The 71,182-nt window shown below is 43.0% G+C and overlaps 4 protein-coding genes across 6 annotated transcripts in view; 3 read left to right on the forward strand and 1 right to left on the reverse strand.

Moving 5' to 3' along the window:
• Positions 1-4,967, forward strand: part of TCN1 (transcobalamin 1) — an 18,581-nt gene extending 13,614 nt beyond the window's left edge. Inside the window, exons 6-9 of the mRNA XM_008070708.1 lie at positions 388-577; positions 1,771-1,954; positions 4,370-4,488; positions 4,906-4,967. Coding sequence (XP_008068899.1) covers positions 388-577; positions 1,771-1,954; positions 4,370-4,488; positions 4,906-4,967 — 555 coding nt within the window. The remainder of the gene's footprint in view (positions 1-387; positions 578-1,770; positions 1,955-4,369; positions 4,489-4,905) is intronic.
• Positions 4,968-12,410: 7,443 nt separating this feature from the next.
• GIF (gastric intrinsic factor) lies at positions 12,411-35,609 on the forward strand. The gene is made up of 9 exons (XM_008070709.2): positions 12,411-12,554; positions 14,438-14,614; positions 15,900-16,013; positions 18,397-18,537; positions 20,541-20,722; positions 26,123-26,300; positions 28,010-28,211; positions 32,500-32,618; positions 35,461-35,609. The coding sequence occupies exons 1-9, from the start codon at positions 12,446-12,448 to the stop codon at positions 35,520-35,522; spliced, it is 1,284 nt and encodes a 427-aa protein (XP_008068900.1). The 5' UTR covers positions 12,411-12,445; the 3' UTR covers positions 35,523-35,609.
• Positions 35,610-47,779: 12,170 nt separating this feature from the next.
• MRPL16 (mitochondrial ribosomal protein L16) lies at positions 47,780-52,255 on the forward strand. The gene is made up of 4 exons (XM_008070710.1): positions 47,780-47,891; positions 48,266-48,331; positions 50,398-50,546; positions 51,571-52,255. Exons 1-4 carry the CDS (start codon positions 47,837-47,839, stop codon positions 52,054-52,056), a joined length of 756 nt encoding a protein of 251 aa, XP_008068901.1. The 5' UTR covers positions 47,780-47,836; the 3' UTR covers positions 52,057-52,255.
• A 2,262-nt stretch (positions 52,256-54,517) lies between these two features.
• The window catches only part of STX3 (syntaxin 3), a 46,829-nt gene continuing 30,164 nt past the window's right edge, over positions 54,518-71,182 (reverse strand). Inside the window, exons 3-11 of one of the 3 annotated variants that reach the window (XM_008070711.2) lie at positions 70,658-70,757; positions 69,025-69,099; positions 67,894-67,961; positions 66,311-66,419; positions 64,696-64,769; positions 64,343-64,477; positions 61,646-61,756; positions 55,102-55,184; positions 54,518-54,545 (exon numbers count right to left, since the gene is read on the reverse strand). In XM_008070711.2, the coding sequence (XP_008068902.1) occupies positions 55,107-55,184; positions 61,646-61,756; positions 64,343-64,477; positions 64,696-64,769; positions 66,311-66,419; positions 67,894-67,961; positions 69,025-69,099; positions 70,658-70,757 (750 nt within the window). In that variant the 3' untranslated portion in view covers positions 54,518-54,545; positions 55,102-55,106. Of the gene's footprint in view, positions 54,546-55,101; positions 55,185-55,666; positions 57,466-60,303; positions 60,418-61,645; positions 61,757-61,877; positions 61,989-64,342; positions 64,478-64,695; positions 64,770-66,310; positions 66,420-67,893; positions 67,962-69,024; positions 69,100-70,657; positions 70,758-71,182 lie in introns of those variants that run through there. The other 2 variants (XM_021718887.1, XM_021718888.1) reach the window with 2 other exon arrangements.

Consider the following 71,182-nt stretch of genomic DNA (forward strand, 5'->3'; position numbering starts at 1 on the left):
GTCTCTCCTTTGCCTCACTAAATGTTTGTGAGGGTTCTCTTTTGCAAGGTATGCTACTAGGTGTTTCTCTTAAGGTATTCATCTGAGGGCTCCTTTTACAATAGTTTGTCTGTGAACAATATTTCTTGAGTGCCTCTTGAATGACAGGTATTTCCCGGTGTCTGAATATGACAGAGAAAGCTATCATGGGGCTATTATAGCTTGTGTTATTAAGCAGTTTCCACCTCCCATCCAAACTAGTTCATATGCTGTTCAACGGCAGGAAAAATATACCTGAATTATACAAGGTGCTTCCTATGCAATTAAATGTTCAATAAATATTGTAGCTTCCCCCTTCTTTGAAGTATCTCACATTCTCCCTCCTCCCACTCCCCCCACCCCCAACAGGCCCTTTTTGTGTCATCAGACTATTACAATGAAAATGAATGGGATTGTGAAAAAACTCTGGACACAGTGCTCGAGGAAATTTCCCAAGGAGTATTCAGTATTCCAATTGCTGCAGCCCAGGTTTTACCTGCGTTGGTGGGAAAGACCTACTTGGATATTAACAACAACTCTGCTTGTGTCTCTGGTTCAGGTATAAGCACTAAAGAGCAAACAGTTTTGCCTTCCAGCACAACACTCAAAGCATATGAGACTGAGGCGTCCTTGGGGACAAAAAGTGACCAGATAAACCTCTAAAGCATAACAGCTCCCAGATAGAATTCAGTTCTCATTATATATCAGGGATTACAGACACTGGAGGACTTGTTCTTACCTGAGTACTAGATGTCAGTTTTGGTTCAAATATTGATAAACAAGGTAGACTTGATTCGATAATGCCTCATCTTCAAAGGGATATTTTCTGATTGTTGGATATAGAGAAATCTGAGCATCATTCTCCTCCTAAACAAAGTATAGAGGATTTGGCTGGATGCAGTGGCTCACTCCTGTAATCCCAGCACGTTGGAAGGCCAAGGCAGGAGGATTGCTTGAGACCAGGAGTTTGAGATCAGTCTGGGCAACATAGTGAGATCCTATTTCTATTTTTTTTTTAAATGTAAAAAAGAAAACACAAAGTATGGAGGATCAGTATCATTATTCTGACTTTCCATTATCCACAGTGAATGATCCCTCAGGGAAATAAAGCATCTGTGTGGAAGGAATATGGCAGTATTCTAAGAAAATCATAGGATGAGACATTTATTCTAACAAATGATTTTGTAACAAGGTGGAAAGAAAAGAGCCATTTCTTTCTATCTTTGGTCATTTCCGGTTCCACCATTTACAGATATGGGAAACTTGGACAAAATGTTTGACCTCTAAGCTTCAGTCTTCTAATGTAAAAAATGGCAATGATGACAATATCTAACACAGGGGTTTGTAAGGATTGAATGAGATAATCCTTGTAAAATGATTAGGACAGTGCCTGGCACTCAATATGTTTTTATATTTGAATATGAAACAAAAAGTGGGGGAAAGGCAAGTATGATAGTGTGCTGTATCAAAGGAAAAAAATTAGGCTCCTCTGTGAGAGATGGGAATTGAGGCGACTGAATGCTTAAACAGTTGGGAGCTGAACCAACATTCACAGCTTCTGAGTTTCTAGTTTCAGTTTCTGCTTCAGTTATGTGAGAGATCTGCCCCTTGATTGGTTGGTACTTGCTCCTTGTAGCAAATCTATCCCTGCATAAAGGCAATGAATCTTTGGATGGGGTCGAATGGGCATGCAAACTCTAACATCATTTTTAATATTCTGAATATTGCTCACGGCTTTTCTTTCTGTGCCAGGTATCTTCAATGTCTCCATTCATGAGCCTATAACCATGACACCTCCAGTCTCGCTGTCATATATCTCCGTCAATTACTCTGTGAGGATCAGTGAAACATATTCTATCAATGTTAATGTGTCAAATGGCGCTGTTTTCCTAGATGTGATGAAGGAAGCTCAGAAAATGAATAAGACTATATTTGGGTATGTCTGTACCTAACTCAAGGCTGAGGTGTTTTCTGCCATTTCTAAAGAGTCCAGTAAGAATACCTCTGGATAGAAATTACATTTAAGCTGGGCACAGTAGATTGCACCTGAAATCCCAACATGTTGGGAGGCCGAGGCAGGAAGATAGCTTGAACCCAGGTGTTCGAGGCCAGTCTGGGCAACACAGTGAGACCTCGACTCTACAAAAATTTTAAAAATTAGCTGAGTGTTGTGGCACGTGCCTGTAGTCGCAGCTACTCAGGAGGCTAAGGTGAAAGGATCACCTGAGCCCAAGAGGTCGAGTCATGATCATGCCACACTGCACTCCAGCCTGGGTGAAAGAACGAGACGCCGACTCAAAAAAAATTTTTTTTATTTAATTTTTTATTTTAAAGATGTGGGGTACAATTCAGAGTTAGGAAGACAAATGTTCACTATGCAGGTACCCTTGCAGATGAAGTGTGCCCCCCCGCCCCTGGCAGATTCCCACTACTGGCAATCCCACCCCCCACCACCAGCAGTTTCCCACTACTGCCAATCCTTTTCTTATACAATTATGATAATTGTTCAAGATTTGTTTACGAGTAACATAAAGTACATTTAAAACACTTCTGGGTCAGCATCTTTGCTACCCATCCACATCTCACAGCACAAGTCTTAACATGGAGATGAGATAGTTAATCTCCCAGTACATAATAGGTAGTAATGTAAACTTAATGGATGAATGAATCTCAAGGTTTGCTCTTATTTCTGCAAAACCCCTTCAATAAATAGACCCCCCCTTGCTGGGCTGTAATCCCGTGCTTTGGGAGGCTGAGGTGAGTGGATTGCCTGAGCCCTTGGATTCGAGACCCGCCTGGGCAACTTGGCAAGACCTCATCTCTACAAAAAATAAAAAAATCAGCCGGGTGTGGTAGCGCGCGCCTGTAATTCCAGCTACTTGGAAGGCTGAGGCGGAAGGATCGCCGGAGCCCAGCAGGTAGAGGCTGAAGTGGCCGGGAGTGGCCACTGCACTCCAGTCTGGGTGACAGAGTGAGACTCCAACTCAAAAAAAAAAAAAAAAATAGATAGACCCTCTTAATTCAGACATTTTAGGACTAGAACAGTGGCTCTTACCTATTTTTGAATCTCTCACCCCTTTGAAAACCAGATGAATGTAATTAATATTTTATTTCAGAAAAAAATAGCATACACACAAAATTTGGTATTTAAATTGGGAATTTCACAGACACCCTGAAGCCTCTCCATGCCCCCACATTTTAGGAAATTCCTGGATGCTTAAATGAAGATTCCCTGGCCTAGAAGGTCAAATATTAGAATTAAATATTAGACTTTGTCTCTGAAAACAGTGACTTATTCGACTCCTTAAATCTAGTTGGTACTTACTGTGTCTAACAACATGGTGTAGGATACTACAGAGAAAATCAGAATTATAACCTATATGTCATATAATATATACGACATATATAATATATATTTACATTATATATATTTACAATACATATTATGTAATATATATTATATATGACATATGATTATTCTGATTTTATATTGTGTGTGTGTATAAATAAAGTCCTTTGCCTTCAAGGGCTTCCAGGAAGGTAGAAAAACATGACTAAGGAATATGAAACAGACATTGACCATGTCACTTTTATTTTCCAAGTTGGAGTCTCACTCCATTGCCCAGGTTAAAGTGCAGTGTCATGCTCACGGCCACTCCAGCCCCAACCTGCTGGGCTCAGGAAATCCTTCCACCTCAGCCTTCCCAGTAGCTGGACCCACAAGTGAGCACTACCACACCCAGCTAATTTTTTCATTTATTGTAGAGATGAGGTCTCACCGAGTTGCCTAGGCTGGTCTCGAACCCCTGGGCTCAGGCAATCCTCTCGCCTCTGCCTCCCAAAATGCTGGAATTACAGACTGAGCCACCACGCCTGGCCTGACCATGTCCTTTTTAATAAATACAACATGAAATATCAAATTATTTTTTCCTGTTCCTCTTTCCTAAAAGAAAACTCATTTACCTATGATGCCTTTAGGACATGAGGTTAAACACTTTCTTCTACTGTATATCTCCAACAGTTACAATCTTGGGCTGGAAAATTAAAGTCATTGACCACAAAGGGTCTACTATGGCAGGAGTGGGGGCAGAAACCATGGACATCATTTCTCTAATTCACCGTGGAGTGTGGAGTGTGGAGTGCCTGTGTTGGAATCACCAGGAGTGCTTGCACAACATGCAGATTTCTGGCCTCCAGCCCATGTCTCAAAGTATCTAAGAATAGTGCTGGGAAATTTGCATTCTTGGTAACATTATCAGGTGATTCTTGGGTATTAAAGTTTGAGTAATGCTTATCCAGGGTTTCCTTTGAAAACTCTAAGTTCCTGTGACCCAGTCACTGTCCTCCACAGTTTCACAATGGAAGAGAGCTCATGGGGACCCTACATCACCTCTGTTCAGGGCCTCTGGGCCAACAATAATGAAAGAACCTATTGGGAACTTCTGAGTGATGGAAAACCACTGAGCCAAGGTAAGGGAGAGACATGCCAAAAAGACTGACAGAGTGAAAGTGCCCAAAGTGTTCAGGTACGAGGGCTTGGGTCTGTGGGAAATGGTCCAAGGGGTTGGGAGAGATGACATTCATTACAGGAAGTCCCCAACAAATACACATGTTTGGCTCCAAGAGTGCGTTTGTAAGTTCAATTTGTTGTAAGTCCAACAAAGTTAGCCTAGGTACCCAACTAACACAATTATCTATATAGTACTATATGTGTTGAGTACTATATTGGACTGTATTGAGACCTGGTGCAGAGAATAATACATTTAAAGATGCAAGTGTGCATCATTAAAGTTTTTAACCTGAAGGTTCATAGGTAGGGCACTTACTGTATTTGGTGATTTAGTGGCCAAATCATTTGACCCTGTTCTGTTGTTTCTTCCTTTTCAGGAGCTGATAATTATGTTGTTCATAATGGAGACAACTTGGAGGTTCGTTGGAGCAAATACTAACACGTCCAAAACTTTGTCAGCCAGATAGAATCCTTTTACAATGGAATTCCATGCAGAAATCGGGCTCATGCTCCTTCCTTTCCATTTATTCCAATCTCAGTAGGAAAGTCAAGAACCTCCCCTTCCTCCTCTGCATGTTCAATAAAAGACTAACGACTAATTAGTTCATTTTTTGAAGAATTTTAACAGTTATTAGAAGGAAGAACACCTCAAAAAAAAGGAAGAGAGGATGAAGAGATTAGGCCACATGTATAATAAGCAGGGTTCTACTCAAGGTCACCACTCCTCCACAAACTATCTGGTTGACCTTGGGTACCTGGGAAAAACAGAGATAAAGTTTTAGGTCTAAAGTTGCAACAGCAACTAATGAGATCAAGCAGAAAGTTTGTCGGGAGACTGAGCCCTCTGAGGCCAAGACACAAGCGAGGAACCCAGTGATCCTACTGACTTCACATAGGATCAAGAGAAACAGAAGAAAGGGGGAGGGAAATGTGAAGCTTATACATAAGAGGTCAGGCCATGGTTTGAGAAACAACGCTACCCCTGCCTCCAACTGACAACCTTGGATCCCATGCACTCTCCCATGTTTATTTTCTTTTAATCTCTCCATAAAATCACCCTGGCATTCCTGTGGCAATCATGCATGCATGCATGCAAAAAAAAAAAAAAAATCACCTCCAATATTCATTTCCATAGAATTCACATTTTAAAGAACACAAATTGAATCATGTTCAGGCAGCATGAGCTGGATACATTTATACTGAGTACCCAAGCTACATGTAGATGTGGCCAGATATCAGAAGTACCTTTCATACACAAGAGGACCAATGGTGCTCCGGATTAAGCACAAAATAATGCATTTATGTAGAATTAATTAAATTATTTTAACAATGTCTTCTTCATTACTCCTTGTATTTGTTTGTTGTTGTTGTTGTTGTTATTTGTTTTCTGTTTTTGAGTCAGGATCTCACTCCGTCACCCAGGCTGGAGTGTAGTGGCACGATCACGGCTCACCACAGCCTCAAACTCCTAACCCAAGGAATGCTCCCACCTCAGCTTCCCCATGAGTAGCTGTGACTACAGGCGTACACCACTATAAAGGCTAGATTTTTGTAGAGAGGAGATCTCACTATGTTGTCCAGGTTGGTCTCAACTCCTGGGTTCACATTATCCTCCTGCCTTAGCCTCCCAAAGTGCTGGGGTTACAGATGTGAGCCACCACAATGAGTCTATTCATTGTGTTTTCTTCATAATAATCTTAGCTTCCTCCACTCCACCAGTGACCCTGCTTCACAGTCAAAGATTGAACCTTTTTCTACATATTTCTTTCTGGTATTGATCCTCAAGGCTCAGGTTCAACTCTGCACTGGCCTTCATTAACTGGGTGTGACAGATTCCCTCATGATTGAACAGAAACGGATTCTATCCCTTGGGTCTGTGTCTCATTTGGATGTAGGGAGGCATGTTAACCTTCCAGGGTCCCTGGTGCTGTCAGCACAAGGGGGCAGTGCTAGGATCTGTTTGTGGACTATGCAGTCTGTGGAATTGAAGAATAATGGCTTAAGGTAACAAATGTGCAGAATGTTAGAATGTGCCTTACTGTTCATAAATAGCATGATCATAAAGTGTATCATCCAATCAGTTAAAAGTGAAAGCAAGCAGTTAATAATTACACTCCAAAAAAAATTACGTCCATGAGTTAGACATTGTGGAATGACCAAATCAAGCTAATCAACAATTCCTCACTTACTTATCATTTTTTTGTGAGGAGACATTAGAAATTTGATCTCTTAGCAATTTCAAAATATACATTACTGTTAACTATAGTCCCCCTGGTTTAACAGTAGATCTCACAAACTTATTCCTCCTAATATTTTGTACACTGTAACCAATGTCTCTCTTCCCACCCCACCAACAACATATTGTACTTCATAAATATATACAATTCTTATCTATCAAATATATTAATTTTTTTTATAGAGATGACGTCTCACTATGATGCCCAGACTGGTCTCAAACTCCTGGATCAAGCAATTCTCTCACTTCAGTCTCCCAAATTCCTGGGATTACAGGCTTAAGCCACCACACCTGGCCAAAAATATTACTTTTTTAAAACTTTTCTTCTGAGTTTTTTTTTTTTTAAGATGTGGGGTACATCTTAGAAATACAAATGTTCATTGTGTAAGTACCCTTGAATATTAATTTTTAAAGAAGAAAAAGTATTAAAAACTGGGACTATTCTGGGAAAACATGGCTGGCTTTGTCAATAAGAGAAAATGGGCAAGGCACAGTGGCCTGCACCTGTAATCCTAGCACCTTAGGAGGCCATCGTGGGAGGATTGCTTAAGCCCTGGTGCTTGAGACCAGCATAAGCAACATAGCAAGACCCCATCTCTACAAAAAAATTTAAAAATTAGCCAGACATGGTGGTTCATGCCTGTAGTCTCAGCTACTCAGCAGGTTAAGGCTGGAGGATAAGGCAAGAGGATCACCCGAGTCCAGGATGTCAAGGCTGTGATGTGCCATGATCGTGCCACTACATTCCAGCCTGGGTGACAGAGTGAGACCCTGACTCAACAAATAAAACCTAAAAAAAAGAGAGAGAAAATAAGAAAGCTCAAGCAAAAAGTATAAACACAAAGACTATCACACATAGCTTAACAACAGGAAAATGTTCTGAAAAATTCATTGCTGAGTGACTTTGTCATTGTGTCACCATCATAGAATGCACTTACATAAACCTAATTGGCACAGTCTTCTACACACCTAGCCTGTAGAGTACAGCCTACTGCTTCTGGCTACAAACCTGTTACCATACTGAATACTGTAGGCAATTGTCACACAACACTCCCATTCACTGAAAGAAAACCGCTATCTTTAAGAAATCACACTTAGATTTATTTCCCTTTTAAAAAATTTATATATGTAAACACAAGTATTTGTGAATCTGAATATAAGTATTAGAATCTTATAGGGCCACCATCGTATATGCAGTGTTGTTGACCGAAATATCATTATGCGATGTATGACTGTATGTCCAAATGACAGAAAGCAATGACCCTGAAACTGACCAATGAAATTGAGTCTCAATATAAGAAGGTTGGAATAGGCACCTTGGAGATCCAGGACTCTCAGTTCTAGCTCACTTTCAATAATATTCTGTCAATACCAGTAAAGCACATAATTTCTTAAATGTGGAATAAGACATTATTCTAATTGATATGCTAACATGGAATTAAATAGCATTGAGCCACAACATCAAAAAATTATTTCCTTTCCAATTCAGGTTTAATATGTCAACGTAGTTTCATCAGTTGTAACAAATATACCACATTTTTGGAAAAAGTGGATGCTGGGCATGCATGGGAACAGGGAGTATATGAGATATCTCTGCACCTTCCTATCAATTTTGCTGTGGATCTAAGACCGATCTTTAAAAAAGAAAATATTTGAAGAAAGGGATTTCCAATTTTTTAAAAAAGTTAGCCAGGCGTGGTGGCACGTGCCTGTAGTCCTGGCTACTTGGGAGGCTAAGGCAGAAAGATCACCTGAGCCCAGTGGGTGGAGGCTGTGGTGATCCGTGATGAAGTGATATCCTTTCATTCTTCTCATTGGATCAAACGTCAGTTCTCATTTTGTGCCACTATGTTTTCTAACAAATCCTTCAGCCATGCTAACCCCCATGTCTAACAGAGAAAGCCAAATTTCTCCCAGCCGGTGTCCTTCAATAAATAGTTACATCACTGTCTGATAGAAATGCCTTTATCTCAGAGCTAGACACGAAAGTTAATGAAATAACCCTTGGCATTCCACTCACATTAGCCAGTGAAACTTGGTCTGGTCATGCTTGCCTTACAAGAAACGCCTAAAGCTTAGGACTGCTATGGAACCTGGACTGAGCCTAAGGAGAGAAACTTCCATCTGTTGCCACAGCAAAGAGTAATCACCACAAATGAACCTTACTGATGTCCAGAGAGAGGCTGGGTGCTTTGACACCAGAAAATTAGGCACAGGAGAAACAAGCCAATAAAGATGTAAGCCCAGTCAATAGTGAATCAAGGACTTTCAAAACATATGGTTAAGAAATGTATAGCCTGTGTGGTTCCTGTTCTGGCAATTAACTGCCCACTGCAACAATTGTGTCATAATCAGTCTTGTGCAGCCACGGTTGTGAGTGGTAAGGAAGTGCACCACATTTAAAGAGCTAACATGCCTGCTGGGCACAGTGGCTCACGCCTATAATCCCAGCACTTTGGGAGGCCGAGGTGAGAGGATAGCTTGAGCCCATGGGTTCAAGACCAGCCTGGGTAACTTGGTGAGACTTCATCTCTACAATACATCAAAAAGTTAGCCAGACGTGGTGGTGTGTGCCTGTAGTTCCAGCTACTTGGAAGGCTGAGGTGGCAGGATCGTCTGAGACCAGCAGGTCAAGGCTGTTGTGGCAGTGAGCGTGCCACTGCACTCCAGCCTGGGTGATGGACTCCAACTCAACAAAAAAAGAAAAAAAAGAGCTGACATGTCAAGGGCTTGTGGATCAGGATGGCCAGGAGCAGGATCTGGACCCCCATGCTGGACTCTTAATCCCACATTAGGTTCTCATTATTGCTGTAACAAGCTGTCACAGTTTTTGTAACATATAATAAGACAAAGGTATTATCTTGCTATGTTCAGGAAGTCAGAAGTCACTGGGCTAAAAATCAATGTCCTGAAAGGGCTGTGTTCCTTCTAGAAGTTCGAGGGAAGAATTCACTTCTTTGTCTTTTCCAGCTTCTGGGGCTGCTTGCATTACCTGGCTCGTGGCCCCTTTCATCTCCAAAGCCAGCAATTGCATCATTCTGACCTCTGCCCCCGACATCATATCTGCTCCTCTGACTCTAACACTCCTGCCTCCCTCTTCTGTAATTACATTGGGCCCAGCCAGATAACCCTAGCTAATCTTCCTCTTTAAAATGAGCTCATCAAAAAACATGGAACCAACCAACCGTTCTGCCCATTGAAACTGGACTGGATTTAAAAAAATGTGACACATATATACAATGGAATATTATGAGGCCATAAAGAAGGACAAACATATGGACTCCGCAGCAACTTGGATGGATTCAGAGTCTATAATACTCAGTGATCTATCACAGAAACAGAAAACTGAGTAGTACCACATGTTCTCACTCATAAGTGGATCTTGAATAATTATCATAATAGTATAAGAAAGGGATTAACAGTAGTGGGAAACTGCCAGGGGAGTTGAGGTGGGATTGGCAATAGTAGGAAACTGCCAGGGGTGGGCACACCTCATCAACAAGGGTGCTTGCATAACAAATATTCATATACCTGACACTGAATTGTACCCCACATCTTTAAAATTAAAAATAAAAAAAGTATCAACTTGAAGTAAAAAAATTAAAATTAAAATAAAAAATTAAAAAGTATAGTAGATTCTCTCTAATTAATGTCAACTTAAATAAAACTAACATTTAAACATTCTGTTAAAAACATTTAGTTTTTCATTATTTTTGCAATACATTTGTAATTATTTGACATAACAACAACAAAAAAATGAGCTCATCAGCTATGCTCATTCCATGCACAACTTGAATAACCCCTTGTCCTATAAACTACCTAACATATTCACAAGTTCCAGGGATTAGGATATGGACATCTGGCTGGGGTCAGGGGGTGGCATTATTCTGTCTGCTACTCCTTCACACGGTGACAAGGTTCTTCACCACGTAGACCCAAACTGTCTTTCCCACCATATACCATGTATTGGACGTATATATTGCTGCATCACAAGTTACCCTAAAACTGAGTGGCTTCAAACAACATTTATTCGCCCACAGTTTGGGTGGGTCAGGTGTCCAGGGAGGGCTTAACTGGGTCCTCTGGGTTAGGGCTTCTCAGGAGTCTGAAGTCAAAATGGCATCTGGGGCCGTCTTCATCTCAGAACTGGACTGGGGAAGGATCTGCCTCCCACCTTGCTCACATGGTTGTTGGAGGGATTCCTTTCTCCCTAGAGATTGGCTGGTGGTTGCACTCAGGGGACGTGCACAGGCTTCTCCACAAGGAAGCTCACACTTGGCAGCTGAATTCATCCAAGGAAGAAGCAAAAAGACCCAGAGAGAGAATACAAGCAAGAAGAAAATCAGTCTTTTGTAATCTCATTCCATTACTCTTGCTGCAGGCCAGGCTGGGTGCGGTGGCTCAATGCCTATAATCCCAGCACTTTGGGAGGCCAAGGCAGGAGGACTGCTTGAGCCTAGAGATGGAGACCAGCCTAGACAACATAGCGAGACTTCGTCTCTACAAAAACTCAAAAATTAGCTGAGTGTGGTGGTGCATGCCTATAGTCCCAGCTTCTCAGGAGGCCAAGGCAGAAGGAGCACCTGAGCCTGGGAGTTTGAAGGTGCAGTGAGCTGTGATCGTGCCACTGCACTCCAGCCTGGGCAACAGAATGAGACCCCAACACACACACATACACACACACCAAAAAAAGGTGAGGCCAGCCCACATTCTGGGCAAGGGGACTACACAGGGCATAAATATTGGGAGATAGGAACATGGAGCCATGTTAGAAGCTGTTCAGCACATCACAATGTGTACCTTGTGCTCTCACCTCACAAAGCCACTGTGGTCTCCTGAGGAAAAAGAAAGTTCTTTATAACCCATGTCTTATATTTGCTCATTCATTTATTCATTCAAAAAATGTTTATTTTATTCCTAGTGTGAGCTAAGTAGTGTTATAAGTGAACAGAGCAGTGGGAAGAATAAAGTCCTGCTCCATTGCAGTGAACATTCTAGTGGGGAAGGAGACAAAAAAGACAACCACACACAGTGTGACAGGAGATGATGAGTTATAGCAGGCAAAGGCCATGGTGGGTGTTGATAGAGGTGAGGATGTCTTATATAGGATGGTCTGGGAGGGAGGATTGCTTGAACCCGAGAGGTCAAGACCAGCCTGGGCAACACAGCAAGACCTCATCTCTACAAAACATCAAAAAATTAGTTGTGCATGGTGGCATGTACCTATAGTCTCAGCTACTTGGGAGGCTGAGGTGGAAGGATCACCTGAGCATGAGAGGTTGAGGCTGCAGTGAGCCATGATGTGCCACTACATTTCAGCCTGGGTGACTTAGTGAGACCCTACCAATAAATAAATAAGGCCTAGAAATCTTGTTGATACTGGCACTTTTGCCAGATTTCACAGTGTAATGACCCAAGATTTTGGTAAAGGACACTTTCTCATCACTGTCTTTGCTGCGTACCCAGTCCCAAGTTTCTTACCTGACTGCACTGCCTAGAAGTCACTAGGGTCTATAGTAAGTAAACTTAGATAAGCAAATGGAAATTAGTTGTATCAGGGAAGGAGAGGTCAGTGCAGGTAGTCAGGAGTGGCTGGGTCGGGGTGCAGGCTTTCTTACAAAAGGGAGCATGTTTAAGAGAAGGTAGAGAAATATTCCACCTGCAAATCCTGGGAGCTGTGGATGAGGAGACTGGACAGGACAGGAGAGGAGATGGCCTGGTTTGCCCTCCAGTTCCTGAGCCTTCTCTGGGCTGTGGTTGGGACCAGTTCCAGGACCCAGCGCTCATGCTGTAAGTATAATTTTTTTTGAGTTGGAGTCTTACTCTGTCACCCAGGCTGGAGTGCAGTTGTACACTCACGGCCACCCCAGCGTCAACCTGTTGCACACCAGCGATCTTTCCGCCTCAGTCATCCAAGTAGCCAGAAATGCAGGCACACGCTACCACATTCGGCTACTTTTTTGATTTATTGTAGAGACGAGGTCTTGCCAAGTTGCCTGGGCTGGTCTCGAATCCGTGGATTCAGGTAATCCATTCGCCTCGGCCTCCCAAAGTGCTGGGACAACAGGTTGAGCCACCATGCCCAGCCATTATGATTTTTTTTTTTAAAGGAGGTCAGGGAAGCAGTTACTCCAGGGAGAGGCAGAGACCCCAGAAACTGAGGTCTGTTGATGAGAAAGTGGTTGAAAACAGCGATCCATGTTTCAGGAATAATGTTGACAGTACCAAGAAATTCTAAAATGTGTTAGTCAGGATGTGATTGTGTGTTGCTCATTTTTCCTGACTTATTAGCATTAGTTTCTTACAGAGTCAAGACTATGCATTTTTGTTTTTGGGGTTTTTTTGGAGTTGGAGTCTCACTCCGTCGCCCAGGCTGGAGTGCAGTGGCACACTCACTGTCATCCCAGCGTCGACCTGCTGGGCTCTGGCGATCCTTCCGTCTCAGTCTTCCAAGTAGCCAGAACTACAGACATACGCTACCACAACTGGCTAATTTTTTGGTTTATTGTGGAGACGAGGTCTCACAAAGTTGCCCAAGCTGGTCTCGAACCCGCGGGCTCAGGCAATCCATTCGCCTCGCCCTCCCAAAATGCTGGGATTGCAGGCTGAACTGCCATGCCCAGCCAAGACTATGTATTTTTTAACCAAGAGAGACTGAAGTACTATTTCAGGAATAATGTTGACAGTACCAAGAAACACTGTGACCAGGCACCACATACTAGTGTGAGGTTTTGGTACTCACTGAGGATGGTTCATATCCTAAACCTTTAATATTCTTCACAAAAGAGTGAGAAAAAAATGGATGCCAAGAAATCACTGATTTCTTGGAAAGTGCTAGAAATCATGTGGCATGCCTGTGAGTCATATAGTTTGAAGTTACAAAAAAAAAAAAAAAATTACTTTCCTTAAGGTGAAGGTTTATTTGCAATGTAGGGACTAATTGGCCTCAAAAGAAAAATCTTAATGTTTTTTCCACTTCTCTTTTAGTCACTTAGAATAGCAATGCTAATTGAGTCTTCTCTCAAAAGGCATATTGGGGAGACCCAGAAAACACAGAATTTATTTATAAAAAATTGTTTATGTATTCTTACATGTTTAAATTTCAGTCACCTTCAAAGTAATATCCACTTGATGCAATATATCTATTGAGATGCTTTTTCTACAGCTCAAAACAGTTTTCAAACTCTTCAGTTTTGATACCTTTGAGTGCTTCTACTGTTTTTTTGTTTCACCTCTTCCACATGGGCAAAACCCTTCCCTTGGAGAACTTTGTTTATCTGGGGAAACAAAAAAAACATTGCTCAGAGTAAGATCTGGTGAATAGGGAGGATGGGGCAGGGGGGTCTTGCCTTTTTGGGTCAAAAACTGCATGATGTGGGCAGGTGCGCTTGTGAATGACCCATTGTGAAATAGGCAAGCCCGCTGAGAGAATCTCCAAAAAAAATTAACTGAAGCCAAACGCAGCCTCTCACAGCAACACTAGCTGGTGCACTGAGGCCAGTGGGTTCCCAAAACACTAACCCAGTGGGCAAAGCCTGTACAGCAAGGGGCCTGCCCTCCAAAAAGTAATTCCAATTTTTGGGGGAGCCCCCCTCATAAAAGACACAGGAATCGTGTTTCTGAGGAGAGAGAATGAGGGTGAGAGGATTAGTCAATGACTTTTTTCTTCTCAGCTGTCCCCTTAGCGCAGCAGCCCTTGGTCAATGACCTACAAGTGCTCATGGAAAATTCGGTGACCTCATCCGCCTTCCCAAACCCCAGCATACTGATTGCCATGAACCTGGCTGGAACCTACAACTTGGAGGCCCGGAAGCTCCTGACTCACCAGCTCATGTCTGGCGACACCGCTGGTGAGACATCTGAGCCCACCACCCCCAGATCCCAACTGGGTCCCCATTCCCACCCCAGTGCTGCCTCTGATTGTACCTTAACTACCCAAACACCTTTCCCTCTATACCTGTCAAATACCTGGAAACAAATATGTGAAGTCAGGGCATTTGTGGAGGAGGCCAGTGTATCAGGGACAGCTCTAGACTACATGTCAAAAGAATGGGCTTCCAGTCCTGGTTCTGACACATAACTCTGTGACTTCAAGCAAGTCACTTGATCCTGTCAACCTCACCTTCCAGCTGATTCTAGTTACAGTAATACTTCTACTACTAATTAACAGTGACGATCATAATAAAATATCTTTTTTTTTTTAGTTGGAGTCTCACTCTGTCGCCCAGGCTGGAGTGCAGTGGCACACTCACGGCCAACCCAGCATTGACCTGCTGGGCTCTGGCAATCCCTTCCACCTCAGCCTTCCAAGTAGCCGGAACTACAGGCAAGCGCTACCACCTCCGGCTAATTTTTGATGTATTGTAGAGACCAGGTCTCGCCAAATTGTCCCGGTTGGTCTCGAACCCACGGGCTCTGGCAATCCACTCGGCTAGGCCTCCCAAAGTGCTGGGATGACAGGCTGAGTCACCTAGCCCGGTCAATAAAATATCTTTCTGCTTACCTCTCAGGAATTGCCTTCAGGCTCTAATAAACACATAGTAAAGTTGAAATTATTTTGTGGCCGGGAGAGGTCGCTCACACCTCTACTCCCAGAACTTTGGGAGGCTGAGGTGGAAAGATTGCTTGAGCCCAGGAGTTCGAGACCAGCCCAGACAATAAAGCAAGAGCTCGTCCCTACAAAAAAATAAAAATAAACAAATTAGCCAGGTGTGTTGGCGCACGCCTGTAGTCCCAAATACCTGGGAGGCTGAGGTGGAAGGATTGCCTGAGCCCAGGTGGTTGAGGCTGCAGTGAACCGTGATCGTGCCACTGCACTCCAGACTGGGTGACACAGTGAGACCCTAAATTATTTTTTTGACTGCAAGTTTCTATACATAATGAGTGTTCTTGTTGCTTTTCCAACCACATACCAGTGTTCTTAATGGAGTTATTCAATGTCACAAAGGACATTAGATTGAACATTCCCTTAAGTATTTTCTATATTTTTTTTCGTTTGGTAAGACAGATCAAAAAATGACTCACATTATTAAAAAGTCAAAACAATGTGGATAAGAAGTAGAGAGCCCTGTGCTAGCTCCTGGTGACCTTTCATCTAAGGATGTCTCCCTAACTGTTCTGTTCTCTCCTCTGTAGAGCTAACTACTGGTCAGCTCGCCCTCACCATTATGGCCCTCACTTCCTCCTGCAGAGACCCCGGGAATAAAGTATCAATTCTTCAACGACAGATGGAGAACTGGGCACCTTCCAGTAAGACCTCATTGGTTGGGAGGGGCCAGTGAGGCACGTGGTCCTTCCTGGGAATTTTAAACCTGGAAAAGTCAAGGAGAGGGGTGGGAAGAGTGGAAAGTTAGGGAAGAGACACAAGGTATCCTTCACTCTGGTGCCTCTGATCATCCCACAAGTGGAGAGATTCGCTTGCAATTCAAAATAAAGGAGAAAACACAAAACACCACTACCCCAGGGATACAGGCTTGCCAGGCCATCACCTGCCTAAAGGCAGGGTCATCCCTTTTATTCTATTCAAATTACCTGTCTAAAGACACCATCATCCCTTTTATTCCATTCAAATGCCAGATGACACATTTTTATTCTGAGAAAAGCACTGAAGGGACCCTTTACCAATACTGTGTCTTTCTTTAGAGGCAGGTCTTCTAGAAATTTCCATTTAAAAGATTTGGCAGGCTGGACAAGGTGGCTCATACTCGTAATCTCACCACCCTGGGAAGCCGAGGGAGGATCACTTGAGCCCAGAAGTTCAAGACTAGCCTGTGAAACATATCAAGACCTCATCTCTACAAAAAAAAAAAAAAAAAGTTAGAAAATAACCAAGCATGGTGATTCATGCCTGTAGTCCAGCTACTCAGAAGGCTGAGGCAGAAGGATTACCTGAGTCTAGGAGGTTGAGGCTGTGATGAGCCATGATTGTGTCACTGGGTAATAAAGTGAGACCCCGACTCAAACAAATAAATAAACTCAAATAAACAAATAAATAAAATGCAGGTTCCTGGTCTCAAAGTCAGAAGTTGAGGTGGGTTAGGAAAAGAAAGAAAGAAAGAAAGAAAGAAAGAAAGAAAGAAAGAAAGACAGACAGACAGACAGACAGAAAGAAAGAAAGAAAGAAAGAAAGAAAGAAAGAAAGAAAGATTTGACTTTTCCTTTTTTTTTGAGTTGGAGTCTCACTCTGTCGCCCAGACTGGAGTGCAATGGCCGCTCCCAACCACCGCAGCCTCGCCTTGCTGGGCTCCGGCGATACTTCCGCCTCAGCCTTCCAAGTAACCGGAACTACAGGCACGTGCTACCACGCCCAGCTGATTTTTTGATTTATTGTAGAGATGAGGTCTCGCTGCCCAAGCGGGTCTCAAACCCGCGGACTCAGGCAATCCACTCACCTCAGCCTCCCAAAGGCGCGGGATTACAGGCTGAGCCACCGAACCCGGCTGACTTTTCCTTCTTTTTTATTTGTTATTTTATTTATTAAGACACTTTTATTGTATTGTGTTAAGAACACTGAACATTGTTAGGGTCACACTCACCCAGCAGGGCCTCCCGAATGTTCGGTCAGGCCCGCTGGAGGTGTGAGGTGTCTGGTGTGCCATCTGATGCCACATGAAAGATGCAAAAAACTGCACAGAAATTAGATTAGAAAATATAGTTTATTTAGAAAGTAAATTAGAAAGGGAGAGAGAGAGAAAAAGAGGAGATTCACCTCCCCAAGGTAGGGGAGGGGCCAAAGCCAAGAAACATGGCAACAGCCATACTACATGTGTCCACACTACAGTCTAGCCAGGCAATGGCCACGGCAGTGACTGTTTGAGGTTGAATGGTTTTAATCTTCTCCCTTTGATGGGTGAAGGCCATTAAGGTGATTGGGTGGTGGTCTGCTCCGCATCATCACGAAGGGGCAGGTCAGCGCGATTCCGATGTCAGGTGATGAACAGCAGGCAGATGGGTGGATTAGTAACTTAAGTCTTAGATCTTGAAGTTGCAGACATCAGTGTCTCGTGCCCTCAGGTGGTGGGCTAGATGGGAGGAGACCGGGAGAGGGGGTTTTCCCGCAAGAAACTTTGTCAGGCATTTGCAATCCACAAACTCCTTGACCAAAAGGTGGTCTATTATCATCTCTATGGCTCCGTCTTTGTCTAGCATCTGATGGAGATTTGCCAAAGTGGTGGGGTAGGCTGCCGCCTGGCCTGCAGTAGAATGTCTAAACTCTAAAACCTGCCTATTGGAAATGTATCTATGTCTAACCTGTGCTAGATTCGAAGTGTGTCAGGGGTAAAGTCTAAGCAAAAATGGTTATGCTGAGGCAAAAAGACTAAAAAGAATAAACTAAGTTTATTCTAGGTTTCTATGGGTACCTCCTTTCAGTGAAACTTACCCCCTTGACATATTTTTAAGTGTACAGTAGAATATTGCTAACTACAGGTACAACAACATACCGCAGGTCTCTAGAATATATTCATCTGTGTAACTGAAACTTCTGATTTCAACTTTCAAGTCTAATTGTCTGCTTGACAGTTCCATTGTGATGTCCTAATAAGCATCTCAAAGAGAGTGGCTCTTCCACCTTCACCAACGTCCTCATAATGGTGAATGTAAGTCTAACAAGGGTTCTCTGTCCCCTTCCAAGGCCCCAATGCCGAAGCATCTGCCTTCTACGGGCCCAGTCTGGCAATCTTGGCGCTGTGCCAGAAGAACTCCGAGGCAACGTTACCCATAGCTGTTCGCTTTGCCAAGACTCTGCTGGTCAATTCCTCTCCCTTCAACGTGGGTGAGTAGGTCCCCACTGACCTCAAGCTGGGACTCAGAAATGCAGCACATGGAATAGGGGAGGGAGTTGGGAGAGGATGGTTTTACGTGAAAAACGAGCTGAGGTCCACCAACAAGCCTGTAGATGGAAGATACCAGATGTTTGTTGAATGTGTGAACTGGGGGACACGTGGAGGAAGGGGGGAAAGTAACAGGTAGAAACAAGGACCGGATCTGAAATGTCTGATAGCTACAGAGCCACCACTGGGAACTGAAAACATGTCTTCCAAGTCAGAAGCTATTCCTAAACTAAATATTCCTATCCTGCCTCATTTCTACCCTGAATCCTCTCTTCAACCACTGCTGATGCTTCCACGCTCCATTCTTTTCATAGTTTCGCCTTATGGCATCCAAATATTCTCTTTCTACTGACCAGATACTCTTGGGACCCTAATCCCATGGGACCCTAATCCCATGATGTTCCTTCCTCGGGACAGCCTTGTTTCTTTATTTGGGAAGCATTTGGCTGCCTGTGAATGGAAGCTTTTTATTTTTTATTTTTATGTTTTGAGTCAGGGTCTCACTCTGTAGCCCAGGCTAGAGTGCAGTGGCACTCACAGTCACCGCAGCCTCAACCTGCCGGGCTCCGGTGATCCTTCTGCTTCAACCTTCTGAGTAGCTGGAGCTACAGGCACGCACTACCATGCTCAGTTTATTTTTTGATGCATTGTAGAGACGAGGTCTCACCAAGTTGCTGGGGCTGATCTCAAACCCCTGAGCTCAGGCAATCCTCTCGCCTTGGCCTTCCAAAGTGCTGGGATTACAGGCTTAGGAAGCTTTTCCTCTGCAACACCTTGTTTGCCCTTCTGTGTACAATGATCCCTCTCTCTGGGGACACAGCCTACATTCATGGTCACCTTTTCTCCTCTGCCACTCTCTAAGCAGTAGCATGAGCTCAGGTGTTCCACTCCCTCCCCATACATGCCTCATTGACCACCCTCATTTCAGTTTCTGTCAGATGAACAAGCAGGTAAACATTTATTCTAGCACCCTCCCAGGGAGTTAAGAACAGACCCAGGGAATCCTTTTTCCATCTGGGCCCTCACACATTGCTGGGGTGTCTCTGCCAGTTCAGGAAGTAGGGACTTCTGTGCTCTGGATTCCAATAACACTGACACCCTTAATGAAGTTATGCAACTTCCAGGTAGAGATTAGGGTGGAGAGAAGATCAATGAAATAAAAGTTGCCATCTGTCATCCCAGAGCTTGTTCATTTAGTCCATACCTGTTTATCGCATGCAAATAATGAAAAAATCCCCTGTCAGGGGCTGTGGGGGATGCAAAGTTCCCATCATCCAAGCATTCACAGAGCACAGTGACAACACAACACAGCATAGAATGCCAAGAGGGCAAAGCAGGTATAAACAAAAAAATGCCAAAGGAGTTTACAAAAGAGATTGTAAGCCATCCATGGTGGCTCACACCTGTAACCCCAGCACTTTGGGAGGTCAAGACTCAAGGATTGCTTGAGCTCAGGAGTTCAAGACCAGCCTGGGCAACATAGTAAGATCTCATCTGTTAAACTTAAAAAAAAGAAAGAAAAGAGACTGCATCTGTTGTGCAGGAATGACTAAGTAGGCCTCCTGAGAGGCGGGCTAGACCTTTAAGAACTGGTGACATTTTGAAAAATAAGCGCTACAATAAGAAGTGGGATTGAACATACCGCCAGCTTGCATTAATTAAAAGCATGAGCTGTTGAGTTGTAGTGATTTGGGTTCTGGGTTCTGGGTTCGGGGCTTGACACTGCTACTTATTGTCTGTGTGGCCTTGGGCAGTTACTTAACTACTTTGAGCCTCTACTTCCTCATCTCTTAAATGGGAATGCTTTCAGGTCCCATTTCACAAATTGCCCTGAGGAGCAAGTGAGATCACATAACCGGAATACAAAAAGTACACAATGAACATTAGCAGTTCACATCATTGTTGATGGTGATCATGGTGGTCTCATCTCCCCTGCAATTCACAGACACAGGAGCAATGGCAACCTTGGCTTTGACCTGTATGTACAACAAGATCCCCGTAGGTTCAGAGGAAGCTTACAGAGCCCTGTTTGGCCAGGTATTAAAGGATATTGTGGAAAATATCAGCATGAGGATCAAAGACAATGGCATCATTGGAGACATCTACAGTACTGGTCTCGCCATGCAGGTAAACACATCTTGGATGCTCTCAGTTGGGTCTGTGCCAGTAAGACTGGATTATAGGTTTAAGAAGCCAGGCTTTTGCTAACATTGCTGCAAAAGGTCAGCTAGTGTGATGTGAGGTACAGTAAGCCCCCTACATACGAATCTTCAAGTTGCGAACTTTAACAATAAACAGGTATGGACCAAATAATACGTGATTTGTATGTATTATTTTTCTTCACCAGATGTCAATATAGCCTGCTAAATATATACAGTACTATATAGCCAAGTGCATTAGTTGGGTACCTAGGCTAACTTTGTTGGACTTACAACAAATTAACTTATGAATACACTCTCAGAACTGAACTTGTTCACATGTTGGGGAGTTTCTATATATTCCTTGTGGTATCTGTGCCTCAATTCCTCTGCTGGTAAAAGTCAGTTAATTTCATTCCTTCCTATGTCATAGGTTAAAGTGTGGAAACAAATCTGCGTGAATTGTTTCCCTTCCTTGGGAAAAAAACGAAACAAATAAATCAAGAATGTATTGGTTTATTATTAATAATGATCCATGGCTGGGCTCGGTAGCTCAACCTGTAATCCCAGCACTTTGGGAGGCCGAGGTCAGTGGATTGCCTGAGCCCGCGGGTTTGAGACCCACCCGGGCAACTTGCTGAGACCTTGTCTCTACAATAAAAAAAAAAATAGCCGGGCGTGGTAGTGCGCGCCTGTAGTTCCAGCTACTTGGAAGGTTGAGGTGGAAGGATCACCGGAGCCCAGCAGATAGAGGCTGCGGTGGCTGGGAGCATGCCATTGCACTCCAGTCTGGGCGACAGAGTGAGACTCCAACTCAAAAAAAAAAACAAAAAACAATAATAATGATCCATTTAATATCCATAGTTATAGACTATTGCAATTTTGATGTATAAGTAATAAGGATAGTAAAGGTCTTCAAAAAATATTGAATTTTATGATCATTCAAGTGTTCTTTTTTTAACTCTTTACCTTGATCCCAAAAAAGGCAAGTTTATAATTCAAAATGATTTTTGAAAATAATGTAAAGTTGACTCAGCTTCACAAAAACCCCTGGTTAATTGTAGAGCTAGGTCTGTCTGGTAACCAAGTCCATACTCAATTCTATGTTCCCCTAGCATTCACTCAGTTCCAGGCTTGGATTCTGTAAAATGTTGCTTGTTAGTTCAAAACCCAGCACCCTGCCCTTACCCCAGCTGATCAGAGCAGCATCCTCTGTGGAAGGCAGATGCATCAATGAGAAAGGGCAGAAATAACCTGCTAGAATAAAATGTTAAAAAGCCATCTGTCTGGCTGGGCACAGTGGCTCACACCTTGTAATACCAGCACTTTGAGAGGTCAAGGCAGGAGGACTACTTGAGCCCAGGGGTTCAAGACCAGCTTTGGCAATATAGTGAGACCTCATCTCTACAAAACATAATAAAATTAAATAAAATTAAAAGATTAGCCAGGTGTGGTGGTACATTCCTGTAGTCCCAGCTACTCAGGAAGCTGAAGCTGAAGGATGACTTGAGTCCAGGAGGCCAAGGCTGTGATGAGCCATAATTATGCCACTGCATTCCAGCCTGGGTGACATAGTGAAACCCTGACTCTAAATAAATAAATAGCCATCTATGGCCAAATCCTCTTGTCCAAACCTAGAAGTCTGTGCTCCAGAGTCTTAAAACATTCTATGGGATTAATGGGAAAATGGCACCATGAACTCCCATCTCAGCCCAGAGAGAGAGAATTAGGGAGTTTTGATACAAGTCCTAAACCTCATAGAGCTCTGGATTACTATTAGAAAGAAATTGTCTCCTTGGGGAAAAATGACATTGGTATTGGTATTCCATACAGCAAAACTTTGAAAAGGGCATAAATAACCTAAGAGTTTGTTCATGTTAAACAGAGTAAAAGCAAGATTATCACTCCAGTGATCCACACATAAAAGTGACTAATAAAAACGTCAGTTTCTATGTCACAGTCAAGATTTTGTCATAAAAAATCCTGGTGTTTCCCATGGCTGAGTTATACAAGACCATTCCCAAGGTTTGGGTCTAGAAAGCTTTGTGCAAGAGAGAAGGCAGTGTGGAAGAGAGATGTTTTGAAGGTTTTGTTTGGTCATGGGTTTTGTGTGTGTTTGACTCACTTAACCTTGCTTCAACTTAGCACCAGACAGAGAAGTGTTTACTTTTGTTAATTAGGTTTCTGAATTCTGTTTGGGGTTTTACCACCTGCTAGGTACACTCTGATAAGCTGTTCCCAGGAATTAAAGTTTTTCCTATCAAAAGGCAGGACTTCCTCCAAATCCAGATACCAAAAACCACAACGATTTCTCTCAGGACACTTAACCCCTCTACGCTCTCCTCTGCCTCATCTGGAATTTACCCAGGCAGCCTGAAATCTGAAATCACTAGGTACCTAATATATAACCTTTTTCTAATCTAAAATGTTCTGGTACAGAAAAATGAAAGGACTCCGGAGTGATAAAAACTTGGGTTTCAATCTCAGACCTGCCACCATCTGGAACAAATATTGAATTTCTTTTCCCCTGCAAAGCCAAGTTTACAACTAGGTTAAATAAAATATGGTATTAAAAAAAAAGAAAATCACAGACACGATGTCATGTTTAACAATCTTTCAGCCAGGCTCAGTGGCTCAGCCTGTTCTCCCAGCACTTTGGGAGGCCAAGACAAGTGGATTGCTTGAGCCTGCTGGTTGAAGACCCACCTGGGCAACTTGGCGAGACCTCATCTCTACAATAAATAAAAAATTAGTCGGGTGTGATAGCACGTGCCTGTAGTTTCAGCTACTTGAAAGGCTGAGGAGGAAGGATCGCCGGAGCCCAACAGGTCGAGGTTGCGGTGGCCGGGAGCGTGCCACTACACTCGTCTGGGCGACAGAGTGAGACTCCAACTCAAAAAAAAAAAATCATTCATGGTCTCTCCCCAAAGAATAATAGTGCTATAAAACCTCTTTTTTCCAGTCTTTACTCATCTTCTTCCAAGATGTCAGCGCCTTTCAAGTGGCTCAGGCCACTATTATCCCTTCCCAAAGGCACTCACATTAGGCATTTCTTCTGGTCCAGAAATTCTCCTCTTTCTTCCGTCGATATTTGACTGCTTTTGTGATTCCTTTGGAAGGAACTTCACCTTAAAAAGAGATCCGATCAACTTCATGCAAAGTTATTAATGACTTCTAACAGCTTAATGTCCTATTCCTCTTTTGAGAGATGTCATTGGTAATGTTTTATCCCAAGGGATACATCTTCCTTAGTGGAAATTGGAAGGTGACGATGACAAGTGGACATAGATATGCATATTGTTGGTTTTGTCGTTGTTGTTGTTTTGTTTTGAGTTGAGTCTCACTCAGGCTGGAGTGCAGGGACGAGATCATGGCTCACTGCAGCCTTAACTTCCTGGGCTCATGCTATCCTCCCACTTAGTCTTCTGAGTAGCTGGAACTACAGGTGTACACCACCATTCCTGGCTAATTTTTTGAGTTTTTGTAGAGATGAGGTCTCGCTATGTTGACCAGGCTGGTCTCAAACTTCTGGGCTTAAGCAATCCTCCCACCTCAGCCTCCCAAAGTGCTGGAATTACAGGCATGAGCTACTGCATCCAGTCAGATATTATTGCTAAAGAGTACCTACCTGATGCTCCTCAAACCAAACTGCCTTGTAAAGTGACCTCTGATCAGAGCCATGGTTGGTTCACGGTTGTCTGGGTTAGCAGTGATGGTCATGTCTGTTACGACTGTCTGATTGCCCCTGGCTGAGAGAGCCATTTCTGACTCCCCTCTTCCCTTTCCCTTCTCAGGCTTCAGGTGAATCAGTCATCAGCTATCCTAGTCAATTAACATGCTCTGATGGCCATAATCAGCACAACTCTGCAGGAAGGAAGGTAGTGGTGATAGCTTCCACCTCATGCATTATAAAATGCTTTTTACATATTAGCCCACTGGAACCTCAAATGGCCCCCTACAAAGATAGGCAGAAATTACGATTTCTGTCTAGTCCGTGAGATAGAAAACTCAGCAAAGTGAAGTGAATTGCTTGATGTATTAATCGAGACTCATTTTTCAAGTAACAGAAACCCAGATCATTTTTGCTCAAGAAAAAAAAGGGGGAGGGAATTTACTATTTCCCATACACTGGGAACTGCTGGTCTAAATTAGGTGGTTTCGGGAATAACCCAAATAAAGGGCTCAAATCATGATATCAGGGGCCACTCTTTTCTCATCTCTCAGCCTTGGTTATTCTCATCCTCTCCTGTTGCAGGGTTTCTTCAAAGCGGCTAAGGAAGAGGGTCACTTGGGCACGGACCCAATTGAATAACCACAGTGGGTGGGGGTGGACTGTCTCTCTCCTAATGTCTATATGTCAGGGAAGGATTCTGATTAGTGTGTGTCCACCAATCACTGTCACCAAGGGGATAGTGGACTGTCATCTTGTCCATCCTGCCAAAATGGTGGTACCTCTGACAGGCGGTCCTAACAGGGTGAGGGAGAAGTCAGTTTACCAAAGGGGGTGCAGGTGAAGGACAATAAATGATTCATTTCCAGAAAATGGTGTAAGATTTGCTGATGTGACCAAAAGACAAAACAGAGGGAGGCTGGTAACAGTCACATCACTGAAGGACAATGAATAACTCACTGCTGACACCAAAAGACAAAACAAAGGGAAGTATAGTAATAGTCACATCTTGAGGAAATAAAACTTACTTAAAAATAAGAAAGCTGAAACACTCCAATCAGATAGCAGGAAGTACTTATTTTCACCTTATTTGGACACCAAACTGTCTGCCAATGTCCAGGAAAAAATTATAACCTCTGTATTACTCAGTCAATGAGGAACCAGGGAAAGGATTGGCACACTAGGAAATAAAAAGCTTGTTTTAACCACATTGGGTGTGCCTGCCCACCAGACACCCAGTCTTGCAAGACCGTCATTAAAGTCTCACTTCTACTGCACTCCACGTCTCTGCGTCCATCTTTTGATTTTGGACGGGTAAGTTCGTTTCTCACAGTGTGTGACCATGCAAAACAAAGGGTCTACTCTGTTAATGTGGCTGGGTTGTCCTACACTAAGGTTCCCTCTGGAGTTTGCTTTGCCCAGCTCTCACCCTCACTCTATATCCAAGAATTGTTGGTAAATATGGTAGCCTAATAGTGATTCCTGGATCTGATCATTGTGTGGATATCTGTTCTATAGCTGCTGTGGAAGGACACTGTGGGGACATAAACTTGAAGAGGACAAATGTAGTTCCAAACCTTGAGTAGGTTTGCATTTGGATTCTGAGTGACTGAGGATCACAATGATAAGTGATCAAGTCTATCTCTGTATAAGGTATACAAGGGTCAACTCTTAGCTATGCTTAATTCCTTTCTCTCTCTCTCCCCCCTCCTCTCCCAGGCTCTCTCTGCAACACCTGAGCAACCTAACAAGGAGTGGAACTGCAAAAAGACCATGGACACAATACTTGATGAGATTAAACGGGGGGCATTCCACAACCCGATGTCCATTGCCCAAATCCTCCCTTCCTTGAAGGACAAGACATACCTAGATGTGCCCCTGGTGACTTGTAGTCCTGGTAAGAACTTTTTTTTTTTTTTAAAGAGATGGGATCTCTTGATCATTGCAGCCTCCAACTTGTGGGTTCAAGGGATCCTCCCACCTTGCTTCCCAAGTAAATAGGACTACAGGCACACGCCACCACACCCAGCTAAATTTAGTTATTTATTTATAGAGACAGGATCTCACAATGTTGCCCAGGCTGGTCTCAAACTCCTGGCCTCAAGCAATCTCCCCACCTCAGCCCCCCAAAGCACTGGAGTTACAGGCATGAGCCAGTATGCCTGGCCAAGAACTCTTTTAACGTCTACCTCTCCTTATGTTATGAAGTGGCGATTTATGCCACCAATGATATTTGGATCATTGTTAAGTGGCATGTAGGCTTGTTATATCCATTATTTCCAAGTGGGCACCACTATGTCTGACTTCCAATTCCCAAGGGCATGTGCTAGCACACAGCCATACCATCCTACCTTCAGAATTCAGCCGTATGTCCAGCCTGCTATGGGCAGAGCATTTTGTGGGATGCTAGGGGAGGGGGAAGGTCCATCATCCCAACAGCCAAATAACATATAGCTTCATTCATTCATTCATTTGACAAATGTCCCACCAAACCTGATGCACATCTTCTCACATCAGCTCTTTACAAAGTCAGGAGACAGAAATGTAAACAAAAACTACAATAGTTGGAAGAATGAAATAGGCGTTCAATAGAAATTAAAACTACATACAGAGCAAATGCAAAAAAGAAAAGTGGTGACCAATTGTTGATTTTGTCTAGGAGGTTTAGGAGAAGAATAGATTTCACATTTAAGTTGAGCCTTAAGGATCCAACTTGGAAAGCTTGATTTACACAGCAAACAAACAGGATGAGGTGGAAACCTGGCATATTACTTTTAATTCAAAATATCTTTATTATATCCAATTACAAATAAAATTCAAATACTTAAAATTCAAACATTAAAGAAATATACATTTAGAAATTGGGGGTCCTATATAAAAATTTTACCACCCCCCAAATAACTGGTGTTTGGTATGAATTCCTCCAACTCTTCTTTCTAATCAAATACTAATATAAAGTGTGTGTGTGTGTTGAGTCAGGGTTTCATTCTGTGGCTAAGGCTGGAGGATAGTGGCATGACCACAGCTCACCGCAGCCTTGACCTCCTGGGCTCAGGTGATCCTTCCACCACAGCCTCCCAACTAGCTGAGACTACAGGCACATGCCACCATGCACTGCTATTTTCTTCTTCTTTTTAGATACAAGGTCTTGCTTTTGTTGCCTAGGCTGTTCTTGAACTCCTGGGCTCAAGCAATCCTCCCATTTTGGCCTCCCAAATTGCTGAGATTACAGGAATGAGCACCACACCCAGCTCACTAATATAAAGTATTATTCTTCTTGTATTGCATGGACTTCCTAAGGCAAGAAGAGATTAAGTTCCTCAAGGTAGAATCTACAGAAACCCAAATCAAGTCAACTAATCCAAATCATTACCAAACACGACCACATTCACCTAACTCCTTAGACTGCTTCCTAGTGATTTTTCAACTTTAACAAGGCGGACATGGAGTCCTTGCCAGTCTCCTATATTAATTGTCCAAGGACTTCGTTAAATGGTACAAAACTTGCTAGCTCCTTGAAATGTTTTCTGGGACGAGTTGCCAATAACAAAGATTTTGCATCTATAATACAAACCCCACAATCTTTGGTCTCTTTGCTCTTCACAGATCACGAGGTGTCACCCACTCTACCTAGCCATCCTAGCTCCACCCCCACCTCCACTTCCAACATCACAGTGACATACACCATAAATAACCAGCTGAGGGGCGTAGAGCTCCTCTTCAATGTGACCATCGATGTGAGCGTGAAAAGTGGATCGGTGCTACTTGTTGTCCTGGAAGAAGCACAGCATAAAAACCCCATGTTCAAGTGAGTGCCACAAATGGCATTCCTCCCTCTCTGTTGGCTTCACTCAAATTCCCACTCCCTTTCTCTTCCCTTCCTTCATTATCTCCTTGTAATGTAACAGATTTTTATTTCACAGTCCTTTGAAGGAGCTTGCAATCTAGTAAGTAGGCAAAGCACCCATGAAAAAGTAAATCATTCAAGGCAATCTATGAGGGAGTTTTTTTTTTTTATATACATTTTTTATTTTAAAATTGTGGGGTACAGTTAAGGATTAGGTATACAAATATGCATTGTGCGGGTACCCTTGTTGATGAGGTAGCCCCCCGCTTCCCCAGACAGATATTGATTGTCATTAATCCCACCTCCATTCCCCTCCCTGCCCCCCTACAGTTTCCCACCACTGTCATTCCTTTTCTTATAGTATTACGGTAGTTGTTCAAGGTCACTTATGAGTGAGAACATGTGATACTCAGATCTTTGTTTCTGTGAGAGATCACTCGTATTATAAACTCTAATTCCATCCTGGTTGCTGGGAAATTCATGATTTTGTTCTTTTTTATGGCTGCGTAATATTCCATTGTGTATATGTAACACATTTTTTTAATCCAGTTCTCTTTTGATGGACAGCATGGTTGGTTCCATGATCTTGCTATGTGAACAATGCTGCGATAAACATACATGTGCAGGTATCTTTTTTTATAGAGTGACTTGAGTTCTTCAGGGTATATTCCCAGTAGGGGAATTGCGGGGTCATATGGAAGGTCGATTTTTTGAGCTTTTAGGAATCACCACACTGATTTCCACAGAGGCTGTACTAGTTTACAGTCCCACTATATGAGGGAGTTTTAACAATAGGAATTTAGAGGAAAGAAAGTTCATTGTGGATTAGAATAGTCAGAAGAAGACTTTGTGGCTTTGGACCACTGAGAAGAAGGGCTACCTAGGAAGATGCGAGGAGGTGTCATTCTAGGAAGAAGAAATAGCTAGAACAAAGCATTTGACATAGGAGTGAACAAGAAGCATGAGATGAGGTCAGTGAGTCGGCCAGGTTGCCTAGAGGCTAGTGAGACTACACAACTGAATTGAGTGGCATCTGAAAGGGCAGGTTTAGTGATCATGTAAAAGGCCTGAAATAGGCCAGGCGTGGTGGCTCAGCTTGTAATCCCAGTACTTTGGGAGGCCAAGGTGAGAGGACTGCCTGAGCCTGGGGGTTCGAGACCAGCCTGGGTAACTTGGTGAGACCTTGTCTCTACAATAAATCATAAATCCCAAAAAATTAGCTGGGCATGGTGCTGTGTGCTTGTATTTTTAGCTACTTGGAAGACTGAGGCAGAAGGATTGCCTGAGCCCAGCAGGTCAAGGCTGTGGTGGCTGCGAGCAAGTGCCACTACACTCCAGCCTGGGTGACAGAGTGAGACTCCAACTCAAAAAAAAAAGCCTGAAATAACCAGGCTAAGGAGACTGGACTCTATTTTGTAGGGAGGTACTGAAAGCTTTTTTTTTTTTTTTTGAGTCAGGATCTCACTCTGGTGCCCAGGCTGGAGTGCAGTGGCATGATCATAGCTCACTGCAACCTCAACCTCCTGGGCTCAGGCGATCCTTCTACCTCAGCCTCCCAAGTAGCTGGGACTGCAGGTGTGCACCACCATGCCCAGCTAATTTTTTAATTTTGTGTAGAGAAAATGTCTTATTATGTTGCCCAGGCTAATTTCATTCCTCCTGCCTTGGTCTCCCAAACTGCTAGATTACAGATGTGAGCCATTGCACCTGGACAAGTTTTTGAGTAAGAAAATCTATGCTGTCAAGTGTTACTCGGGTGGTGAGACTGGGAGACAAGGCTAAGAGCTAGGGCATGACTGCATCAATGAAACTGTGAAGTGTGAGGGTTTCATCAAGCAAAAATCAATGCACATCAAGGAACACTCCACAGGGTACTGCAAGTGACTGGATGTGGAGACCAAAAGAAAGAAGCTTCAGAACCACTGAAAGGAGTGTCAAGAAGAAAGACTATCTTTGTTTTCTTTTTTTTTGATTTGGAGTCTCACTCTCACCCAGACTGGAGTGCAGTAGCCGCTCCTGGCCACTGCAGCCTCGACCTGCTGGGCTCAGGCGATCCTTCTGCCTAGCCTTCCAAGTAGCTGAAACTACAGGCGCGCGCTACCATGCCCAGCTAATTTTTTATTTATTGTAGAGATGAGATCTCGCTAAGTTGCCCAGGCGGGTCTCGAACCCGCGGGCTCAGGCAATCCAAGAAAGACTATCTTTCAGAAAAAGAGATTTAGTTCCCCAGACGTGTTTAATGGTGTTTGTTCAAAATAGAAATATTAGCCTGTCACAGTGGTGCATGCCTATAATCCCAGCAGTCTGGGAGGCCAAGGCAGGAAGATTGCTTGAGCCTGGGAATTCGAGACTAGCCTCTATAAGATCTCTTCTCTTTAAAAAAAGAAAAGAAAATTAGCCAAGCATAGTGGCATGCATCTGAAGTCCCAACTACTTGAGAGACTGAGGCGGAAGGATCACTTGAGTCCAGGAGATCGAGGCTACAGTGAGCCATAACTATACCACTACATTCTAACCTGGGCAACAGAGTGAGACCTCAGCTCTAAAAATAAAAAATAAAATAATTTTAGAAAATAAAACATTAGAAAGCTTTGTGGGTATTGAGAAAGTCTCAGGAAAAGAGGTCAGAACGGGCAAAAAGAGACTGGACAATTGTCTGACAGCGGTGATGACTAAAACTGAGGAACCTATGTAGTAGGTGGCAGATACATGCACCCAGCAAGACCATAAGCCTGATCTGACTATTTCCATTTTAGATAGAACCCTGGGCCCAAAGGAGCTAAGTAACGTTCATGAGATCGCATACATGCAGTAGACCTGGGAGCTGAAAGCCAGACAGAACTGACTCCGATGCTCACGTTCTTTCCATGTGCCTATCAGGGAAGGACAGTATACAGAAAATAATCACAGGGGAGAAAATTAAACTTTTGGGAATGTCTGTAGTTTGCAGACAGTGCAAAGCAGTAAAGAGATGTGGAGACGTCTAAGCTATAGAAGGGGAAGAGGGTAGATGCCAAGTCGTGAAAGGGAAGAAAGGATATACGTTCAAAGAAAAGATGATATGACCTAAGTTCTGCAGAGAGATGTCAGAGAGATGTCCTGGCCAAAGGCAAGGAATTGACCGCTGAGTGATACCACATGGGGACCTCTCCCATTGGGCTCTGTTGATCACATCGTGTCTGCTGCAAGCTGCACAGCTCCATAACTTCCCTAACTGCCAAAGACAGGTCAGAATAAAAGCTGCACTTCAAATACTTTATATCTTTTCTTTCATTTTTTTTTTTTGAGTCCAGTCTCACTGAATGGTCCTGGCTGGATCATGGCTCACTGCAGCCCTGACCTTCTGGGCCCAGGCAATCCTTCCACCTCAGCCTCCTGAGTAGCTGGGACTATAGGCATACACCACCACAAGTGGCTAATTTTGCTATTTTTTGTAGAGACAAGATCTCGCTATGGTGCCTGGTTGGTCTTGAACTGCTGGGCTCAAGCTATCCTCTTGTCTTGGCCTCCCAAAGTGCTGGGATTACAGGAATGAGCCACTGTATGTAAATGTACTAGACATATATGACAGAAATTTTGAGGGGGGAAGAAGCATAAAGAAAAAAAATCATCCACAGTCCATCCACAACATAAGCAGTTAATATTTTTATAGTATTGTAGATTTTTTTTCTATGTATATGACAACTAATTGTGACCCATTACATACCTGGGCCAAATACTTCTTGCAAAATTTGTATCCCACATTTCTTTTTTTTTTTTTTCATATTCACAAGCACAACATCGTCACTCCAAATGTATCTCACATTTTCTTTCTTTTTTGGAAAAAGCAGGATTTATTGAGAGGACAGAAAAGCTCCCAAAGTGGGAGAGGACCTGAGGGGTTGCCAATCTCACATTTTCACTTAACATTACTGCATATGTATTTTCCAATGTTACTCAAAATTATTAAAAAACACAATTTCCATAACTTCCAAATATTTAATCTTCAATATTTATTCTATTGTTTATATAATTATTCAATCATTGTTGAACATGGGCATTTTTCTTATTGATGAATGTTTTAAAAATTCATTCATTTTAATTTCATTTAATTCCAAGTAAAATAATTTTATATTCACTAACCACTTCCATTTTCTCTTTTGAGACTGATTTTATCTGCTACTAAAAGCATTTAAATATCCCTCTCCCTTTATTTTACCCTGTTATTGACCAAAAGTGAGGTGCTAATCATATATGACTTTTTTCTTAGATTTGAAACCACAATGACATCCTGGGGTCTTGTCATCTCTTCTATCAACAACATCGCTGAAAATATTAATCACAAGACATACTGGCAGTTCCTTAGTGGCATAACACCTTTGAATGAAGGTGAGCAAGGAAAAGGAATGGGCATTTCTTCCATAGCTTGAAGGCTACATTCCTTAATTGTTTTGCTTAATTATTTCATCTATCTAATCAACAAGTAATTGTGTGTATACAATAGTTGTATAGACAGTAATTACATATATGTACCTATATATAATGTGTATATATACAAACATTAGATAGATGCATATATAGTATGTATGAATATATATAATGTGTATATAAACAATTAGATAGATAAATTTTGTAGGTATTAGTGGCTTTTTTTTTTTTTTTTTTTGAGTCAGGTTCTCACTCTGTCACCCAGGCTGAAGTGCAGCGGGACGATCAGGGCTCACTGCAGCCTTGACCTCCTGGGATCAGGCGATTCTTCTGCCTGGGTCTCCCAAAGTTCTAGGATTATAGGTGTGAGCCACCATATCCAGTCAGTGGCTTTCTTTTTACAGAGAAGAAAACGAAGTCATAGAGACACTGATGAAACTTGCACATTACATGTATTTAGCATGTGAGAGCAGATAATTAAACCCAGGTTTCCAAACTGTAGGATAAGTATGTTTTCTATAAAAACTTGACTCAAAATTTATCATTCACCTTTTTTTGCCATAGTGGTTTTTTAAAAATCTCCAGATAAGAATGTCTGTGTATGCATGTTTGTGTGGAGAAAGTGGGAAGGGTAAAACTCAGACTTCAGAAAAATCTTATCATTTGTTCAAGTTTTTGCACACATATTAAAATATTCTCCTGCTTAACAAGCAATGGTGTATACCATGTCCAATGATGATGTGACCTAGTCAACCTGATATTAATTGTTACCATGCAGAGACACGTAAGGGCAAATAAAGTCAGAGAGAGTCAAGGTCGTGGCTTGGTAAAGGTACCTCACTATTCAATATGACAATGTGAGATATGTTTTTCTTCGAGTCTATCATGTATTTCACAAAATCTGACCAATCAGAATTTGTGGAATTTCCCTAAAGCATATAATAAAGAACATGGAATCACACAGAACTTGCCCTTCTCTTATTTTCTAGCTGCATTAGGTAAGTAATAAATCTTCTCTGAGCTACATTTGCATAGCTACCAAATGGAAAAAGCATAACCATTTCTTGGGTTACTGTGAAATGAGAAATAATGCACTTCAAATGATTAAGTTCAGTGAATTTTACATGGCATGGGTTAAAAAGTGCTAATCATCATCATCATTATTAGTTTTTATACCACCTGCATCCAAGAAATAATCCAAGGAACTTAAATCAGACTTATTTTCATATCTTCCACTGACTTATCATCTCTGGGAGAAAAAGCAGTAATGGGAAAGGCCTCTGAGATTCAAAAAGATTAGGGCCTGGGATGGTCATTTTTCTGTTGCCTGGTTACCTGAAAGATCATGGGAATTGTCATAATTTATCTTTCTGTCCTGAAAGACAAGAAGTCTCAACTCACTGCCCTTTTTGTTTTACAAAATCTTCAAAAAGGAACATAAAGTCCTCCCTTGAATGTTCTAATTTTGGCCTAAATAAGCCCCTTTAGTAATAACCACTATTTATTGTACAATTATGTGCCAAGTACTGTATTAGGCACCCAGCAGTCATTATTTCTAATTCTGGAAATAACTCTTCAGAGTAAACATTAGTAACAAAAGTGTTTTGTGGCATGGTGTGTTGTGTTGTGTTTTGATGGAGTCTCACTGTCACCCAGGATGGAGTGCAGTGGCATGCTCACTGCCACTGCAGCCTCGACTTGCTGGGCTCAGGTGATCCTTCCGCCTCAGCCTTCCAAGTAGCTGGAACTACAAGCATATGCCACCACGCCCATCTAATTTTTTTTATTTATTGTAGAGACGAGGTCTCGCCAAGTTGGCCAAGTTGGTCTCAAACTCCTGGGCTCAGGCAATCCTCTCACCTCAGCCTCCCAAAGTGCTGGGATTACAGGCTTCAGCCACCACTCCCGGCAATAAAATTTTAAATGTGAGGAGAGATTCCTATATCTTAAGGGCTTACTCAAAGACACATTCCACAAGATGGCGATCCAGAGACTGGAAACAAGATCTCCCTAATTCTTAATTGCATGTACTTTTCACAGTAATTAAATTGCCCATTTTTCTCTAGGAAGACTTTTTTTCTTTTAAAAAAATTTGATGAGCTGACGCTGGGCATGATGACTCACTCCTGTAATCCCAGCACTTTGAGAGGCCAAAGCGGGAGGATCCCTTGAGCCCAGGAGTTCAAGACCAGCCTGGGCAACATAGCAAGACCTCATCTCTACAAAAAAAGTCAAAGAACAAATTAGCCAGATGTGATGGTGGTATGCACCTCTAGTCCCAGCTGCTCAGGAGGTTGAGGTTGAAGGATCTTGAGGCTGAAAGAGCCAGAGCGCAGGAATTCAAGGCTGTGGTGAGCTCCGATTGTGCCACTGCACTCCAACCTGGGTGACACAGTGAGACTTTGACTTAAAAAAAGAAAAAAATAGCCAGGTTCAGTGACTCAGCCTGTAATTCCACGTTTTGGGAGGCTGAGGTGAGTGGATTGCCTGAGTCTGCAGGTCAGAGACCTGCCTGAGCAACTTTGCGAGACCTCATCTCTAAAATAAATCAAAAAATTAGCTGGGTGTGGTAGCGTGCACCTGTAGTTCCAGCTACTTGGAAGGCAGGGGAGGAAGGATCACCAGAGCCCAGAAGGTGGAGGCTTCAACCTGGGCTCCAACCTGGGCGACAGAGTGAGATTCCAACTCAAAATAATAATAATAATAATAATAATAATAATAATAATGAACTGATCCTTTGAGGGATAGAGGTGGTTACATGCCCCATGGTCAACTCATGTTATTTTCTGCTTATTATTTCCAGGGGTTGCTGACTACATACCCTTCAACCATGAGCACATCACTGCCAATTTTACACAGTACTAAGGAGGAGATGAGTTCAACTTCTTTTGAAATCTCCAAAGGATGAGCAAAATTTTTTCCACTTCATTTCATATCTGTGCAAAAAAGTGAATATCTTCAAAGCCATCATATTTCTTATAAAAACACAGAAAATTACCATGCAGAATAAAGATGCAGAGTTTGCAAATCAGTAGTCCATGAAAATAAAATTTCTAGTTTCTCAATACAATGACTGCCAATCATCATTTAAACCTAAGGTGAAGAAAAAAGGGAGGCCAGGCATGGTGGCTGGCACCTGTAATCCCAGCACTTTGGGAGGTGGAGCTGGCAGGATTGCTTGAGTCCAAGAGTTCAAATAATTGTTTTTTGTTTTTTGGGTTTTTTTTAGAAAGCAGAATTTATTGAAAGGACAGAAAATCTCCCAGAACAGGAGGGGACCTGAGGGCATTGCCTGCCTTCTACAAATAATTTAAAAATTAGTGAAGCGTGGTGGTGTGTGCCTGTAGTCCCAGCTATTCAGCTACTCAGGAGGCTGAGGGGGTGGATCTTCTGCTGAGCACAGGGGTCGAGGCTACAAGTGAGCCATGATTCTGCCACTGCACTCCAGCCTGGGCAACAGAGTGAGAACTTGACTGGAAAAAAAGAAAAAAAAAAAGAAAGAAAGAAAGGGAGAGTCCAGCTGATATTCATTCTGATCTTGATTAATTAATTAAACAACACACTATTTCTGCAAATGAAATAATATTTTTTAAATCTCCTAGATTTTTATACCAAGTACTACTTTTCCAATTACCTAATGTAAACATGCACATGTGTGTATATACATACATGCTTAAATGATCAAGCATTTCATCATGTGAGACGCCCGATGGTTCAGAACTGGGTAAATGATGTTATGCATTAACTTTCCCCTTCTGTTTCCAATATTTGTATTGGATAAAACAACATTTTAAATATGTTTTATATAATTTATAAATGTACAATATAAATATAATCTATATTTGATGTATAATGTATAATTTAATATATAATACATTATAATGTAATATATATTTTCTATGACAGCTTTTAAAGAAAATCAGAAAAAAGCAGGCTTTCAAAGACAATCATAACTCTAATCTCAGCCGGTAGGTGTCAATACTGGTACAGACTTTCTAGAGAAGAATATGAAAATTTGTATCAAAAGACCTAAGATAGAATCGTTTTTGACCCCCAAGAAACCCCAATTCTGAATTTTACATGGAGGGGAGGATCATAAATATAATACATAAATATACAACACATAAATACACAAGAAACAATGTTGGCTGTGACCATTAGAGAACAGAGCTTTGGTGTCCAGTCACAATACCCTTCTTAAACCTGAACCCCAGAATTAGACTGAACTGCCCAGGCACAAGCCTCCCATCTGGAAATCTCAGGGCAAGTACCTGCTCTCTGGTAAGTCTGGCTCCCAGGAGAAAGAGATGTGGGCTACACAGGCCCAGGTCCTCATTTCAAACACATCTTTTAGGTAAATCACTCTACCCAGAAAAAGGTCAAGACTGTCACGATAGGAAAACCCAGGAGCAGCGAATAAAGTGTTTATAATAGGGAAAAAAATAGAAACAATCTAAATTCAACAATAGGACAATGGACAGATAAATTCTGGTGCATCTATATGATGGGATACTTAAAAGTTTCTACAGGCTGGGCTCGGTGGCTCAGCCTGTAATCCCAGCACTTTGGGAGTCTGAGGTGAGTAGATTGCCTGAGCCTGCAGGTTCGAGACCAGCCCCGGCAACTTGACACGACCTCGTCTCTACAATAAATAAAAAAATTAGCGGGGCGTAGTAGTGTGAACCTGTAGTTCCAGCTACTTGGGAGGCAGAGACAGAAGGATCGTCAGAGCCCAGCAGGTCGACATTGGGGTGACCATGATATTCCTGAGGGATTGTTAGACCCGGTTTCATGAAGAAATAGGAGATGAACAATTAGCATGCCACAGTACTCCAGCCTGAGCGACAGAGTGAGACTCCAACTCAAAAAAAAAAAAGTTGACTGGGCTCAGTGGCTCAGCCTGTAATCCCAGCGCTTTGGGAGGCCGAGGTGGGTGGACTGCCTGAGCCCGCGGGTTTGAGACCCGCCCGGGCAACTTGGCGAGACCTCATCTCTACAATAAATCACAAAAATTAGCCGGGTGTGGTAGTGTGCGCCTGTAGTTCCGGCTACTCGGAAGGCTGAGGTGGAAGGATCACTGGAGCCCAGCGGGTCGAGGCTGCGGTGGTCGGGTGCGGCCACTGCACTCCAGTGTGGGTGACAGAGTGAGACTCCAACTCAAAAAAAAAAAAAAAGTTACTACAATCCATGTTGATGATAAATACTTGCTGGCATGAAAAGACATCGGTGATGTATAGTCAAGCAAATGAAGCCAACAACACAACCTATGTGAGTGTTTTAGTAGTGATCGCTACATGATAGAACTATTGGTGATTTGGCTTTTTGTTGTAGTTGTTTACCTCACTATTTTCGAAGTTTTATCCATTCAACACATAATAATTGAATAACTGGAAAATGGGAAAGTTATTTTAAACAAAGATGACTTTTGTTTAATAGTAAATTAGGCAACCAAAGAAGTGTGTGTGCGTATGTGCGTGTATGCGTGCGCGCGCGTGCGTGTTATATAGAAGCGTTCTGCCCCGGCTTTTGCTCCAATCATGGAAAATTGGAAAAACAATGGTAAGTTGGAGAAACAGAGGAAATTCACACATTGATTTCATATATTAAAACCTTCTTTTAACTGCCTGCATAGAGATTCTCTGTGTGTCCGTGTGTGTGTGTGTGTGTGTGTGTGTGTGTGTGTGTGTGTGTGTGTGCTAGCAAGGCTGGGGACAGGGAAATAAGATTGGCATTGGATCTGCTAAGATAAGTGTCAGTTCTGCTTTGAAAAATGTGTTAAAATGTATTTATGCTCATGTCTGTAATCCCAGCACTTTGGGAGACCAAGGTAAGAGGATTGCTTGAGACTTAGGAGTTCAAGACCAGCCTGAGCAACATGGTGAGGACTTGTCTCTACCAAAAATAAACTTTAAAATACCTATTTCCAAAGGCTTATTTCAATTTTTATATTTATTTCCTATATATTTTTAGTTGGTTTCCATTTGTCATATCTCACAGATGAAGAATTTCTGCTCTTTCCTTGTCTCTTTGGGGACTATTAAACAGTTTAAGGGTTTTTCCTAACAATGCACCTTTTGTTTCTCTTGCCCTAATATCTACCTTATGGTCATTTAGCATCAGTAAATTATCTAAGAAGAAGTAGTCAATTAGATGACTTGTTAATACACAGCACTTAATTTCTCTAAAAAGGATGGTAACACAAAATTACTGAAAATACTAAACAGAAGTCAAGACTAGCTGCATATACATAGAAAGTATCAATCAGGGAGAAACCTAACATCACCTCTGAGGTGCTTCTTATCATTATCTTAGTGATTCTACTCACATTTTCTCATAGTCCCACAAGCAAGGACCATTTTTGTTTAACAATAGATCCCCACCACCTAGCACAGAGCCTGGCATAAATATACATGTGGTATCAATTATTTAAGTTTAGAAAAGATAAGTTACAGCTGGAAAACATAATCTACAAATGCAGTATCAGAAGAAATCTGGACTCATAGTCAAAAGATTTTGAGTAGTCATTTTGTATTTGCTCATAACAGCTGAGTGACCCTGACAAGTCTCTAAGTAACTCATAGATGAGTTTCTTCATCCATAAAATGAAGGATTTGGCCTAAATCATCTCTAAAATTATCTTTATTTGGAAACGCCTTTAAAAATTGTATTCTCTGAGATACGCATATTGCTTATAACAAGTTACCTACCCTAACCTATTGGGTGTAATACTTCTTCTTTATTAAAGTGTGACAGTTCTGTCCAATCATAGTCATATGTGTCTGCTTATTATTGCATAATGCTAATACCCAAAGATGGGTTTCCTTCAAGGTTCCGTGACTATTTAAGCACTTTGTGACCTCTACTGGCCATGAATGGTAAAGTCTAGACTTCCTTTAGGGGAGTGGTCAATTACGCATAACTGTTTTTGGGAAGATGCAGGGAGAAAGGAAGGAAGATGGCTAGCCAACATCCCCCCTCCCCCTTTTTTTGAGTTGGAGTCTCACTCTGTCGCCCAGACTGGAGTGTAGTGGCCGCTCCCCGCCACCGCAGCCTCGACCTGCTGGGCTCCGGCGATCCTTCCGCCTCAGCCTTCCGAGTAGCCGGAACTACAGGCGCGCGCTACCACGCCCGGCTAATTTTTTGATTTATTGTAGAGATGAGGTCTCGCCAAGTTGCCCAGGCGGGTCTCGAACCCGCGGGCTCAGCAATCCACTCATCTCAGCCTCCCAAAGCACGGGATTACAGGCTGAGCCACCGAGCCCGGCTCATTTTCTCCCCATTTAAGGACTGCGTACAACAGTACTTGCCTTTAACTAGACATCTGAATGACCTAGAACAAGTATGTGACTGGTGTTAGCACATTGCTAAAGAACGAAACACATGACCCTTCCAGTCCCCTCCAACTGAGATTCTACCATTCTTTGAAACAGCCAAAGCCTCCTGAAGGGTGGAAACTGGGGGTAACCCTTCTGACGAAAGAAGACTTCTCTGGGTCACACCCAAGTCCGCTCCCGCAGGGCTGGGGCTCACCTGCTTATCCCGAGAGTCTGGATCTTGATGGAGAAGGTTGGGCACACCCTGTCCCTGTGCCTTTCCTCTGGCCCTGTGGCCTCCACACCCAGTCCTGAACGAGGGGCTACGCAGGAGAGACTGGGGTGGGGGTGGGGTGTTGGTGTAGCGCTGGTTCCCTTTCCCCCACGATTGTTGTCTCTGTCGGGGCGGCCACACACCTTGGTAGGGAATAAAGAGAAAGGAAGCAGTCCGAATTGTGGTTTCTTTGCACGTGGGGTGGGGGTGGGGGGACCAGAGCGAGTTGTCTGCAGGATTGAGGGGAAGGAATGGCTGACTGTGGTGTGAAGCTGGCCCAGCAGAATCTAGAGTCTCCCCCAGAAGTGCCAATAGCTCTGAGATTAAAATGGGGAACATAAAGAGGACAGAGAATTCCAGCAAGGAAAACAAACACAGAGAATGTGAAACTTAACGAAACCGTTTCTAAACTGTATCTTGAAAAACAAAAATACACCAACTATAGCCAGGATGTTTTTGCAAAGTAGGTTGCAAAAACAAAAATCTCTACAAAACAGATATAAAAATGTGTAATAAAGTAACAATAATTAAAACGGTGTCTGTTTCAGGATATGGAGACAACAAATACCAGTCTCAAAACATGGGAATGAAATAAAACACCAAAAGGGACCCCAAAAGTGTGAGAATTTCACATATTAAATAAGAATTTTCAACTTGGAGAAGGAATTATATTAGATCCTTACCTTTGGCCCTTATAAACATCATCAAAGTAAAAACTTTTAAGAAAATTATTGGCAGATTTTAAAATTATACACATAAAAATTATAAATAATCATACCTCCAAAAAAAAAAACTAAGACATTGCAAACTGGAAAAAAATAATTCAAACATATAATCTAAACGGGTTAATATACTTTATATAGAGCAAGCAGTTTTGAGTTGATTAAAAAAAGAGTACAATTGAAAAATAGACAAAGTATGCAAACAAATCACACATTCAGAAAACCGACAAAAATATATAAAGTCAAAGACATGAGGGAAAAAATGGTATCACTCATCATTACTGCAGCTGGGTGCAAGGCTCACATCTGTAATCCCAGCACTTTGGGAAGTCAAGTCAGGAGGATTGCTTGAACCCAGGAGTTCGGGACCAGCTTGGGCAACATAGCAAGATCTCGTCTCTACAAAAAATAGAAAAATTAGCCAGACATGGTGGCGCACAACTGTAGTCCCGGTCCCAGCTACTCGGGAGGCAGAGGCGGGAGATCACCTGAGCCCAGGAGGTGAAAGCTGTGGTGAGTCGTGACCATGCCGCTGCACTCCTCTAGCCTGGGTGACAGAGTGAGATTCCCCCCCCCATTAAAACAAATGAAAATGCATACTAACTTATGCCCAGTACGTCAGTTATATTAAACAGGTCTTGGAGAATGCTGTCAGAAATCAACTTTAGTTTACTGTGCTTACTCAAACCAACTCTGTGAGGCTGTTTGGGATTTTTGTTTGTTTAGTTTTGGACATTTTCTCATTACTCCCTGATTAAAAAAAATAAGTTAACACTTCTAGACACAGAAAACGTTTTCATTTCAGTACCTAAAATGTCCAGTAATATATAATAGTCACAACTCTGAATTGCACTGAAAGGAAAAGCAGCTCTCAGCTCAGTCCCACTCCAGGCAGAGACCACAGTAAAAACAGGAGGCGGTCTCTAGCTCCTCACTCTGCACTTTCACCAATCCCGTGAGATCTTCTTTACAGTTGTTCTCTCAAGCCTCTGTTTTCTAACCTCCTGGGATGGCACCAGCTGAAGGCTGAATCCTGTCCCTCAAAATGCATATGTTGGAGCTCTAACCCCTAGGACCTAAGAATGTGGCCTTATTTGGAGAGAGGGTCTTCAAAGAGGGAATTTAAAAATGAGGTCATTAGGGTGAGCTCTAATCCAAAATGTTGGCATCCTTATGAAAAGAGGAAATTTTCACACACATAAACAAAGAGGCATAGAAGGAAGTTGATGGGAAGAGACTTAGGTAGAAGACGGTCAGCCATAAAGTCAGAGAGGCACTGGAAAAAGATCCTTCCTCACAGCCCTCAGAAGGAACCAGCCCTGCAGATACCTTGATTTCAGACTTGTGGCCTCCAGAACGGTGAGGCAATAAACTTCCGTATTTAAGCCATCAGTTTTGTGGTACTTTGTTACGGCAGCCCTAGCAACCCTAGCAAACTAATACAGTACCCAACTGTAGCTTGCTTGAGTCTGGGTGTAATTCAAAGCATACTCTTTCTTTTGTGAGTGCTTTATGAATGCTTCAGTGAACACACACACACACACATACACACACACAACCCTCGACTGACAAGAATCTCTTATCTGCTGTGTCCTTGATACTGGCAAATTCATTTCTATTGAGTTGTTGGCTGGTTGCGCATGATTCTTTCCTTGGACCCTGGACATCCATCATTAGACCTACTCCGGCTCCTTTCTCCTTGCCCCTTGATGGGGTTCTGTTGGACAGGGTGTAAGAAAACACGAAGTTGTCACACTCACTGGAGTCCAACCTAGTCAGCACACCTTTGACCCACCATCGAGAGAACGTGTCTACCTCCCAAGGGCAATTGTCTGCTCTGATGCCACAGGCAGCTTTTATGAGCCTCCAAACACAGAATTTTCTCAAGCCTGTGTCGACCACCAATGCCCTAGGTCCCTCAAACTGCAGAGGAACCCTATCAAGCTTTCTGAATGGTCTTAAAACGTCTTTCCCAAGGCTTGATGGATCACTCCTATCCCTTGCCATTGGAGATAGGGTAGGTGTGAAATTCACAGTATACCAAATTCTGTTAAAGACATCTTTAATCCTTTTTGTCGGCACCCCTTCAGGTCTCCTCCCACTGTGGGAGTTTTTCTGTCCTTTCAATAAATCCTGCTTTCTTTAAAAAAAAAAAAAAGAAGAAGAAGAAAAAGAAATCTTTTTGTCATCTCCAGTTTCCACTTTCTTTCTTGGAATTTCTAGTTTTCGTCTGTTGTTTTGTTTGTTTTGACAGACTGGCAGAGAATGGGCAGCTAATAATAGCAAAGCTAGTCCCTACCACCTGCTTTATAAATTCTGCCTAGAAGGCTCATCACCTGGCTTTGGAATGTGGAGATTACCACATACCTTGGAGTCCCAGACAAAATTGAGTCAAAAGCAATCCTATTTTAAATCCTGTTATACATGTAACACTGGGTATTGTTTTTCACCTTTCATATTGGCAAAGTGCCAAAAGAATTATAATATCTTTCCTTCGCAAGGGTGTTAAGAAAGCATTCTGGCATATTGTTGTTGAAGGCCAATTTTGCACAATTGCGTGAAGCCAAAAGTTTTAAAATGAACATTCTCTTTGATCTAGTAATTTCTCTTTTTAGAATTTCCCCCCCCAAAATACCAAAACACTACCAAAATTGTATACATAAGGTTATTACAGCATGGTCTATAATAACAGATTTACAAATAACTCGACTGAGCAACAATAGAGAATTCATTATGGTGAGCCTATTCATAGAAAAACCATAGATATAATTTGTGAATGCCAAGATAAACAAGAATTCTAGTTGGCATTGCTCTCTCTTCTTGGTCAATTATGGAGCTTATCCATTCTGTGTGCCTGTTGACTAACAGATGAGAACAGTTAGAAATAGTTCTATTGTAAACGTTAGTAACTCCTCAAGTTAAGATTGAATCTAATTTACTCTGAAATATGTGTAGACACCTTAATTTTGCTCATGGCAGTGAGATACATGCTCAAGAGGTGTTTGTTGAGGGACTGAACATTTGCAAGGAAATCCCAGCTCCATGCAGTGACCTCAATGTTTCTTTGTCCCATTTCCACCATTATCACTGACAAAATAAGATCCTAATAAAATAACCTGTGTGTATATGAAAGTCCTTTGTAAACAATGAATCATTCTAATATGCTTATTAATAAAATTGTATTAGAGAACATTGGTTTTGGTACTGGCAAAATCTATGGTATTGTTGCCCTTTTAGAAATGCTCCAAGCCATACAGAAGCTAAATTGATGAGGAAGCTAATATTAACAAGTCCCTGGCCGGGCTCGGTGGCTCAGCCTGTAATCCCAGCACTTTGGGAGGCCGAGGTGAGTGGACTGCCTGAGCCCGTGGGTTCAAGACCAGACCGGGCAACTTGACGAAACCTCATCTCTACAATAAATCAAAAATTAGCTCGTGCGTGGTAGCGCGTGCCTGTAGTTCCAGCTACTTGGAGGACTGAGGTGGGAGGATTGCCAGAGTCCAGCAGGTCAACACTGGGTGGGAGAGAGGAGGTCATGAGTGTGCCACTGCACTGCAACCTGGGCGACGGAAAGAGATTCCAACTAAAAAAAAAAAAAGTCCCTTGAGGAATTCGGTGGGTTTCCTGATGTGGGGAAGTTCGCTGGTGATTTATCACCTTATGATTAGAATCCGATAAGCAAAAACCCAATCTGTTCATCAAAATGAGATAGCTTTCATGCACACACACACTTGTGTATATGTGTGTCTGTGTGTGTCATTTACATCAACAACCAGATCTGGGACTAGGCTGCAGGCTTCTACTATCTCTTGATTTTAAAATAAGAGAGATTAAAAACTGAGGTGCTAATAACTTTATCCAAATGGAAAAAAAAAAAAAAAAAAAAAACCAACCCCAGTGGATGCAGGCCTGGATAATGCAGAAAGAATGCTTAGTACCTATACTATTCTGTATTTTTTCAATTTTCCAAATGCTTACAAAACACGGATTCTCAAACTTTCTTAGGCATAGGATCACCCATGGGACTAGTTAATAATAGAAATTACTGAACCCCACCTTCAGACATTCTAATTTAAGAGGCCAGATGCTTATATTTGTTTTAAATTAGGGTTTCAGGAAAGTCTGAGGCAGGTAGTCTGATGACCAACTTTTGAGAGATTTTGGTAAACTCACCAGCATAAAGGTAAAAATACCAAGGTTCTCCATAACCACGGGCTTCACATCTGCCTCCATAATCACGGGCTTCACATCTGCCAATTCAGCCAACTGCAAATTGGTAATATTCAGAAAAATATACAACATAACAATAAAGTAAAACAATTTTTAAAGAGAAATATAGTGTAACAACGATTTATGTAGTATCTACATTGTATTAGGTAATATAAGAAATCTAGAAATGATTTAAAGTATATGGGAGGACATACATAGGTTATATGCTAAAAATATAGCATTTTATATAAGGGACTTGACCTATAGTGTTTTTGGTATCTGTGGGGATCCTGAAACCAATCACTTGAGGATACTCTAGGAAGGACTGTACTAGCTGTGTAATTTCTGAACCTCAGTTTCCTACAAATAATTATCATAGAAATATCCTAAGAAAAGTGCAAATAAAAAGCTGTGAGGAATTGAAGAAAAAAATCATTTTTAGTAGGCAGGAGGATAGTCAGGGTCTTCTAGTTTTTTCACAGCCCTTTATTTACACTTTCCTCCTGATTTCCCCACATTAGCCATTTATAGTCTCATCATATTAACCCTACATATACTCCTAACTAATAGGATCACTGTTATTTCATCCTGTATCCTCCACTGTACCTAACACAACTCTTGCAATGAACAATAGACGTTATTATATAGTTTGTACTTAAATACTTATATAGAGCTTCAAATTTACTTTTCAGTTCTTTTTCTTACTTCACTTTTTATTTTATTGTTTTTGTTTCACAAATCACTCATTATTGAATACACTTATGGAGTACAATGCAATGTTTTGACACATGTATAATGTGGAATGATTAAATCAAGCTAATTAACTTATCGGGGCATGACTTTTTTTGGTTAGTCTTTTGAAATTTCTTATTTTGAAACATGCATTTGAAATTTACTTTCTTAGTTTTTATTTTTATCTTTTTTAGCCAGGTGTGGTGTGCATGCCTGTAGTTTCAGCTACTTGGAAGGTCTTAGTTATTTTTAAAATATACAGTATGATATTATTATATAATCACTGCTGTGCAATAAATCTCAAAACCTCTTCTTTCATCTATCAGAAGTTTTTTACCCTTTGGTTGGCAAGTCCCTATTCCCTCCCTCTTCATTCCCCCAGCCTCTGGTAACCATCATTCTACTTTCTGCTTCTGTAAGTTGAACTATTTTGAATTCCACATATAAGTGAGATAATGTGACATTTGTTTTTCTGTGTCCAGCTTATTTCACTTAGCATACTGTCCTCATCCATGTTGTCGTAAATGACAGGATTTCCCTCTTTTAAAGACTATATATGCCACATTTTCATGGACGATTTTCTTTAATCACTCATTGATGGACTTAGATTGAGCCCATATCTTGGCTATGGTGAATAATGCAGTGAGCATGGGACTGCTGATATCCCTTTGCCATACTGATTTAGTTTCCTTTGGACATATGCCCAGAAGTGGGATTACTGGATCATACAGCAGTTTTATTTGTAGTTTTTAAAAGGAATCTCTATGCCATTTTTCCACAATGCTATACTAATTTACAATCAACAATGTACAAGGGTTCCCTTTTCTCTGCATTTTTTCCAACACTTATCTTTCATCTTTTTAATAACAGCCATTCTAACAGATGTGCATCTATCTTTCATTGTGGTTTTAATTTGCATTTCCTTAATGATTAGTGATACTGAGAATTTTTCATTTTTTTCATGAACTTGTTAGCCCTTTGTTGTTTTTTTCTTTTTTTCCTTTTATATAGCCTGAGTCATTAGCTGGGTGACCTTGAATTTCATACTGTAGAATTCTCATCTCGATAATGGAGAAAATAAAATCTAATTTACATATATTTTGTGAAAATTCAATGGATTTTGTGTATATCACTAGAAACAGCGTTTCATAGAGAAACTTTCAATAAGTAATGCTATTATCATTACTATTTTTATTTTTATTGGTAGTATGGCTGAAAAAGTCTCATGTAAAAATAGAAGATGTGCTCAAAGGCTATCATTTTCTATGTATATAATAAACATGTATATAATAAATATATGTATATTGTTTTATTTTTATTTCAATAGCTTTGCGGGGGGCGGTCCAAACAGTTTTTGGTTACACAACTGCACTGCATATGGCAAAGAAGTCTGGCTTTTGCCCACATTTTAATCGGATCATTTGTTTTCTTGCTATTGAATTATCTGTGTTCCTCATATATTTTGGTTTTTAACCCCTTATCAGACATATGGTGGGCAACTATTTTCTCCCATCCTGCGGGTTGTCTCATCACTTTGTCTATTGTTTCTTTTGCTGTGCAGAAGCTTTTTCGTTTGATGCCATTCCAACTGTCTATTTCTGCCACCTGTGCTTTCAGGGTCATACCTTTAAAAATCATGACTCAGATCAACGTCGCGAAGCTTCTCCACTAAGAGAAATCTCCCCGGCCGCACCTGCGCGGATCGCGTCAGCGGCCCGCGGACATGACCACCGGAACACAAACCGCGAGGCCGCAGTTTCCCCTGATTCGGTCAGGACTCTCCGCGCAAGGAACACAACTTCCGGTTCGACTTAGCGGCGACGCGAGCGAAGGCTCGCCGAGCTTCCGGAGCGCCGCTCCCTCCGCGAGTAGAGGAAGCCGTCGCCGCGGTCACAGCGGGGAGCCCGGCCTTGCCGGACGCGCGCGAGCATGTGGACGCTGCTGGCCCGCGCCGGGGCGCCGCTCCTGCGGGTGCCTTTGTCAGGTAAGCAGTTCCCTCTGGTCCCTGAAGAAGACTCCGCCCTTTCCTCTTTCCTCGCCCACGCCCGAGTGCGGTAGTTCCCAGACCCCAGGGCTGGACCTCAGCTGGTGCTTGCAGTAGTGCGGGTAGGGGCTGCGTGGTCCTGCCGCCAACCTGCGCCGCGGGCACCCGAGCAGAAGGGGCGCGGCCGCGTCGGGGGATTCGGCGGCGCAAGACTCTGGCTGGCCTCGTTGGGGACCTGAGTCTGGGAGCCCCGCTTGTGGAACCCGCGTCCCACGTCTTGAGACGCCTCCGTTAGGAGTTGAGTACCTTCGGCCCAGACTGCCTCAGGCCCTGGCCTTGTCACCTTGGGGGTTTAACTCGGTTTGTCTCTGCAGATTCTTGGGCAGCGCTGCCCTCCGGTGCTGGCCTGAAGACGCTGCTCCCGGTGCCAACTTTTGAAGGTGAGGCCTTGTCTGTCTCCCTCCCCCCCCTTCCTTTTCTCTGATGGAATTTAGCAGAAGGCCGGAGAAGACATAGGAGTGTTCTCGTGCATCCTGGCCCCACTCACTGTCGACCAGATTGGAGTGGGGTGGCAAGGTCACTGCTTCCTTTAGCCTCAGCCACCCAAATAGCTGGGACTACAGGTACGTGCCACCACACCCGGCTAATTTTTCAATTTTTTTTTTTGGTAGAGTCGAGGGTCTTGCTGTTTTTCCCAGGCTGGTATGAACTCCTGGGTTCAAGTCATCCTCCTGCCTCGGGCTCCTAAAGTGCTGGGATTACAGGCATGAGCCACTACACTTGGCCCCATTCACGCTTCCAATAAATATGTATTGAGGGCCTACTAAATTGCCAAGTAGTGATGTGAGCACTAGAGATAATTTTATAAAATAAAATAAAATAAAAAAGGTCTCTGCTCTTATGGAGCAAACGGCTGATGGGATCCCCCCCTAAGGGCCTGCCACTGGTGTGGGCCCATGATCCACTCCATCAGGGGTAATTGTCCTCAAAATCTGGACTTTTGTTGTTCTCTCCAAATAAGGTTATGTATATGCAGTCACTTAACAATATTATGTGAAAATGTTTGATTTATTTAATGTAAATTTAAGGTAAGCCACAATTTTGTAAACCCACCATTCTTTTAATATACTGGAAACCTCAAAAAAATGAATGAAGCCTAGACATCTGAGGGTCTTGTCTTCTACATGTAATTCCTAAACTACCACATGTTCTGGAAGTACATTTTTATTTATTTTATTTATTTATTTTCCTGAGTTGGAGTCTCACTCTGTCACCCAGACTGGAGTGCAGTGGCACGCTCCCGGTCACCGCAGCCTCGACCTGCTGGGCTCTGGCGATCCTTCCACCTCAGCCTTCCAAGTAGCTGGAACTACAGGCTACCACCCGGCTAATTTTTTGATTTGTTGTAGAGATGAGGTCTTGCCAAGTTGCCCAGGCGGGTCTCGAACCCATGGACTCAGGCAATCCACTCACCTCAGCCTCCCAAAGCACAGGATTACAGGCTGAGCCACCGAGCCAGGCTGGAAGTACTTTTTAACTTGTAGATGAGAAAGCATTAAAAAATTTCTCTGTAGCTGCATAGAGAAGCTGGGAGACAGCGGTTTCTAAAATTCCAATAGTAATAATTTGATATTTCCTTGAAGTCTCCCATATTTTGGAGAAAAAAATTCCAAATAGTCAACTAAAGTTGATAAAGAAAGTGCCAGGTCTGGCCTGAAGTTGTGCCCACCCACCCTCACCCAGCACACTTGCATACTGTAGGATCTGTACAGGTCTCAGCATGAAAAGCCTTTGCATATATATACAAGAGCAGTGACCACAGAATTCCTAGCTTGTAAGTTTCTTAACAAAATGTGGCAGAGCTGGAGAACTTAGGTATTTTCATATTACAATGTGGTACAATACAGTATTCTTTCCACTACCCCCATTAACATCCAGAGAGGCAGTTAATTACTTTAAGCGTCATGGTGTCTGGCTTTGCTGTATAACTAGAAGGACTTGACTAAATCAAAATGTTTCTAGGCGTCAAGTTTTTCTTTTATCAAACAGAGATTAAAAATACTACTTACCTAAATGATGTATTTCTTGACCTGGGTGATATGTGTCCACGTATCCCCTTTCTGATAATTCACTGAGATGTGTATTTTTTATTTGACCCTTTGATGTATATGTTAAACTTGAAAGTTCAAATTTTTAAAAAGCCCTGAATAAATACCAAGGCTATAAAGTTGTTTTAAAGATTCAATGCAATAATGATTTCCAGACAGCCCCTGTTACAGTGTTGAGCACACAGCCAGTGTTTAATTTAAAGTGCATTTTTTTGAAAGTAAAAACTTTACTGGCTTCAAAGGTTTAGGAACGTTTGCATTAGTTATTGTCACAAGAAGAATATGATATACCTTTGGAATTATGTAAGACTTTCACCTGATTATTATAAATCTTTCTAGGAAGACGATAGATCTTTTGTGTGGCTTCACTCATTCTTGGTTGTCTGTGCCCCCTTTAGACGTTTCCATTCCTGAAAAGCCCAAGCTTAGATTTGTTGAAAGAGTACCACTTGTGCCCAAAGTAAGACGAGAACCTAAAAACTTGCGTGACATACGGGGACCTTCCACTGAAGCTACTGAGTTCACCGAAGGCAATTTTGCAATCTTGGTGAGTTCAGCATCAAGCAACTGCAGTGTGGAAGCTAGGGATTAACAAAATCTCTTACTTCTTGAGTTAATTCTAGTCTCTTTCTCTAGAAGTTTTAATAGAACTGCCATTACTAAGTTGTATGCACATTAGTTTAAACGGTTGCTCTTTAACTGATTTGCAGAGGCTACTGGGTACCTGGTAACTATTTGAGTTATATGCCTTTTTAAAAATGTAGAATGAGAATAATGTAAAAGCAGGAAAAGGAAGAGGCTACCTAATTTGTCCCCAAATCAGGCCATGAGACCTTTCCAAGCCTCTGGCAAAAATAAAACTATCCATAACTTAGCATATGGTACACCTGTTTCTCTACTTGGTGAGTGGTGCCATGAAGGCTTAATGTCAGTAACTACACAAATGGGTGTGCACTGAGATTGATTTCTGTCAGGCAGCCAAGGTAATTGTTCTAAAGTTTTCTTCCTGCAGCCTGCATGGTCAGCCCCTGCTGACCTCTTAGAACCTCTCGTCTACTAACTACTCATCCTACTCCGGCCACACTGCCTTTTGCTCAAATTCACCAAGCCCTCTGCTGTGTCACAGCCTCCACAAAAAACCATTCCCCTGCCTGGAACACTCTTGTTCCCCTTGGCTAGTTCTTATTGTTCTGGCCTTAGTTTTAAACATCATCTCCTCAAACAGTTCTTCCCTGGTTCTTCATTGAAATGGGTGTGGCCATGTGCTATGGCTATGCCATGCTTCCAGGCTTTGGCCCCCTCCCCCACCTTGGGGAGGCGAATCTTCTCTCTCCCTTTCCTCTCTCTAATTTACTTCTAAATAAACTTTTCTTTAAAAAAGAAAAAAGAAAGAAGAAATGGGTCTACCCTGGCTCTTCTTTAGGGCTGTATCCTAGACTTTTCCTCCATGGTACTTACTCAAAAATTTATATTCACTTCAAGTGTATAATTGAGTGTATAACAGTTACAGTGAGAGATATAACAGTAATCCATACATCCCTTGTGTTTCTGATTCTTCCGTTTGCTCTTAGGCACTGGGTGGTGGCTATCTCCACTGGGGCCATTTTGAAATGATGCGTCTGACAATCAACCGCTCTATGGACCCCAAGAACATGTTTGCCATATGGCGAGTACCAGCGCCTTTCAAGCCCATCACGCGCAAGAGCATCGGGCAGCGCATGGGAGGAGGAAAAGGTGCCATTGATCACTACGTGACACCCGTGAAGGCTGGTCGCCTTGTAGTAGAGATGGGTGGGCGCTGTGAATTCAAAGAGGTGCAGGGCTTCCTTGACCAAGTTGCCCACAAGCTACCCTTCCCCGCAAAGGCCGTGAGCCGGGAAATTCTAGAGAAGATGCGGAAAGTTCAAGAGGAGCGAGAACGCAACAATCAGAACCCCTGGACCTTTGAGCGCATAGCCACTGCCAACATGCTGGGGATACGGAAAGTACTGAGCCCCTATGACTTGACCCAGAAGGGGCGATACTGGGGCAAGTTCTATATGCCTGGGCGTGTGTAGTGAGTGTAAGAGATAAATGTGCAGAGGCAGATGAGAGAAAGGATCTGCATTTCGCTCCCCTCAGCCTGCCTGCCCTTAAAGTCTGGGTAGCTCTTATGGCATGACGAAGGAGCAGCATAGCAGCTGATGACTTCTGACAAACTGTTATTTGTTGGTTTTTAAAAATATGTTTATATTAAAGTGTGAGAATCAACTTTAACTTCTCAGTGGTCATTCTTACTTAGTCCCTTAAAAGATTAGGAAATAGGCCTGAAATAGACCATTTATTAAATGACTGTTAAGAGCTCTTGGTTTTCAGGGGTTGTGAGATGAATGTCCTCAGGGCTGAAGGGAATGTTTGCTGCCCCACTTCCCCCACCACCCAAGCAAGCCTGACTTAATGCCTGTACTGCCTTTTACATGCAAACACTTCAGGAGACAGTTTCTGAGACATTTTACTAGTTACAGACACCAACCTCTTTAGAATAACTGAGAAAAAAAAACAATTCATACGTTAATGGATTCAACAGATATTTATTGATGCCCAGCTACCCATCATTTCTCAAATCTTGGAAGGGTGAGTGTTGGACAGTATGGCAAGGAACGTGCCTGTGCCTTTTAACAAAAGGAACTCAGAACAAAAGTTAAAACCCTGTGGCCTTTCCTAAGTCTGAAACTCTCCAAGGAGGAAGAGTGTTTGGCTCTATACTTGTGTCCCTGCAGAATCTAGTACAGTGCCATGTGCCACGCAGCACAAAGATTATTACTGCTTGGTAAGTGAGGGCCCCATGTGACTCATCCCTATGGCTTCAGCTTCCTGTTTGCCTTTAACAGGATTAATCTGTTTTTCAGAGCTAGGCAGCTGTAGTCTTCTATCCTCTGCTAAAATGAAAGGAAATACACATTGATAGTAAAATTAAACCATTTGCTTTTGAAAGTAGGCAGAAAACAGTACAATGACTAAAATATTTTTATCCTACCTTCTTATTCAGCAAAGAAATAATTTAATTTTCTTGTATGCTGTGATTTTTAATGTATTTTTAGTGAGCTTCTTGTAAGAAATTATAGCATTAGCACTCCTATTCACATAGCTAGTTTTAAAGATGAACATAACTGGACGTTGAATGAAATTGGGGGCAATTTGCTGAACATACATCACGAGCTAGCACTGCAAATGGGGAAGAAGGGAAGTGATCACTTCATTTCATCCTCACCTAACAATTTCATCTGGTCTTTGTTGTGGTTCACAGTGTTCTACTGATGGCTTGGGAGTTCAACCATAGTATAAACCTGTTTCTTTTGTTCTGGAGTCTGTATTTAGTTACTGAACCACAATCCTGGGGTCAGCTATCTTCTCCACAGAGGGAGAGGCTGTTGATAAATGGAACTCCCCCATCACCACCCATAGCAAAGCACTTCAAAATATATGTTGGGGGGTGGGGGCTATGTAGGATTTTTGCATAAGTGTGAAAGCCTGTCCCTAAGCAGCTTTACACAGCCTGTGATGGTAACAAGTCACATTCCTACTGATGCCTTAAAGAGTCTAGGAAACCCAAAGACTCATCCATGAGTGAAAGCAGAGCTCAGTTATAGGAATTAAGTCAACAGATTCTTGAGCACCTGAAGTGGCAGGCACTGTGCTAGAAAGTGGAGACAGCAGTAAGCAAGACAGGTGCCTATCCTTAGATAACCTTCACTTTTAAGACCTACTGGACCCAGAAGAAGGAAGTCAATGTTGGGAGGTCAAAGGTGAGACTTCAAAGAGCCTGAAGAGAAATGACAAGTGCTCTGACCTTAACCAACTCACAGCAGGTCAAGTAAGATCCTGTTGAGTTGGGTATGCTACGATACCTGCCTCTTGGCAGCCACACCACCGGGAGCAGGCTCTTTTTATTGTATTTTATTTTTTTATTTTTTGAGTTGGAGTCTCACTCTGTCGCCCAGACTGGAGTGCAGTGGCTGCTCCCAGCCACTGCAGCCTCAACCCGCTGGGCCCCAGCAATCCTTCCACCTCAGCCTTCCGAGTTGCTGGAATTACAGGCACGCGCTACCATGCCTGGCTGATTTTTTATTTATTTATTTATTGTAGAGATGAGGTTTCGCCAAGTTGCCCAGGCGGGTCTCAAACCCGCAGAGTCAGGTAATCCACTCACCTCAGCCTCCCAAAGCACGGGATTACAGGCTGGGCCACCGAGCCCAGCTGGGAGCAGGCTCTTAAGATTCACTTTCTAAACTGGTATCTGTTATGCTTTCTTCTCTTCCTTTAAATACTGCCTAATCAGCCATGTATCACTGTACTCCTGTTCCTGCACCCATCCTCCACTCCATTCTGTATTTTTGCAAGTTCTTCCTTTGTATTACTTTCTTAATAAGTAGTTGATTGATGCCTTGTGTCATGAGAAGTTTCATAATGGAAAGAGAAGAAGCTGATGAGTCTGCGTGGAAAAGTCATGGCACCGCAAAGGTGGAAGGAGGGTTAGAAATGCCAGTCAGGGATCCATCTGTGAGGGCTGAAGGAGATAACAAGAATGGAGGAAAAAATCATAGATTATATAGCATGGTGTTCATGGCTGGGATCACCACGTCCCTTTTTTGCAGGGGTAAGAAACTAAACACAAGGCTGTGCTAACTTGTCCTAACTTGGGAAGGGAAGAGATTAGGGTTACTGTGTGGCCCTCTTCCAAAAAGTTCAAGTAACATCTAGAACTTGAACTTTTTTGCGAGAACTAATTTGTACTCCTTTCGCCATGCCCGGATACCAAAGTTCAGACTGTTTAGCAGGAGCCTACATCCTTGACCTGAACAAAGCATTCTGCTCCCAGACCAGGCTCTAGGACAGATTGCTGCCTTTTGCCTTCCCCTCCCATCCCCCAGACTACCTGCTACTAACTCATGCACTTACTTTTCTCTTTCTGAAACACCCCTTTCCTTGGTTTTCTCTAACCTTTATTCCAGCACCTAATCCCACCCAGATTAGGACACCTAGTGACAAATAGTGAATGTCCCCAGGACACAGAGGCTAAAAGTAAGTGAAAGCAGGACTGACCCTCCCCACAGATGGCTCACCTTTTTCAGGCAAATATGCCCCCAATGGTAGAAGCTAAGATGATTGCAAGGATAACACAGCAGATCATGATCATGATCTTCTTCTGCTCATCCAGACAAGGAAAGAAAGAACACATGAGAAACATTAACTGTGCAGAGTTCTGCAGGAAAGACGATGGAAGTGGGTGGACATGGAAGGGGGTATGAAGGAGAAGGGAGCACCAGAAGGAAAAAGGAGATGGATCTGGCTTCTGGAACCCAGCTTGTTAATAGGTTATTTCCAGGTGAGAGATAAAAAATAGATCAAAAGGAATCCCAGAGGATTAGGGTTGTCATCCTGCCTTCTAGATAACATCACAAAAGATATTCCCCATTTCCTCCTAGACCCAGGTAATCTCAGTGAGTGAACCAATCTGACACTCAGACATATTTATAGTGCATTCTTTGGGAGTTAAACTGTTCAAAAATGTGAACTTCTGAACCATCTAGTCCAGCATAGGTTTTAAGATGGGGTTAAACCATCTTAAAACCTGAACAAAAATTATTTTAAGTGTTTTGCATGGAGACAGAGCCAGAACTGTTTCACAATCAATATAAAGTCATTTATTTTTAAATAGCAATAAAATAATCAAGTTTACATTTTAAAAAAGACAATACAAATAACAAAAGAGCCTTCACATGTTTATAGTCCAAACTATAAGCCCCCGGCCTCAATCTCAGAGTTTCAGAGGCAGCCAAGGCCTGTGATTAGTCTATCTCCCCTTGTGGCTGGAGTGGATCCACTGTGTGACGTCATAGCCAGAGGACGTCCCCTTGGCTCTGTCTGAGTGCTGGGTGACTGGGAGTAAGCAGCCTTTGCAGAGGAAGGAATAGGCAGTGCCTGGATTAAGGGTGCTCACCCTCTCCCAGAAAGCATTATAGTCAAAGCTGAAATATACCTGGTACCCAAAATCAGGGAGACTGGCAGAGGATTGCCACCGGTTAGCATGGTCGCTACACCTGAAGATAAGAATCAGAAGAGAAAGACAATCTGCCAAGCTTCTTAGACTGGTAGCAGGAAGAGCTTCTCTAGTCTCTGGTCTTCTCCAGCTGACTCAGCCCTGGAGGCAGGACATTGCTTAGGTTGAATGGATAATATCAAATTGCTGTGAGATGTTCTCAGAACAAGCCTAGTGTAGGCAGCAGGTTGGAGGGGAGAGGTGTCAAAACATACCTTCTGTCTGTTAGGCAGAAAAACTTGATAGGGACCAATTTAGTCCTCATTCCAAAGATCTTACTTAACTCTCCCATTTCTCATCCAGGAAACAAATTCCTGGATGATACAGGAAGATCACATTTCTACAGTGATTCATTTGCAGGCAAGCAAATGTCCTTTAATTTTTAGCCTAGCTCATAGTTTTTTTGTTTTGCCTTTTTGCTTTTTTTTTTTTTCTTTCTTGAGGTCATAATGTGTTTCACTTTTATTTCCTACTTCCTGAGACACAAATATATATTCATCTCACACACAAAATTATTAAAATACATCTGGAACACATAAGTGACTGAATACTCACATCAATCTCATGAAATATCTGAAGAGCTTGGGACTCTAGCACCTTGTCCCTGGCCCAATTTAAAATCCCTGATTATTTCTGGTATCAAGGCAATGGCTTCACAAAGCATCACTCTCTAACAGGGAACAGCCTGACATGGAAACAAATTATTTCATACCCTCAGCCTTTGCAAATGGCAACCTCAAATAACTGGATCATCCTGGTCCCTCCTTGAGTAAACGAGAGAATACAACACAGAGTAATCAAAGTTAGCCTCCAAGCTGAACATACTAAGAGCTTGATTTAAGGTTGAATTTCAGACAGGGCAGCTTCTGAGACCAAAATGACATCTACCTGTCTATGTTTTCAGGACATAGAATCAACAAACAATAAAGGCATATTGCCAGGCAGAAGACTCAGATCCTAGCCTTATTGTTGCCACACTTAGAAGAATCCTTCTGCTTTGTTAAAGATACTCCCCTTAAAAATACATTGCAATTTCTGGAAGAATAATTCATGAGGTAGAAAATACAGCACCTTGGGAGGGTCTCAAGTGGGCTTTCCCAGGTACAAAGCATAATTTGACACATCACAGGGAGAAAGGAGAAGCTAGGGTGGTTCATACAGTCCAGGAAGGGAGGTACTTGAGAGCTGGTGGGGCAGGAGGAGGCTTGGAGGAGAACTCAGGGTTGCATCGGGTAGATTCCTCCTGGATAGATTGTTTGCTGAGTCAGGTCCAAGGATGGCTACAAGGAAACAAAGGAACGGTCCCACTGGCTCTCGGGAAGGCCATTCAAAGTTCGTTCCCACATGAAGACAAAGGTGGCCACACAGGCTGGAGTGGAATCAGGTTCTAGAAGAGGCAGGGAAAGGAGGAGCTGATCAGTGCATAGGATGAAGGTACAAGCAATGTGAGGACTCAGCCACACAGCCAAGAAATGGGGAGCAAAACCCAGAAATAACTGCAAAAAGTACAATGAGAAAGTCAACACCTGAATAATCTGACAGACAAACCCAAGACAGAACCTGGACTTACATATCCCACTTTTCAAAGAACAAAAAGCCTTATTGTGAAGGGTAAAACAAAACAAAACAGAAAACCCTCTAGCCCCCCCCCCCTTTTTTTTTTGAGTCAGGGTCTAGCTCTGTCACCTGGGCTGGAGTACAGTGCCCATGGAAGGACTTGGGGAGGTGCTGTTGCTCGTGTGCACAACTGCTCTGCAGGGCCCACGGCAGCACCTCTCCTGGACTCAAGCTTCAGGAGCTTTCCAGTACTCAGATCTTCTCTACAAACTGCCCTCCGCTTTTCTCTCAGAAGGCAGAAAAGCACAATGAAAATAATATGGAAAAGTTCAGGGGTCATATCACAAGTGTTCCACTTTATAAGCTATGCATCCCTGGGCATAGCTTGTAAAGTGGAACACTTGTGATCTGACCAAGAGCTTCCCCATCTGTAAAATGGGGATATTCTCCTAGAGCAACTGCTGGCTCACAACTAGGGAATATAAACACAGCTTGTCTTCCTTCCTGTTCAGAGACCTCTCTCCCTCAGCTGACATGTAGGGAAGGGGGAGTCCAGGTCCTTCCAACAATCAGTCTTGACTTTATTAGAGAATGTAGAATAAAGTACAATAAGCCGCTTAAGAACTGCTTAACAACTTAGCATCTTAAGATTGGATTAATCAACTAAAAACATACTAATATATTACCTCCTCAAAACTGATTCTTTTACATTATGAATTCCAGAGACACCATGAATTTGCAAGATAATTTCCATTCATGGATATGGAAAGGTAACAAGTATCATACTAAAAAGGTATTTTAACATCTTTTCCAGTGAGATAGTTAAGAATCAGAACAAAACCCAAACTTAACAAAAAACAAAAACCTCAAGGACTAGACTTCACATGTCAGAAAAAAGGGGGAAAAAAAGAACCAACCAATTGCCAATGAGAAGTTGATCATCTTATTGTTGCTTATTTCTCAAGATGAAACTGAATGTTCAGTGCTATGAAAAGGTTGTATCATAGCATACATTGGGACTTTTGGACCCAATAGTCACATGGAAGGACTATATGGAAAAGAGAAAGGAAGAAGTAAAAATTAAATGAAGGCTCAGTTCTAGACACCAACATGGTAGTGTGTACCAAGTCTTAAAAATGTGTATATCTATTAGCTTAGTAATCAAACTTCTATACATTTATAATAAAAAGAAAATAAAAATGAGAAAAATATTAAATAAGGTTAGTCACAAGGTTAGTTACAGCAAAATAATAACATAAACCTCCAACACTGGCGGACTGTTAAGTATTTGAGAATATATTCACAAACTTTTTAAAAGTTAGATTCACAAAGAGACTTCAGTGATGTGGAATGATGCTTATGATTTTATAACTGTGTCTGTGTGAACATGCTACAGGCTATCAGCAATTAATATTAACAGTTAATTAGTTTCATTTTTCTCTGTATTTTATAGGCTCTTTTTAAAATACATACTATATTTTATTCAGAAAAAGATTTATTTAAAAGTCCCCAGAGTTTTAATAGTTCCAATAGCTAGATCATTCTTGAGATGCTAACTGTTATTCAATTTGATTCAGTGGTCAGCTCTATCCATTTTAACAAAAACAAACAGCCTATATTGTAAAGCCACTATCCCTTAAGGCAGGGATCCCCAACCCTGTTAGGAACCAGGCTGCACAGCAGAAGGTAAGCAGCAAGTGAACAGAGCTCTGTCTCCTGTCAGGTCAGCGGTGGTGTTAAATCATCATAGGAGCACGAACCCTATTGTGAACTATGCAAGAGAAGGATACAGGCTGCCCACTCCTTGAGGATCTAATGCCTGATGATTCCCCACCCCCGGTCCATCCCTGGAGAAATTACCTTCCACAAAACTGGTCCCTGACGCCAAAAAAGTTGGGGTCTGCTGCTCTAAGATTCTCTAGACTGTAGACAGTGGCAAATGGCTACCTTGTTTTATAAAGGGAAGGTAAGATACAGCAAAGAACCCTCCACAGGTCCACTAGTACCTGTGTGAACTTGGCCCTGAAACTTAGCTCCTCTTTAAGACTGGGTTTCTTTGTCTGTAAAATGTGTATAACACTACACCTATCTTATAAGGGTGTTGTGAGGATTCAGCGATATGTGTATAAGGTATTTAGTACACTGTCTGGCACAACTGAACTCTCAAAAATGTTAGCTACGATATCATTTAAGACCAAGCAGTCAGACACAAACAAAACTCTACAGACCCAAATCCCAATCAGAGCTGCATTTACCTTGAAAAGGATATGGAAAGCAAAGCCCAACATTCATGAGAGCCAGCAAGAACTAAGCAGACAGACCCCAGGTCCAAGACACAGACTGTACTCAACTTGGGAGCATGCTTCCTGGGTGAGGGGAGTCAGACAGAGTGCCCAGGTATGCCAGGAGACGTGGCAAAATCAAGACAAGAGCAAGGACAGATCTACAGGATAAGAACAAACAGGAAATCTGACTCAGGTCCTGCAGCCAGAACCCAAGAATAGAATTTTAAGGAGATCAAGAATCCATGGGCTTCTTTTAGAAAGTTTTAGGAAGCTCAGTGTGTCCAAGAACAATCACAAAGGGAAAGAAGAGAAACTTGAAATCCCCAGAGAATTTCCTCTTGAAGAGCCAAACCAGAGTCCCCCAGAGCCATTCATGTACTTACATGTCAGTGCAGCAGCCTGGCAGGCTGCTCTTATTTCAGCCCAACAGAAAGTCCAATAATCAACGCTAAAATGCCCAGCAACACAACTACCACCACAATGATAATTATCAATTTCTGGAGAGAGGAATAAGATAAACAAAAAACAAATCATTATTACAGACAGCCAGAAAACAACTCATCCAAAACCCAACCCTCTCACCTTTATCTATATAGAAGGCATCTTATCAATCCAAACAAAAGGCCAACATCTCTCCATGAAGATGTTCTTTTAGGATATTTTACACTTCCTGAATGTCTTCTAGGCAAGCAATGCCAGCAGATACAAATATGGGACTCCTATGAACTATTGGCTGCAGTTTTGCAGATGTGTACAGCTAGAGTAAGAACCACTATTGTGGGGTCTTCAAGCAGCAATTGGCCAAGATATAGAACGACTAATTTTTTCTTCCTAAGAGGGAGCGCAAAGACATTTTTGACCTAGTCCTAATTTCCAACTTCTGCCCATCTCTCTCCCCTGTCGAACAGACCCAGTATGCTGCTCAGTGACAGAAAGAACAATGCAGCCTGGATTTAACATGTAAAATTACTTTCCAGCCCCCTAAGTCCCTGCATAAGCAACAGGTAAAGTTAGAAGAAAAGCAAGGAACTAAAGAACAAAAATATCAGAGCCCAAGAGAAACAGTCAAAGAAGTCTATAAAGCAGAAGCCACCAGAGCTGGAGTCCCCCAGTCAACGAGCTCTGACATCCTCAAGCAGCTAGGGCACTGGATGAGTGGGCAAACACAGTGATGTTGTAGGAGAAGCCTGACTGGGATCCACACTTGAATCCCAGCGCCACTACTTACTAGGTGGCCTGAAGCCAGTTACTGAACCTCTGACCTTCAACTGTTACACCTACAAAGTAGAAATAACAAGTGCTCCATAAGGGATAAGGTAATGTTTACATAGCAGTTAGCACAGTGCTAGGTACAAGGTGGACAAAAAAAGAAGGGAGCAGAGCTTGGGCTCCTGGAGTAGAAGAGAATGAAGAGAAGGTTTCTGAAGACCAGGGGAGCCAAACCTAATGTCTGAGAGGTTCATTAGCAGCAATGCCTGGAGCCAGGAATCCATCCTACAGAATGGCCTTTGAAGTGTGGGTTCTTGGGGGGAGAGTATGTGAGCCAGATCCATCCATGCAAGGCACACCCGGGAAGGAAGGGCTGGCAGCTAGTGTCTAGGAAAGGCTGAGATTGGGGGCCGGATGAGGCCAGGATAGGGAGGGAGGCATGGGCTCAAGGACATGGGCAGGGATGGCCAGGGAGAGGAGATGGTCAGGGAGACCAGCTGAGACTGAGGTGCTCACCCTTCGGGCTTCACTCTGATACTTGACAGCTTTTTTGGTGTCTGCCACGGCCCGTTCCACGAAGCCCACTGACTGGTCCATGTTGTTCTCAATACGGTCAATCATGGCTCCCTTTCCCCGGATGCAAGAGGTAGTGGCAGCAGAAACAGAAATAGGGAGAGGGAGGAGAGAAAGCGCGAGAGACAGCAAACAAAATGGACTCTCTTCTCTGGAGGCAACAGGAGAGTCTCACCTTCCGGGCCTGGCCCTGGTATTTCACAGCTTTTTTAGTTTCATCTCGTGCCTTTTCCACGTGGTCCACTGTGTGCATGACATTCAACTCTATGTTATCTAGCATCTCACCCTGCAAAGAACAGATGCTAGTCATACCTAATAACCCCACACCAGTATAGTCCTAGCTAATGTGGGGAAGGGATTCTCTTATAATCTTTGGTGCCAAGAGAAGCATCCAGAAACCTTGACACACAGCTTTCTGTAGGGCACCCTTTAAAGTTTTCACATGGTTCCCCAGTTCTGGGTGGTGGTGGGATAGTGGTCACTCATTTAAGGAGCATTCATTGGATTACTACTTCCCCTTGACTAGCACTCTGCTAGGCATCTGGAACATACTGTCTAGATGCGTGGTAACTACATATAAATATCCTCTGTGGGTATCCACCTCCTGTACTTTTTTTTTTTTAACTTATGAGAGAGGACCAAAAAAAGTCTGGAATTTATTTATAAAATATTGTATTTATTTTTACATGTTTAAACTTCAGTTACCTTCAATGTACTCTCCATTCGATACAATACACCTATCAAAACGCTTTTTCCACTGCTTAAAACAGTTTTTTAACTTGTCAGGTTTGATGCATTTTAGTGCTTCTGCTGATTTTTTGTTTTACCTCTTCCACATTGGAAAAACGTTTCCCTTTGAGGATTCTTTTCATCCAGAGAAACAAAAAAGTCATTCAGTGTGAGTTTGGGTGAATAGAGAGGGTAGGGCATGGGGTCATGCCATTTTTGGTGAAAAACTGCTGAACACTCAGCACAGTGTGGGCAGGTGCACTCATAAATCACTCATCATGAAACGTGCAAACATGTTCAAAGAATCTCAAAAAAAAAAAAATTCACTGAAGCTGAGCATAGCCTCTCACAATGCTTGCTGGTACACTGATACTGATAGGATCCTAGAACACTCACCTAGCAGGAGAAGCCTGTATTACAAGGAACCTGCCATCCAAAAGATAATTCCAGGTTTGGGCGGGGGGGGGGGTCCCCCACCTCATACACATATGGGGCAAAACCAACATAGGAATATCTCATGTTCTTAGGACATCACCAGAATGCTGGCCTCTACCTGGTCATTCAGACCTGAGCCAACTTCATTCAACCTGAACTGGTATGTTCACTAACTGTAGAATTGCACTTGGCACACAGTAGGTGCTCCATAATATTGGGGGTGGAGAACATCTGCTTTCTCTAAGAGCTCTTCTCAGGGCCTTTCAGTGACAGACATTGGGTTTACCCAAACCATTTGGTTATATCTTCCCCTCCACACAGTGATCTCTTCATATGATTCCCAACCACTTCCCAACTATGACTCCCTGGCAGGGAAGTCTGGTCATGCCAATTAATCTTAGACATCTTAGGATGGGGATTCTCCTCACCCCAGACCTTCCTCAGCCAAACCCCATCACTTTATGGCAGTCTGTAAACAGAGCAAGGCACTTACCACCACTCGAATCTCAAACCAGTTCCTCGGCAAGGCAGTGTGAGGGAAAAAGAAGAGTGGGGATGGAGGGCTTGAGAAATGGTCTCAGAGGCCAGAAAGGGGGTGGGGAAAAGGCACCTGGGCCCTGAGCAAGGAACCGATGTCAGAAACCAGCCAAGCCATGCTCGGGCTTCCACAGGCTTGTGCAGTCTGCTCATGGAAGCCGTTTTCCATCCTATCCAGGAAGTTCATGGCAAGAGTGCACAGCACTATGACACTGGCACATTTAACTGTTTCACAAGAACTATGAGCCATCTGACTATGAGAAACTAGCACCCTATGCAGGCAACAGGGAGTTCCATCCTGAGCAGGCATGCCTAGGTGCTGTCCAACTAAGCACCCAAAGTGTTTCCAGTCTTTCTGTAAATATTTTACTATTCCTTTATTCATATTGTCATCTGCTCTGTTCCTGAGCGAAAGATGCCAAAAGTTTTAGCAAAATACATACAGGAGAAAAAATAAACATGAAAACAACAACAACAACAAAAAACCCCACTTCTGTTAAACCTCATTTTCATTATCAACTGAAGAAAACATGACATGCTTTCAATTTCAGTGACAGTCCAAGTCAGGAGATTGTTTTAAGGCACCATCATTAAGAACCCCTATCTCTAAAAAACAAAAAGAAAAGAAGAAAGACAGATCCCAGGGTTGAGGGAGCTCGGTACTTGATAGAGCACATCAAATCCAGCAGTAACTAGAAATAACTGCAAGGCTGAAGGAACAGGCAAGATGACAAGGCTGAAGCTGTCCAGTGTCAGTGTCAGTGTTCGGTAAGAATGAACACTTTCTGGGGATCCTGGGATTCCATTAACTGTGATGCTCATTCCAATGGTTCTCCCACCCTACCTTACCTGGCTTCCAGTGTTCCCTTCCTCCCCGTTGTCAGGAGACCCTGAGCTTTCCTCTCCTCCCTCCCCATGCTGCGACTCACAGTCGGTTACCTGATTCTCCACCAGCATGGCAATATCCATAAACATGTCGTGAAGCTCCTTGATGCTGCTCTCCAGCCTCACGATGTCCTTGTGCCGTCCCTCGATCTCACTGAGGGCTTGCTTAGAAATCTGGGAGTCGATGATCTATAACAGGCCACCCACAGACAGACCATCAGCCACCCCTGCAAGCAAGGTGGCTCCTATGCGACCCTCACACGTGCTTCCATCAAGCTCCTTGCCTCCCCCACCTCCATGCGCCTGCGGGTCCCATTCTACCAGCTGAGTTGTAGGAAGCTCTTCAGTGGCCTCCCTGTGGGTGCCGCTGTGCGATGGCGTGCCTTCCCAGCATCTGGGGCACTCACCCCAGAAGTGAAGATGGCAGGGTTGCCGCTCTCCAACATCTCTTCCAGCTCCTCATCTGTTGTCTTTTTCCCAGCTTTATAAAAAAAGAAGTAGGGAGTCAAATATAAGATCAAAGTGCAATACCGTTTGAAAAGTACCATGAAAATGAGGAATATGGTGACTCTACTAAAAAGAACACGTCTGGTTGGATGCAGTGGCTCCTGCCTATAATCTCAGCCCTTTGGGAAATCAAGGTGGGAAGATTGCTTGAGTCCAGGAGTTTGAGAGCAGCTTGGGCAACATAGCGAGACCCCATCTCTACAGAAAAAAAAAAATAAAAATAAGCCAGCGTGATGGAGCATGCCTGTAGTCCTAACTACTTGAGGTGGAAGCATCACTTGAGCCCAGGAGGTTCGAGGCTGAGGTGAGCCAGGATTATGCCACTGCACTCCAGCCTAGGCAACAGAGTGAGAACCTAACTTCAATCAATCAATCAATCAATCCATCAATCAATCAATCCTGTGGTCTTGACAGTACTTCCCCAACTTGGCAACAGAGTGAGACTCAACTCAATAAATAAATAAATACCATGGCTTTGCCAGCACTCCCCCAACTGCCTCCTGACTTTCTTCTTTTTTTTCCCCTGATCCAGTCCACCCTTATTAACCTTCCTAAAACACGTCCCTACTTACATTATTTCCCATCTCAGAGTATTTACCAACCCTAGTCACTGTGCCATGGAGTTCAAGGCCTCATAATAATATGCCAGTTTACTGGCCGAGGCCTCCCTTAATCCCTCTTAACCTTACACTACTCAAATGCACCCTTTCCCCAGACCCCAGAGAACCCGCCGCTCCTAAACATATGTGCTCTTTCCTGATTACATCCTTGTCTTATAGTTCCTCCCACCTGAAGCACATCCTACCCTGCATGGCCCTGCCTTCTGCACTATTAAGTTCCTAATTGGGGTCAAACATAGTGGCTCATGCCTGTAACCCCAACACTCTGGGAGGCCAAGGAGGGAGGATTGTTTGAGCCTAGGAGTTTCAAGATCAGCTTGGGCAATATAGCGAGACCTCATCTCTACAAAAATAAAAAAATCAGCAGAGCATGGTGGTGCACGCCTATAGTCCCTGCTACTCAGGAGACTGAAGCAGAAGGGTCACCTGAAGCCAGGAGGTTGAGGCTGTGGTGAGCCATAATCATGCCACTACACTCCAACAGAGCAAGACCCCGACTCAAAAAAACAAGAAATTCCTAAAGGGCACGGCTTATTCATTTTGCTATTCCTCACAGCAACTAGCACCACCCCTTTTATTTCATAAATGTGCTTTGTGGTCAGACAACAAAGATGTAATAAGTCCCCAGGAGAGCAACTGTTTATCAGTGTTCCCTTTATGTATGAGGAAATGCTGGATCTCACAGGAATAAAATTACTCGAGCCTATTAAACATAGTGTCACCTTTCAGCTTGAAGCTTGGCATTCAGAATGTGCCAGTTCTGTAACATCTGCACTGGGCTTGGGCACATGGAAGCCACAAGCAGGGTGGCTGCTTGTTCTTCCTGGACCTCACAACTTGGGATGGACAACCACAGAAAAAGGTGACGGGCACACACTAAATCTCCAATACGTACTAATTTCAAGCTGCCGCTGGATCCGCCCTTTGCTGCGCTCACGGAAGTCAACCTGAGCTTCATTGTATTTGGTCATCACCTCTACAAACTTGCGGGAGAGGACGGAGTGCTGTGGAGACAATGTAAAATGAAGTCACCCCCAGGAGGCGAGGGAAGGGGAAGGCCCCCAAATGTTATAGACTCCCTCCCTGTCCCCACAGAGCTGCCTGCGGCAGCCCTGGACTAAAAATCCAAAGACCAGGTATCAGCCCAACTTTTTGGTTTTCTAACTAGGCACCACTGCCTGGGCACACAGCTGGGAAACCAAAGCACGGTTTCAGTATCTATGTACCTGCCCTGCTGGCCTCACAGACAATTGTGAGGCCAAAGGAGATCATGTCTGAATCTCTGAGCCCTGCATCCATATGGACCAGAAGCATTTTTCTGGCCTAACCCTTGCCTTGCTTTCCATAGTTGTCACACTCCCTCCCCATGGTGATATTTGCCAAAGATCCTAGGGTGTTCTTACCCTAACCGCCCCCCAGCTCTACCTGCTTATAACAGATGCATTCACTCAACAGCCCTGGGTGCCTAAGCTCAAACCTTCATAATAATCATTTTTGTTCCTTGCCCATCACTCAGCATCAAGTCCTGCTCATGTCTCCTTTGCAAAGTATAAATGTCTCCATGTTTATACTTTTTTCCAAACCCACTACCACCATGCAAATTCAGGCCAAAATTTTTTGCAAAATCTTAACTAGAAGCCTCCTGCCTTCTTTCCACTTGTGTCCTGTTCCCAAACAGCTACCATAATGCCTTCCTCTTGTACTGTGGCCCGAAGCAAATGCCTACAGGCTGTGCATCAGACCCAAATTCCCTAGACTGGCACTCAGAGACCTCTGGGCTGTAGCACTACATTATATACCAACAATTCTGTGTCCACCATCCCACAGCAAACTTTTTTCTCTAGACAGGCTATTCATATCTGCCCCTCACTCCCATCCCCCCTCCCCGCAGACTCATTGCTGCCAACACACACACACACAGACACACACACACAACACATGCACACATACACACACATCCCACTCCTAGCCCCATGCCTCTCAGAGAGGGAAAACTATTTCCTGAGACTGCCCGTGTTGGCACTCTGACCCAGCCTTCTCTGACTACCCCCAGTCGTTCTTGAGATCTTTGAATGCTGAGAGTGCCAAGTGTTTGACTAAGTCTTCTTACACGATCCTCCTACTGGGTCCTACATAATAGTTTCCTATGCCCTTGAATGTCATACCAGTTCTTCAAGGACAAGGATCATACTTTTCATGGCTCCTAAAATGCCTAGCTCCAAACCGAACAACTAATGACACTCTTTAGAGAGAAGACAATTTTCTCTCCTATAAAACAGGGAGGCACACTAAATCTTGAGCTGTGCCCTGGGAAGCCTGACATTGTTCTTTAGGGACCTCCTGAGAGAAGAGGAGTGTGACAAGTTCCTCAAATTGCGTTCCTAATAAGAACTGAATTAAAAAAAAAAAAAGACATCACAGCAAAGGTGTACAAAAAAAGACTGGGTGAGATGATCATTAGACTAGGAAGAACCTTACCTGGGATTTCCGAATCCGAAGGTCTGCCGATGACCGGACCTCATCTTCTTCAATATGCTTCTCCATGCCTGAAGAGGAGAGGAAGGTTACTTGAGCAATGCACCTGCTCCTCCTTCCAAGAAACACACTGCTCAGTGAAACCTCCTTGCTCATTCTGATACCCAGCCCATGGAGATGTAGCCTCAAGAACTCATCTCACAAGTGAGCGATGGGATGTCCATTACACAACCTTTACTATGACCAGGTCTTGGCATAGTTGTCAACAGCATGGAAACAGGTAATCAAGAGACTTAGGCTCAAATCCTTTGTGTGACTTTGTGAAGACCATTTAACCTCTCTTAGTGTTACTGTTCTTGCATATGTAAAATGGGATAAATAACTATCTCCTTCACAATAACGTGGAGATTAAATGACAATGCACATGAAGTGGCAGGTACACAGTCATTGGTATTATTGGGAGCTGCTACCACGGACCCCCTCCCACTCCTGTTAAAATAGTTATTTCCATTTATTTTGGGGAAAGAAATGATAAATTAGACTGAACAACACTGCTTTGTCCTCTGACAAATATCATGTATTTAGCAGATACACTGGGCAAAAATGCAGACTACAGTCACAGAACAAGGTAAATCTTTTGGGGCCCCAGGAGAATTAAATCTACAACAGTAGTCTCAGTGAACTCTACTCTCTACAGTGGGGGGAAGAGCACATGGAAGGGTAATGAACTTAGCCCACCAAGAAACCACTACAGACTGAATGATACATCTTGCATCTTTGTATCCCTAAAATTATTCAAATATATGTAGGAGCTGGGGAACTAGGACTGAAAAGAAAAGCTGAGGGATCAAGTTAAAGGAACAAGTCACACAACTCCTCAGCAGTGGAAGGCACATTTTAATTCTCATCTCCTAACTTCAATTCTGTACTCTATCTACTAGAGACAGGATTCAAGAGAAGGTTAATTTCTGGAGCTACCATAGGTCATTGCAGGGACAATGCCCAAACCACAGGGAGAGATGGAACAAGTGAGGTCACTTCCATCAGGATGAGTTTCGCTTCAGAAGGGGGCACCCTTGGGAACTGAGATGGATGGTAGTGGGGGCTGGCTTGTTCCCTTTGTTCCCGTCTTACTCTTCAGCTTGTTCCGGACATTGTTGGCCCTTTTCTTGATCTCCGTTGTGAGTTGCTCTAGATCATCCTTGGTTTCTGGGTAAACAAAGGCAAAGAGAATCAGTTAGAAAGGACAGAACTGCTCTGTGAGCTTAAACAATTGACAGAGGAGGTGGGGAGCTTTCTCCACACCTACTGCCTAGAGCAGTATTTACTGCAGCGTGCTCTCCAGAATGTGTCATCAGCATCACAGAGAGCATATTTTATAAAGGTATTTTCCAGGCACCCCATTCCAGACCTACAGAATAAAAACACCCAGTCAAAGCCTTAGAATCAGTTTTTTAACAGGCCTTCCATGTAGTTCTCCAGCACACAAAATTTTAAGAATTTTGCTTTTAGAGAAAACAACCTGGTTTACCATGGGGGTGTCAGCTCAGAAGGTTGGAGAAGATTCTAGAGGACTTGCGAGGAAAAGAAGCTAAGGCTCAGCAACTTAGAATGAAGCAAATATTCATGAGATACCTACTGCTGTCCTAGGTTGTAGGGAGGTAAGTAAGTATTAGGTACGCCCATTCATTGAAAAACCATCCTTCAGCCCCCTACCCCAAGCTTGGAACTAAACTAGAGAAATCAGAGAAGGCATAGACTCTACCTTCAAGTTGTTCAGAGTCTAGCAGGGGACACAGGAGAAATAAATCAGCAGTCCTAATACACAGTGTGAGGTAAGGTATGAGTTCTGGTCAAGGTATGCAAGGGGTGGTTATGAAGAGTCCCCGGCATTGCCTGGAAGGATCCAGAAAACTTCTACAGACAGTTAGTAGGATTGAGTCTCACAGGAGAATGAAGAGTGACGCAGTTTGAGAAGGAGACTAAGAATGGGAGTCTCAGGAGAAGAAACATGGGAAAGGCATGAGGGAACAAGAAGCATCTGGGGAACAGCTGGAGTTGGTCTGGTTAAAATGTGGGTAGCATGAGGAGGGTGGCAGGAGACTGGGTGGCTGGGAAGGCAGAAATGTGACCAAGACAATCCCCACATGCTCTGCTGCAGTGTTTCTTCTTCAATCTTTAGGTAACAGAGAGTCACAGAAAAAAAGAGGGTGGAATGGCAATATGAAGCTTGTCCTCATTCTTAAGGAACATCTAGCCCAGAATGCTACTCCAAAAAATGTGAAACAATTGGGGGGTGGGTGTTTTCCTAAACAGGAGTTTAGGCATGGGAGGGATTTCTGCGAACTTGAACCATTTTGGAGCATCTGACAGGAAAAAAAAATGGACTTGGCCTGGAAAGATCTGGAAAGGGGACTAGGAAAAGCATCTCAGGTTGGGGAAATAGTACAAGCAAAGGAACAAAGGTAGGACAGAGCATAGGTGTGTAGGAATCAGTAAGAGTCACTGCTGATCGGGAGAGGGACCAGTTGAGCAGTAGAGGAAAGTCAGGTCAAATGGTTCCAGTGGGACCACGAAGAGAGAAGCTGAGTGGCCAGGCAGTGGGAGTTCAGAGAAGGTGAAAGTGACAGGGAAGTGATATGATGTGTACGTGAGTGCAATGTCATGTGTACACGCCCCTACTGTGCACAGAGGGGAGGAACACAGGCTGCTTGGCCCTAGTGCCAAGGGTCATTGTTGGGTGACTTGGCTCTGAGTAAACACTCACTTGGCTCTGGAATTGGTGCAGAGAGGATGATACTGTAGAGTTTTCTTGCCTCCTCCACATGCTCTGAGATCTTGTCAATGTTGAGCCGAGTCTCCTCAATCTACAATCAGAAAGACAATGACCTTCATCATCAGAGAGGAAGAATGTGTCCACGGCTGAGACACAAGCCCAGCAGAGCTCCCTGGTGAACACTGCCCACCTTCTGGGTTTGTGGAAGAAGATGATGACTTCAAGTCCTCAGCTGCCCAGTGAGTGCCCTTTCCACTATCAGGAAAACTAATCTTAAGAGAGCAGTCATTAAAAAGCCACGCTCATTGCTTCATCAGAGGAATACATTTGCCCACACTGGGTGGAAGGATTCAGGCTAGAGTCAAGAAGAGTCAGGAAAACCCATGGAGAATAATCAGACTGGAGGGTCAGCAAACCTTGTCAGGCAGATCCTTCAGCCCCAAAAAGCAAGAACTGAAGAGAATGAGGATGGGGGAAAGAAAGAAAGGAAAAAAAAGTGAAAGAAAGAGAACAGAT

Source organism: Carlito syrichta, unplaced genomic scaffold (assembly GCF_000164805.1).
Source record: "Carlito syrichta isolate Samal-C Ts95f unplaced genomic scaffold, Tarsius_syrichta-2.0.1 Scaffold313944, whole genome shotgun sequence".
In the NCBI taxonomy this organism is placed as follows: Eukaryota; Metazoa; Chordata; class Mammalia; order Primates; family Tarsiidae; genus Carlito; species Carlito syrichta.

What these genes read in the sequence shown, in the direction of transcription:
- GIF (XM_008070709.2), top strand. Translation starts at nt 12,446, where the DNA reads ATGAGGAGACTGGACAGGACAGGAGAGGAGATGGCCTGGTTTGCCCTC. An exon ending in GGAGAACTGGGCACCTTCCA is followed by an intron (nt 16,014 to 18,396) that starts GTAAGACCTCAT and finishes TCCCCTTCCAAG; the next exon opens with GCCCCAATGCCGAAGCATCT. An exon ending in CATAACACCTTTGAATGAAG is followed by an intron (nt 32,619 to 35,460) that starts GTGAGCAAGGAA and finishes TATTATTTCCAG; the next exon opens with GGGTTGCTGACTACATACCC.
- MRPL16 (XM_008070710.1), top strand. Translation starts at nt 47,837, where the DNA reads ATGTGGACGCTGCTGGCCCGCGCCGGGGCGCCGCTCCTGCGGGTGCCT. An exon ending in CCTGCGGGTGCCTTTGTCAG is followed by an intron (nt 47,892 to 48,265) that starts GTAAGCAGTTCC and finishes TTGTCTCTGCAG; the next exon opens with ATTCTTGGGCAGCGCTGCCC. An exon ending in CCCGGTGCCAACTTTTGAAG is followed by an intron (nt 48,332 to 50,397) that starts GTGAGGCCTTGT and finishes TGCCCCCTTTAG; the next exon opens with ACGTTTCCATTCCTGAAAAG.